The 71,604-nt window shown below is 49.8% G+C and overlaps 2 protein-coding genes and 1 long non-coding RNA gene across 3 annotated transcripts; 2 read left to right on the forward strand and 1 right to left on the reverse strand.

Annotated features, from left to right (window-relative positions):
* Positions 1–7,448: 7,448 nt before the first annotated feature.
* LOC119108960 (putative mediator of RNA polymerase II transcription subunit 26) lies at positions 7,449–22,686 on the forward strand. Its single transcript, XM_037232508.1, has 6 exons — positions 7,449–7,454; positions 8,293–8,724; positions 19,669–20,178; positions 21,615–21,764; positions 22,091–22,267; positions 22,669–22,686. Exons 1-6 carry the CDS (start codon positions 7,449–7,451, stop codon positions 22,684–22,686), a joined length of 1,293 nt encoding a protein of 430 aa, XP_037088403.1.
* Positions 22,687–22,952: 266 nt separating this feature from the next.
* LOC119106141 (uncharacterized) lies at positions 22,953–29,182 on the forward strand. The gene is made up of 6 exons (XM_037229742.1): positions 22,953–23,158; positions 23,615–23,733; positions 24,762–24,884; positions 26,043–26,187; positions 26,935–27,068; positions 27,854–29,182. The coding sequence occupies exons 1-6, from the start codon at positions 23,146–23,148 to the stop codon at positions 28,112–28,114; spliced, it is 795 nt and encodes a 264-aa protein (XP_037085637.1). The 5' UTR covers positions 22,953–23,145; the 3' UTR covers positions 28,115–29,182.
* An 11,863-nt stretch (positions 29,183–41,045) lies between these two features.
* LOC119112918 (uncharacterized) lies at positions 41,046–43,995 on the reverse strand. The gene is made up of 5 exons (XR_005095802.1): positions 43,783–43,995; positions 42,994–43,047; positions 42,603–42,756; positions 42,154–42,268; positions 41,046–41,761 (listed from the first exon to the last, which is right to left on the reverse strand). It is a non-coding gene; the product is annotated as an uncharacterized LOC119112918 (long non-coding RNA).
* Positions 43,996–71,604: the final 27,609 nt, after the last annotated feature.

Genomic DNA, 71,604 nt, shown 5'->3' on the forward strand with positions numbered 1-71,604 from the left:
GTGCATACGTTCTTCTCATCGTTCCTCAGGCACAGAAGTGAGTGCTTCCCTGGTCTCATGTCGTGTCACCCCACGATGTGGTCTCTCGCGGTGCCCGGCGGCCGGGGCTCGCGTCCGGCCGTCGCGTGGGTCCATGGGGGAGGGGGGGGGGGGGCGGTCGTTCAGGCCGCTCCCCTCCTCTCCAGCTCAGCACGTCTGCGGTCGGCTCCGCGCCGCGTGAAAGGCTGCTGGCCGCCCGTCGCCTTGCACAACAGGCCGGCGCAGTCCCGCGGAGCGACAGCGGGGACCGCCCCACCCCTCCTCCTCCCCGGCTGCTCCACGTGGCGCCGGCCGGCCCGCTGTGGCGCGGCACGTTACGCGACTCACGCCCAGCGGCGCCGCCGGCGGCGGACGGGCGATCCGACGGCGCCCGTCCGGCGGCGCCGCGGCGCTGCGGCCGGCGCACTGACCGCACCCAACACCGGCGGGCACCGGCGCCGCCGACCTGCCGCTGATGACACAGCTCGCTGACGCCGCGGTTGGTAAACGCGCCCACTGCCGGCCGCCGCCATGTGGGCTGTTATTAGCTGTTGCAAGCTGGCGTGCTGTAGGACGGTTTTTATGAACATTACCTTCGCGTGGATGGAATATTTGGAACGGATGTTGGCACGTGGGCGTCGCCAGGTGTAGTCTATTAGCATGGTTGGTGATCAGTTTAACGGCACACGTTGATTGCGGCAAAAAATCGCGGTTTTGTTGTCTAGGAGATGTTAAAGAGGCTGCAAGGAGATCATGGAAGTCAAATCAAAGCTGCATGCATTGTTTGGTTACGATTATGAATTCATGCGTGCGGCAAACCTCTCGAACTACGTTACTGGGTGATGCCATTTCTCGGGATTTTGGTCGTGTTTCCATTGCATCTGCTCCTAATTGCATATTGCCGTCCGTAAAGTGCTAAAACGCAGAACCTTATGCATGTATGAGGGAGACTTCGCGGATAAATGAGGATGTTTACTAGGAAAATGTGTTGTGCTTCATGTACCTGTTCCCTGTCAGCTGAACAGGGAAGTCTGTTTTGTAAATGATTGGGGGCGCGGGGGAGGTGATTGGGTCGAATGCGCAATGACCTACCCCCCCCCCCCCCGCATTTTTCTAAAAGGATTTAGCTCACTTTATGTTGACGAGGGGCGATTTATATGTTGCATTCCATATGATTAAACATAGTGCTTAATTCAACACGCGCCCGGGTGACCGGTTTGATATCTTAGGCCTGGGTGGGGCCCAGCTTTACCCCCCTTCCCTAAGATCTCAGAAACAAATTAAGGAAGCCAAAAACACACAATTCACAGGTTCTGTTGGCCTATACGTGAGCTCACTTTGGTCAAAGTTTGAGGTTCCTAGATTATGATCTTTGGGTCAAGTAAAGTCAAACAAAGTCAAAACGCAGGTTTGCGTTCAAAGTGCCCCCGGAACCTGGAAATCTGGTCTAAGCAAAAGGTTGCATGCTCATTCGAGGTCAGTGACCTTTTTTGACCCTTTAGAGGTTGCGGTAACCAAAATCATGCAGGGCCGCTATTGGTTTTGCATTTGAATATGCGACAAAAATGACGCTAGGCAGTAAGTTTCCAAAACAAAATGTTTACCTGGGTAATTTTAGGTCAGTGCACTGTTTTGACCTTTAAGAAGCCCATGGAAGATGTATAATGCGGTTCCTGTTATCACTAAATTCAAAATGAACACCAGAAACTACCTCATACAGCAAGCTCTGAAGTAGTAAAGCAGGTTGGTTTTGACCCTAGTCTGACATTCAAAACTGACCCCAGGTCAATGGAATTTGTCCACTCAATTGTTGTGCTGCCTGAGAAAGTATCCCAGAAATGTATGACTTCGTCTAGCTCTTCTTTGTTGCATCAGACTGAACGATTCCCTAGACAATGATTTCGCCTGAATCCATGGCCTGACTTTGACCTGCCACAGGTAAGCGACCTTGCAAGGCACATCTAAATTGTTGACACCAAACGATTCACCTATTCAACTGTCTACACCTATGCAAAATTTGGCACGGCTACGCCTCGCCGTTTGGAAACCATTCCGGAAAAACTTCGGGGAGGGTTAATCTGAACCCCACCCTAGCGCGTGTTAAGCCGCGTAGTAGTAATGGAGGGGCGAATCCAGAAGAGGGTAGCACTGGCGGTACGTGCCCCTTCTGATCGGAAAGTAAAGGCGCCCTTCTAGAGGCCACTTTAGGACGCCGAAGGCACTCCTCCATGGCGGTCATGGGCGGCGGTATTTATTTTGGGTTGAGGGGACGGGGCTTCGGTTAGTTGTGAATGAATTAGGCCACCCGCACTCTGCGGAACTTTTCAATTGAACCGCTCAGGCTTTTGCGCGGCGTCTTATGGCCTTAGGTTTTAAAGTTTATTGCATCGCTTATCCGCTCATAAGCCACGATTTTATCTGACAGTGAGAGCACACACGACTTTTTATTACCAGGTTAACTGTGTTTTTGTGTGGGTAGATGCACTGATACGACTGATACTGATATAAATATATATATATATATATATATATATATATATATATATATATATATATATATATATATGTATATGTATGATATCAATACATATGGTCGATACGACAAGCACGCATGTTTTCTGTGTATGGGGCGGCAACCATCTGGCTGCATTAACGGATTAGGTTATGGGGTTTGGGGCCCAAGCCACTCGGTCAAATCACATGACCAACCCGTTTGGTTGGGTTTAGGGTCCAAGCCATTCGGTCAAATCACGTGACCAACCCGTTTGGTTCTGTCTCAGGGCGCAGCACTCCATGTAAAACAGCGATGCTTTACTTAAGCTAGGATTTTGGCGTGACCTGCGAGCGGCGCGAAAAAACTTTGATTGGAAGTTGGCGTCATTCCACAATTTGCAATTCAATTATGACATGGTATGAACAGCCGTAATCAGGATAATAATGATCAATAATGCTCAACAATACTCAGTTGTGTTCAATTACTTATAATGAACAAGTCTCATTGACCAATATTTGTGCTGGCTTGAGGCTAAAAGGAAGATGTCTCAATGGGGTGTTTAAAATGCGCAGCACGAATGACTGGTGAGGATGAAGTTTTATGTCACTCGTGTATAAAATGCACGCGCTATTAGCAGGACCGCCAGGCCAGTTTGACTTTATGAGGGCTAGTTCTCCATTAGCATAACTAAGTGCTAAATGACTTTCTTGAAAATAAGTTTTACTGGAATGCTGCACGATTGATACGATTGATCACGATTGATCACTAAATAGCAGCATTCTCTGCCGCACACGGAGGAGTACTTCTCTCTTGCAGTTTGGAAGTCTGATCCAATTCTGAATCGCTGTATCCCCCGGACTTCTAATGCGGCGTCTTGCTCAACAAGCGTCAGATATGGAGCTGAGTAACACCGTCCTTTCTTCCTCATCCTTGCTTCATCTTGTATCCCCGCGGCGCTACATTTATCAGGGGCTACATGTACCAACCATGAGAGGACTTAAGTGGCCACAACGTGGAGCTTCTTCACAAGCGCCGTGTACATGTCCCGTATGGTTGCCGGACAAAAAGTCGACTGCGAATAAACGAACGACACAAAAGTCAACTAGAATAGAAGTTGAATCGTAAAAAATCCGCGGACTACACGTCGGAAGGGATAAGACTTGATTGAAAGAACAAACGAAAAAGCCCCAGCATAAAATGTTGAAAGGGATGCAAATTGACTGTGGAAAAAGTAGAAAACGGAACATTCAAAGGAGAAATTTCGAAGGAAAAGGGATGAAAAGTCAAATTGGGAAACAATTCAAAGGGCAAGAAATCTGCAAGATGGAAAGTGGATTAGGATAAATGTGAACAAGCATATATATATATATATATATATATATATATATATATATATATATATATATATATATATAAGGATTTAAGGTAAAAGAGTTGTCAGCAACTGATGCGTGGCATGGCAGGGGATGGTCCTATTGCTCTCGGGTGCGCCCGTGGATCCAATGGGCTCAGGTAGCTCACGACCTTCGTCCTTTTATCAACAAACATATTTTGTCGTGAACCAAACGTTGATGACTGCATATTTTCCTTCATGACATTCTGCACATTAAATATTTGGTGGAGCTGGGCTGCTTCTAATGTTAAAGTTCAGAATTTCTGGACACTTTGAACGTCAAGCCGTCACATATACAACAGTCCTGCGCGTGCTGAGCCAAAGGTCGTAGCTCTGCAGGGTACCAGGGTGAAGCTCCTAGGTGGGCCCAATAACCCTAAAAGCTTGTATTCTCAATGGAGCGTTACGGCTGTAGAGTTCGTGCAAGCGATGGGCAGTAGCTGCGCCGGCCATCGCCCTTCCTCCATCACTCTAGCTAATTCCCATCACTCAAATCACCTGCCGGTACTGTCACTGCTTTAAGATACCATGCGAAAACATAACGACATATCGTGCAAAGCCACATTTCCGTTTTGGCCACATTTTGATCACACGTTCCATGCACTGGGGTCACAACGAGCATTTACTCACTCGAACCTTGCATTCACTTTCGTCGTTGTGACCACATTGGTTTTAGTAAAAGTGCGGTTTACAACAATGCCTTTCTCCGAACCAATTAGCCGCAATAGTCAAATGCTCGTAAGACACTTTTATGCCGCGTAGACACATCACTCGTCGTGGGCAAAGCCCAACTTCGGTAAAGCGCTGAAGTCATACAGACCACATGCATGATGTGGCGAAAAGCGTGGTGGCTGGTTTCCTTCTAGAATAAGTGTCCGTATAAGCCTCGTCAAAGAGGGTTATTTGGACTTTAGCTTAATAGTGTCGGTCTGGTCACAAGGGCGCTGATGTCGTGTGGCTGCATGACACGGCAAGGGTTCTTTCATGCTGTTTGGACAACGAACTAAGACAAAATTGATCTACTCAACGTGTATTACAATAATGGGATGGGGAGTTCGGAGCGCTGGCAATAAGTTATATTCAGCATGAAATCAGGGTTAAAAATTGTCCCAATTTTTTGTTTTGTTTCTTGTCTTGCTTATCATTTTCTAGCTCAACAATACATTTCATCTGAACTAGCAATGTAACGGCCAAAAAAGATGTTACCCGCCTTTGTTTTATCATGAGGCCTTTCAATAAAGCACTTCGGCTTTCAACCTCAAGTAAAATAATGTTCGGTTCGTAGCCCACAATGGGAAGGGAGCAAAAATCGCTTGGCATAGATACCACAAGACGGGTGAATTAGTGGCGTCAATATCATGCTTAGGTTGAGGGGAGAAAGAGAATCCGGGCTTACGTTTGGCAGGCAAAACACAAAAAATAGAAAATGGTTCACCGTTGATAGCTCAAGTTACCCCAAGTTTGATGAAATGATTTTGGGGCTGGGTGGTCACGTTACCCCGCTGTACCCTCCACAGCGACACCACTACGAGAAAGGATCAAATAGGATGGTATGGTCTTGGGGAGACGGCCAACTTAACCATTCGCCTTTGTTATATGTTAGGCAAAAATATTTGGGGGGGCATGTCAAGAGGAGAGGGGGCAGGAAATGCACAAACAAAAGAAATACCTTACAAAATGACGCAAACTGACACCCACGCTATTATATCTGGCCGTAAACAGCGAACGTATCTCCATGAAAGCCAACGCAGTGAAAACACGGCTCAAACTGTCGAACTAACGGGCAGGGCAGTATCCCCTCCCCCCCCCCCCTTCCGCTAAGACGTTTCCAAGAACGCTGGAGGACAGTTTACGGTGCCTGACTTTTTTCAATCTGCTGCATGTTCGAAAACTTGTGGCCCAGGTCATGATCCCTCTAAAGCCATCTGAGGCCAGTGATCTTGAATGGCTTTAGTTCAAGCATGCCTGGACCAGGATGTGGATGAAATTAGGGCATGTTCGTAATGCGTTGAAATGCGGTGTTCTAACAATTTTCATGTTTTGTTTTCACCCGGAAAGGTCACTTCTTACCGTTCAATGATCTGTTTCGTAACTTTAGGTCACTCACTGAACTTTTTCTTATGCTCTAGACCCTGGTAACATCCTCTTCAGTAGCAAGCCTCGTTGCATTTGTTAACTTCTTGTCCGACAGCATTGCTTCTTCACATACAAATGCAATTTTGGCCTCAGTAATCACGATAGTTCACTAATCAACGCTGATACCGAAGGTCTACACTTCGAAACTTTTGCATCAGTTCCGCTCAATAAAGTCACTTGAACATCTAAATAGTGACAAAAGACCAAAACATGAAATATTCAAGATAGCTACCGCAGTTATATCAGATAATATTGAGACTTGCTTCGGTATTTTTTGTTAACCTTAAGCATAATGCACTCCTGCAATCACTAAAAACACTCCTTCTCATGGGTACATGGTACTGTAATCTTACAAAGTTCAACATAGGTTGGTTCAGATTCGAACTTAAGTTCTGTTGACTTTAGGTCTGACATTGTCCATGGCTGTCGCCTGTTAAAATATGTTCTTAAAATAGTATAACTGATAGGCAAAAACACTATTTATGGAAATGGAACAGCAATGACCTGTATGACCCATGCTGAGCAGGTAAAACAGCCTTGGTTAATGCCAAGCGTACAGGTACAGTCCTTACAACAAATCAGATGGATAGGTTCCCATACAATAATCTCAAAAAGTGATCCATGGCAAAACGATCAAACAGGAAATAAAGTCATTTGACCTGGTATGACCTTGGTCTTGACCCCGAATAACACAACAGTTAAGGCAAATCATGTCAAGCTTTCATCAACTATCGAATGACGTTTCGCTCGTCTTGCTAACCTTTTTCGAACGGGACTGGAGTGAGGGTGGGTATGAAGCCCCGTCAGGGTAACGTTGGTGCTAGCGACCGTGAGTACGAGCCGGAAGATGTCTGGTCAGTGCAAGGCAAACCTGGCGTCGCTTCTCCAGAGCTAATCGTATCAGTCTATTGCAATGTATCGCAGGAATTCACACAGCAAGCATACGCATCACTTTGTCTCAATCCCACGCTTCAAAACCGGTTCCAGCGACCACGCTTCGCAAAGCTGAACTCAGTCGCCTTGTTTGGCAATCGTTGCCGCCTGCGGACCCAACATCTCTCTCCCGGGTGGACAGCGTTCGTCAGCTCCGCCCCTCTGTCCAGGACAGGTCACCCTGGGCCGGTCCGGTCCGGCGGCCAGCGGCTGTCCATTGTGGACGCGATTGTACTGCCGCACCCGCCCGTGGAGCGCGCGCGCCCGCGCGCACCCCAGTTGTGTAAGGGCTGACCCAGAAATTCGATTGCTAATTGTTTCTCGGGCATGAATTGCACGGCAGTCGGCGGCCGCTCCGGCCGGCGCTCGGCCGCGCGCCGACCGCGTATAAATGAGAGCGGTCTGGCCGCTCCAGACATCACTTCATCCCTGGCTGGGCCACTGGCAGCACGCGCCGAAAGCTGCACGCAAACCATGAAGGTGGGCATGACAACGTTCGCAAGAGCTTATTGTTAATAGCTCAGCTCGGACTGAGGGATTGTGGTCACCACATGACTGCTTTGGGCTAGTAACTGGCGAGCATTTTGTGATGACGTTCACTGAGTAGCCAGGCCAGGCATTTAGCCAGCCGACACGCTTCCAATAACGACTTAGAATAAAATCTTGTTTATTCTGATGTTAACTTCTCAGCTAGATTGGTAGGTGCTTTACTTTCCCTCTCTCATTTTTTTTTGTATTTGCTATCGCAGAGCGTAATTCCTTTTAAGCTTAATGACTTCAACAGGCGGACCGGCTATATGCAACATCGTGGCTCAGAAAACAGCTAGCATTGAATGCTACCAATGTTTCGAGCTAAACTTGGCCTTTGCTGCAGGCTGTCATCTTCTTCGCCGTCCTGGCTGTGGCTGCTGCACAGTATCAGGCACCTCAGCCCCAGCAGCAGTACCAGCAGCCCGAGCCCCAGCAGCAGTACCAGCAGCCTGAGCCCCAGCAGCAGTACCAGCAGCCCGAGCCCCAACAGCAGTACCAGCAGCCTGAGCCCCAGCAGCAGTACCAGCAGCCCGAGCCCCAGCAGCAGTACCAGCAGCCTAAGCCCCAGCCACAGTACCAGCAGCCAGAGCCCCAGCAGCAGTACCAGCAGCCTAAGCCCCAGCCACAGTACCAGCAGCCTGAGCCCCAGCAGCAGTACCAGCAGCCTGAGCCCCAGCCGCAGTACCAGCAGTCTCAGCCCCAGCAGCAGTACAAGCAGCCTGAGCCACAGCAGCAGTACAAGCAGCCTCAGCCCCAGCAGCAGTACAAGCAGCCTCAGCCCCAGCAGCAGTACCAGCAGCCTCAGTCCCAGCAGCGGTATAAGCAACCTGAGCCCCAGCAGCAGTACAAGAGGCCTGAGCCCCAGCAGCAGTACAAGCAGCCTGAGCCCCAGCAGCAGTACCAGCGGCCTGCGCCTCAGCAGCAGTATCAGCAGCCCAGGAAGCAGCCCCAGCAGCAGTACCAGCAGTCTCAGCCGGCGCAGTACGCCGAGCCGTCGTACGAGCCCGCGCAATACCAGTACGAGTACGCTGTGCGTGACGAGTACTCGGGCGCCGACTTCAGTGCTCAGGAGAGCCGCGACGGCGACCGGTCCACCGGCGGGTATTCGGTCCTGCTGCCCGATGGGCGCACGCAGAAGGTCACCTTCTACGTCGATGGTTATTCGGGCTTCGTGGCTGACGTGCAGTACGAGGGTGAGGCCCGCCCGTACCAGCCAGAGGTCAGGCCGCAGCAGTACCAGCCTGCCCCGTCCCAGTACCAGCAGCCCCAGGCCCAGCAGGCCCAACCCCAGCAGCGTTACCAGCAGTCGAAGCCGCAGTCCCAGCCCCAGCAGCAGTACCAGGCTGCTCAGCCGCAGCCCCAGCCCCAGCCTCAGTATCGGGCAGCCCAGCCTCAGAAGGCGGCGGAGGAGCAGCAGTATCAGTGAGTGGTCAGTGGCGGCGGCCACGCACCTCAGTTTTGCTCCACCGTCGCTAGGTGGCAAGTGATGTACGTTGTGTCAGTGTTGAGTCACCTTTTACTCATGTCCAGATGCCATAATTTTCCTGCGAAGTCCCAACCTTCTCCAGTCGTGCTGCAGCAGCGCTGACGCTTTCTTTAAGAGGTCTTAATTCAGACGGGCGTGTGTCCAATAGCCGGTTGACCTATGTCAACTAGGCATTTGGTAATCGTAAGCCTCGAAACAACATCAGCTCGATAGTACTTCTGTAACAGACATGCATGGACATTGTACATCCTGACAGGGTATGCGCTTCTTTCTCGAGAAAAAATTTGACGTTTTCAGAAGCTGCGCAGTGTCAACCTGGGAGGAAATCGGTAGCGTGACGGCTGCTTGTCAATGAATGTGCCGCTGTTTGTGACCGGTTTCGTCTGTAAAATGCGCCCATGCATCCGTTTCACTGAACGGGAGTCTATCAGATATCCCAGATGCCGTGCTTGTTATGCATTTTTTGTTTCTCTGTTATGTGTCTGTGTGCTCACACCTACAGAATTCTGTTCCGCATTGTGTAATACAGTATGTGTAAGATTCGTGCGTGTGATCCGTTGTCCGGTGATGAAAAAACAGCTACGTTTGCAAAACATCAAGCCGCGATCTACACAATCCAAAAGGTCTCAAGCCAGACAAAAAGGCCTGAATCATTCAGCTTATCAGATAGTTTATCCGTCTTTGTTATTCCGAAACAGGACGAAAGCTTGCAGCCCCCAGATCAGCTTTTCAACCAGCCTGTTGTTGCCTCGTACGTTTCACCTCATTGTGCCGCGATGTTGTGTTGCCAACACTGCTGTCATGAAGAGTGGCGAGGGTATGGGTTTAAGTGTGATGTAACGCAGCAATGTTTTTGGTTCTGCCGGGCGGGAATTGCAATAGGTGACCCAGGATTATGTTTTTGTCCGGAGCATTACATTGCTCGACGGACCCGCAGCCATCCTGGGCTTCTCCTACAGTGGCCAGTGATGTATGGTTTGATTCTATGAGCAGACAGAATGAAAAACTGTCGCATTAGTTTGTTCAAAGCTTAATCTTGAAGCTCCCGTTTATGCGCTGGCCCTGGTAACTCACTCAACTCAGTTGCATTGGCGAAAGTAAAGGGTTGAAAACACAATGCAAGGTACTAGCAGTACTAAACGATAGTAGCTTATCCTTTTGAACGAACAACTCACATCTGGCAGCTCTAAATGAGGACCACATGGACAAACGCCGCGCGTGAGCCGGTGTTGCCTCCCTCCCCAGTGCCCCCACCCCTTCCCCCGCCGATGGCCATACCTGACACGCGGTGCCAACAGAGGACGACTCCATTCACTCCTTACAGGTGCCAGAATGGCATTGATGCATTACAGGCTTACAAAATGTAGATAAAAAACGGCAGAATTTGTAGGGCATACACGAAAATGACGATTCATAGTTGAATGTCTTGCTGAGTAGAAGCGGACATTGAACTGCTTGCAACGGAACAGCAGAGTTTCGCCGGCTCACAAGTCCCGTGCGTCGGTATGGCGTCGATCAGCCGAGGCTAACGCCGCTCGGAGATAATGTCACCCGTCGGACGCGACGCATGCCTCACGTTTGCGCGGCTTGTGTCACTGGCAGCGCGTGGAGCTTTAACCAAAGCCTTGCAAGCCATACAACGTTACATAAAAGTAACCCGCCTTCCAAAACATTCGACAATGTTTGGAGCGGAGCCGACGGCAGGCTGTTTGATGATCTCATCCGGAAAACATGGTACGCCCATTCTGCTACTTCTGGTGGTTCGACAATCAAAGCGGTTGTTCAGTCCAACTCCTTAGACTAAGTGTCATCGGAAGGCATGATCCGCCCATTCAAACCCGTGCTGAAAATAACGGGCGAAGACACACCTGCGGTACGCCGAGATGTGATTGCTTCCATGTGAGGGAGACGCCTCTTGCGGTGTCGTACGTGCGAGGTAAAAACAAACGCTGCTGTTGGCACCATATAGATATGATGCCTCAGCATGGACGAATGGAGCCGGACGCCTTTGGAAATTCATGTAGAGAGTATTTATTAATGTTTAGGAATATCCATCCTCCGTGAGTTTAGCATGCGGAGGTGTCACGTGTACGCAGGCACATTTACAAATCGCTGCTTTTGTAATATAAATTAATAATATAATATTATTTCTATATCATGTAACTTTGCACGGCTTTCAGCTTGGCATGTAGGCCCGCTTTGGTCGCGCTCAGGGAAGACTGCACACAGACATTGAAAAGGATGACGGGTGCTGCCATGTCAACGTTGAACGCGTTAACTTTGGTCACGCTTATAAGAAGTTAACACGCACAACGCTCTTTTCATTGAAAGTTAACGGAATACTTATCTGCGTTAAACAGAGGACCATTGCGTCCTGCCTTTGTACCTGGAGCTTGGGCGATGTCGACAACTCCAGATCTGCAGCATCACGTCAGCTGATACGGCGCTCGTCTCGCAGCCGGGAGAGCGCGCAGCCCGCGTGTGCATTGCTATGGCAACGCTCTCGGGAGTGGGGAGGGGGAGGCTATCCTCAGCACCGCAGGCCCATCATTGGGCGCCGTGCCAGTGTTGGATTTCCCGGCGGTTCGTGGAACTGCCCTGTGAGTGCTGCACATGTAAACGAGTGGCCCCGGCCAGTGGAGTCGCCTCACAAGGTCAAGAGGTCACAGGCTGCCTAAATTGCGTGATATCTGAGGATTTCACTTTGCCGAGTACCCGTCATAGCTTTGGACTGTTCTGTTCATGGTTCATTCTTTGATGTAACATCGTGGCACACTCACAAATAATTGTGGCTTTTAATACGACATCGTTAAGCACATCAAACACCATAGCCAACATAGTCTTCATGGTCTTAGGTAAACACCTTTGTTTGGCGCCGATTGGTGAAAGGCTTATAAACATAGATTATCGTAATGTTTAGCTGAAGACTATCAAGCATCAACTTTTTATGACACTTGGTCTAGGGCGTTGAACTGAACAACCGCTTTGCCTATCGAACCATCAGAACTACATTTTTTACCATTGCTTTCAACATCGGATATGTTCACAAAGATATCAACGAAGCTTTTATTCGCGAAGAAAGATTGCAATGATGAAAAAGAAAGATTAAAAAGGATAAAAAAACAGAATGTCGACATTCGAAACCGCTAAACGATCCTCACTCGAGAAAGACCGACGAGCAAGCGGGCTCTGCTTCCGCAAGGGGGCAGTGCCGTCGGCGCCGACGGCGCTGATACCGACGACCTAACCTTGGCTCGTGTCTCGACAAAATAAAGTAGATCTTAGTTATGGATTACAAGCTTTGTAACGTTCATGGATCATTCAAACACATTGTTCGTGCTAAGCTACGCCACGCACTCTGAATATTTAAAAGGTATGGTATAGTTGTTGTCCCCGCTTACTTCGCTGCGTAGCGCCCGGCACCGTTGGAGCCGTATGGAGTCGCCTTAGCCCCGTAAACCCGGCTCGCAGCTCACAGTTAATGATGCGCGGCGTGTCTGATAAGTTTCCCTGTGCTTGCATCGGCTGCGTTAATTGGCAATGACCTGTATGTGGGGACGCTAACTGTATTCCTGTTCGAGCTTTGCGATGTGTTTTTGGCGGCTCGGCCCTTGCAAAGCTTGTTTCCCCGACATATACGGCATGCCCCACTGTACCACGCTGTGACCGACACCGCTATCGGACGGACACAAAGTCATGTGAATCGTCATGAGGACTGAGCTCGTAGGTGTAAATTTGACTTCAATCTGTGAAGCTGTCTGTGCCGTGCGTCTAGCTAGAGAATTGTGCACACGCAGACCGACAGGTGAACACTTAATTTAACACATTAGGGATATTGCCAGCACATGAAATCAGACTGTTCGCACGTACGAAGCAATTCGTCAGAAACACGACCACTGCCAACTAACGCCAACACAGAACATAACAAGCCCGCTCCCGAAGCAAAAGCTGGCATGGACTGCGCGGAGGATGGGCGACGGGGCGGCCCCGGCGCGTGCTGATGCGCTCCGTGGGCGGTCGTGCGCGGTGTTGCTCAGCGCGGCGGCTGAGTCACCTCTGACGTATATGGCCCGGGGGCGTGGCACACGGGTCGCTCAGGCGTAACTGGATACTCCTATCCTGCAACATGCATGCATTGTGCAGATCGCATCTCCGAGGCGCTTCCATCGGTGCAGGACGAATGGGAGCCGGCTCTCTTTCCCTCCCTCCCTCGCTCTTGTTTTCTCTTTCATGTATATATATATATATATATATATATATATATATATATATATATATATACATATATATATATATATATATATATATGTGTGTGTGTGTGTGTGTGTGTGTGTGTGTATGTGTGTGTGTGTGTGTGTGTGTGTGTGTGTGTGTGTGTGTGTGTGTTTGTGTGTGTATGTGTGTGTGTGTGTGTGTGTGCTTGTGTGTGTATGTGTGTGTGTGTGTGTGTGTATGTGTTGCACATCCTAAAACGCTCTAAACACACCCATAATGTACCAAGCACGGGCATAATTATACAGGATATCACTGCTTGATTGCGTTACACGGGGTGCGTCCGCCTCCCATGACCCGCAGCAGGGGTCCCGTCTCCTCCTCCCAGCCTGCGCGGACCAGCGCCGCCCACTAGCAGCGACCTTGCTACGGCGTGGAGGGGAGAGTGGGGGGGGGGGGGGGCGGTGGCGAACGCTCCTCGTTTCCGCATCTGCTGACCTCGGCGCCCTCCTACCTCACCCGGCACCGTTGACCGCTCGGCCGGCTGCCCCCGATCGGCCAGCTGGTGCCTCTGTGGGGACCGGTTGGGCCGCTCCGCTGACCGCCAGGTCACGGTTGGCGCGCCGCCGTGGCGGTCCAGGGCGGCGCGGTCCGGTCTGATGCGAACACGGCCAGGTCAGAGCCGCGCGCAGAGATGGTACCCCACGCCGTCGGAGCATCGAGGTCGGGGTCACAGAGGAGGCGGCAAACTGCTGGTTAGTTCAGGCGTGTGGGACGCGAGGCGGTCCTTTTCTGCCTGCGTGTTTTAGAGATGAGGCTTAGCTATCTTTTAAATGGTGAGGATAATGGGGAACGACACCACCTGCACTGTGTACCATATCCCGTCAGAAACAATTGCAAAACGCATTTCCAGATACATTTGCAACTTGTATTGCTAGGTTCATTTGCATTAAGCAGATGTATCTTCGGAGTACGGTATTTGAGCATCTGCATGCCTGTATACAGGCACGCAAATACATCTGGCCAGGTACGATGCAGCGATACAGTTGACAAGTCAGACACGGGTGGCTGCAGCATAACGTTGAGAGATGCAGCGATGACTACAAACAGTTAGAATGTAATACGCTAGGTCACTGACGCCGCCGGTCATTGGCAGGAGGCAGCTGTCTGCCGCGATATCTATCGACTTAATAGTGTTACTCTCGGTATAAATCCCGAGTTTAAAATGCCTTTAAGTAAACGTGTACGTGCATTGCTTTCATTTTATATATTGGACGCTCCGGTTTGTATGTGGCGGTCGGTTGGCTTATCGAAGCTAGCACTAGCGATCCTGTTTGCGTCAGGGCTACCCTGAGGCGTGCTTTGAACTTGTGCGTCAGCCGATCAATGTTTCACGAAGCCCCATGATGCCATCTCACATCAGTGGCGGCGCTGGGCTGGATGGTGAATGGAATCAAACATCAAGCTGCAGTGCCCTCATCAATCCATTCAGTGAACGCAATGTCTTCTCACTCGACTGACGTAGCAGCCCTTCGAGTTGTAATCACTCAGTCACGAACTCGGCGTAACCTGGCGCGATGCTGACGTCCCACCTGAGCCTGTCAAAGGGCGACCTTGGTCAGCGCCTTCTTGTGAGCAGTCTGCGATCTCCAGTGGGCGAGAGGGAGGAGCCACTGGCGGAGATCTGTCCGTCGCGTGTTCCCCGAGCCGGAAGGGGAGGGGAGGGGTGTCCGTCCGGCGGTGCGGCGCCGGCGCCGGCGCGCGTGCCACTGCAGCCGTCGCCTGCGCCTGCGCCTGCGCCTGGACAGTGTCAGGCGGCGCGCGCCTGCCGCCGCGCCGGCTCGCGTTCGGAGATCAGCCGCGGCGGGGAGCGAGCCGCGCGGAGCCGCAGCTGGTACCGGCGCGTGGGCTAGCCGGGTCAGGTGGGAGGCGATGAGGTCACCGTGTCAGCAGGCGGCCGGCCGCCACTAAAGACCGCCAGCCGGCCGACAGTCGGCGTCCGGTTCAGCCAGCAGCAGCAGCGCGCTCGAGGTGAGCGGGCCACGGACCGACATGTCCGCCCCGAACTGCAGCGGATGGGCCGACATGTCCGCCCCAAACTAGCGGATGGGCCGACGTGTCCGCCCCAAACTGCAGCGGATGTGGTGATGGACGCCGCCCGTGCTCGTCATGATATGTGAACCGCGGTCGTGGTTCAGCATTGTTATTGTGTGGTTCAGGCCTGTTATTGTGGCATTGCCCCTGCTGCGCATAATGTGAATGATGCATATGGTAAGATTGCTGAGGGGTCGACAAAAAATTACGCAATGCATCTTGTGTCATTTTCGCTTCCTCTGGTTACGCGCTGATTACAATGGAGGAGACCAACTCGCATTGCCACCCTGATAAAACCTTTAAAGTCTGGGGTGAGTTGCATCTACGCCTGGCGTAACGTTAGGCTGTTCATACCCTTCCATTTATCACGCTTCGATTGCACTCCATAACAAGCCTGCCCATCCATGCGCAACGTAATCTGTGGACGCCTGCTCACTGCAACGAGGCGCGTGATGCTGTTAAATGCTCGTACTAATGACGCCACCAGCCAAACGTACGTGCAAAGCTTCAATTGTCGCAAGACATCATCACTACCCCAGGCAAACGAGGTGTTGGAGCAAAAAGTTGGAGCAAATAGTATAAAGTATATAGAGTAAAGTATAAAGTATAAAGTATATAAGGGCGCATTTACTCACCTCGTTTACACCTCGTTCGTAGGGGCAAGGGTTCCGGTTCCTTGGCTTTCGCGCACAAATTTCCAAAATGCGCGCTGTAAGCCCGTCTGACTGGGCTTGGCAAGGCTCCAAGCCGTGGTGTAAACCATCTCGCGTAAGGCCTGACAGTTTTGATAAACGAATTTAAGAACTTGGCAATGGTTCACGTTGCGTTGCGTGTGCCCCAGGGGTTGCAAAAAGGCAAATATTCTAAGTGACTACTGATTACGATTAGCTGCCTGTCAAGCTTTCCGGCCCGCAGTTACTATCGCATCGTGATGTACTTCGGGCTGGTTTGAGAAAATATGACATCGACCGCCTCCCGGTCTATTCCCGCCTCACTCATGAGTCAAGTAGTGCTGAGATCGGCCGCGGTTTTGTCGACGGCGCAGTTGCTGGCACCAGGCTATTGTTTTCTTTTCATTTTCATCTACTCGGTTTGCCTATCTGTGGCATCAGTTAGAAAAACGACGTAATACTTCAGATCAATGGCTTGCGCTGAAGAGTACGTGACCGGCGGCACGCATCCATTGTCAATTTCGTTGTCAATTTCATTCCGCACGTTGTAGATTTCATTTCTCCTGAGCTAAAATACGCTAGTCTGGAGCCGCGTCAGAGCTGGAGCATCGACATCCCAGCCTGGTTTGCACCAGCATTCTCTAGCGTGTTAGGCAAAGCCTACGTTTCCGATTAATCAAAAAGGAGAGTTGAAGTTGTCTTGAAGCTGCTATACCACGTAATGGGGAAATCGCTCTGGTGAAACATATTACGAGCGAATTCTGTCAAAATATTACGGCTTAACATTCATGGTTCGTTCTGTTTGTTGCTAAAGCTGTGCATGATTCTGAAGTCAGGGGTCGCGGAGATAAAACTCCGTTAAAAGCATGACTGACCGGGGGTCAATTTGACCCCCCCCCCCCTAAGGTCTCAGGAACAAAGAGAGCTGGAGACACCAATTTTACAGGGCGTGTTGGCCTGTACGTGAATTCATTTAGGACGAAGTTTGAGGCTCCTAGGTCATGATCTTCGGGTCAAATAAGGCCTAACAAGGTAAAACTCTAGGTTGCTCTCCAAAATGTCTGCAGAACATAGATACTTATTCTAAGCAAAAGTCTCATGTTCATTTAAGGTTGGTACCTTGTCTTTGACCTTTTGAAGGTCATGGTGACCAAAATCATACAGCACTGCGTTCAGTTTTGCATTTGAATAAACGATAAAGATTATGCTAGGCAGCATGTTCCCAAAAACAAACGTTGATCTGAGCCATTTTAGGTCAGTGACCCATTCTGATCTTTAAGAAATCCATGTAAGAAGTTAAATGTGGCTAATGTTATCAATAAATTTAAAGTGAGCACCAAAACTACTCCATACACGAAGCACTAGAGTGATAAAACAAGTTGGTTTTGATCTTAGTGTTTATACCTGACCCTAGCTTAATGTGCTTTGGTCATTAACTTGTCATTTTGCCTTAGAAAGGATCTCAGGGATGTATGACATCGTTTAACACTTCGCTGTTGGATCAGGTTGAACGATTCCCTAGAAATTGACTTCGCTGAATCGATGGCCTGATTTTGACCTGCCGTAGGTCAGCGACCTTACAAGGTGCATGTAGATTCTGGATATAAAACAATCCGTTATTTATTTGCCCACAGCTGTACAAAATTTGGCGCGGCTACGCCGCGCCGTTCGGAAACCATTCCGGAAAAAATCTTTGGGGGTCAGTTTGATCGCCACCCGAGCGCGTGTTAAAGTGGCTTGGTTTGGGATTACAGTTGGGTGCTCGCTGCATGGAAAATAGAATAAGAAAAAGCTGTTGGTGGGTTCAGGCCCTTGGCTTCAAGTAATGACAGTTTCAATTGAAAACGCGAGATAACTATATTTTAAGCATTAATTAGTGCTTAACACGCGCCCGGTTGGCCGGCTAGATACCCTTTGCTCGGGTGTGGGGGGTCAATTTGGCCCCCTAAGATCTCAGGAACTGAGAAAGCTAGAGACACCAAATTTACAGGATGTGTTGACCTGTAGGTGACCTTACTTAGGTTAAAGTTTGAGCTTCCTAGTTTATGACCTTAAGGTCAAATTAGGTGAAACAAGTCAAATTCCAGGCTGGTTTCCGAAGTGCCCCCATAAGGCAAGTAAGCAAAAGATCACAATCTCATTTAAGGTCGGTGACCTTAGGTACATCTAACTTATTTTGATCAAACGATCCGTTATTCAGTTTTCTACAGCTATGCACAATTTGGCGCGACTGCGCCACGTCGTTCGGAAACCATTCTGGAAAACTTTGGGGAGGTCAATTTGACCCCCGCACGAGCGCGTGTTAAGGGCCCAAGGATGACTTCGTAGAACTATGAGCTTGTGGTGCTCCGAAGGGTAACGACAAACTTGCAAGGCGATTTCTTCCTGGAGCCGGTAAATCAGTTAGCTTCCCGTGACTTCCATGAAACCAGGCATCTGAATTGAAGAGGTTCAGTCGTCCATGCAAATTTGCCGGTTTGTAGGTGTAGCGTCGGCAGCAGCCATAGTCTGGCACATACCGTGGCATGCAGTCGCTTGCAGCCGCATGTGTTGGATTTGCCCGGTATGCGAGTACCGGTCGACACGTTGGTATGCAGAAATTCGTTGACTGGAGACACAGCCACCTCTGATCTTATGGTCGCTTTTAGGCAATGCGATACAGATTGGCTCACCAGAACTAACGCCCTTTATCCCCGCATGGAGAGAGCCATCCTGCTCTGGGGGCCTGGGTGCATCGGGTGCATCATCAGTCTCACTCGTTGAGCAATCACTGTTTTGACTGTCATCATGCCGGGATGCTGGGAGTGCACGGGTCAACGGCGAATGTGATCCATACGGCCACTACGTCTGGAGACGTCGCATCGTTTTTTGATGGACGGAATGTGAAGCGTGCCGACCAAGCGGGGACGAGCGTCGCGACTTTCTGGCGACATTCTGTTGATCAGCCTCACGTCCCCGCCCAAAGCGCGCCGGTGACATTCACGGTATGCCCATCATTAGCGGCCTGTCACGCTGGCTGCGTCTCAAGTCTGCGACCCGCGTCATACAAACTTACAGCGGCCCCCGTGAGGCCCATATCGTTGCACACACCGCTACACGACGCCAATTCAGGCGCGAGCGATTTCCATGACGAGCCCGGCAGCGTTGCATCACAATCGGCACGTGGCCTGCGGAATGTGGTCAGCGCCTGAGTGCGCTTGGAGCCCTTGTGTGAGCCTCGCCCGGGCCGCCAGCGTCGTCCGTCGCTGTGTGTGGCGCGGGCCGCGGAGTGCAGGCCGTCAGCCCGGTTCCGGGGCGGCGGCGGTCACGGCCGCGGCTCAGGTCGTCCGTACGGTGTCGAGCTGACCCTGGCCCCCGGTCTGCGCAGTCGGCGGCGGCGACGGCGGAGGACCGGCCGGCCAGCGCAGACGCTCGGAGGCCCACCTCGGGTCCGCACGTCAACCGACGCCGACAGAGGTCCGCGACAGCCGTCAGGCTCCGGAGCGGGGCGCATCTCAGCCGGCAGCGTAGCTTCAGCTGAGGCACTAGTCTCCCCGCCAGCGGTGTGGCCTCAACTGAGTGCAAGTGGCCCAGCATGTTGTCGCGGCCTGCCGTGCTGCTGCTGCTGCCGCTGCTGGCGGTCGGCACCGTCTTCTGCGTGCCGGCCGAGCTGCCGGAGCCGGAAGGGTCGGGTGAACATGCTCCTCTGACGGTTGCGGAGCCGGAGCCGGAGCCGGGCCTGCAAACGCTGGAAACGGCTGCATCGGACATCGAGCAGACAGAGCGCAAGGACGAACTGTTCAACTCGCTGGCCGACCTGCTGTCCCGGCAGGACCAGGCTCTGCCGGAGCCGGAGCAGTTGCAGGAGGAACCTGCAGTGGAACCATGGAGCACCATGGAGCAGGAGTCCGAGCAGAAGCCGGCGTTGGAGAAGGAACCTAAGCAGGAATCGGAGCAGGATCCGGAGCAGGCAGAGGAGCAGGAGCCTGAGCAGGGGCTGGGCCAAGTGGAGGGGCTGGTGCAGGAGGCGGACACCACTTCCGAGACGGTGGTGGTGCCGGTGCGCCTGACCGGGGTGCCAGTGGTGCCCACCCTGCCTGGGGATGAGGCCCCGGAAGAGGCCGGCCCTGGTGCCGACCAGCCCCCCGCTGATGTTCCGCTGAGTGCAAACGAGGTGCCGCTGCCGGCACCCGGCCGCCAGCCAGTCCAGGAGCCGGTCATCGTGGCTGAGGTCAGTCGCATTACATTTACTGTCCTGGTGTCGCGCATTACATTTACTGTCCTGGTGTTACCCTACAACAAAGCGAGTTTTTTTAAAAACTTATTTGGATTAATTCTTTTTTGCGCAGGACCGTGTTCTTATTGCTAGCGCTTACTCACTTTCTGCAGTATTTGTCCCCCTGGTTGAAGTTTTCTATCTTTTTTCGTAAATTATGTTCCAGGCTGCTGAATGTGGAAAAGTGCATGCACTGTTTTGCTGTTAATTCCTTTCTCAACTGCACAGTGAGGTGACCAGGCAATTCAAAAGCAGTGTTGATTTTTTAATCTTACTCATGCTCTCAAAGGTCAGTCACAAACGCAGACCGGCAATTCCAATGTGCCCGTGGGATTATTGACCACGCTACTACTTCAGTATGCCCATTACGTATGATATTGTTTGTTGACTGAATTTTGGGCCCAAAGCGCTCACCTGCACATCACCGTATAATAAGGCCCACGGGTTTGTGACCGCCTGAGCATGACAGTTCTTAAGCCTTCTGCCGCTCCTGTCTCTTTACCTACTGTTGCAGCTCCTATGTTGGTGCGGTGGACGGTGGCCGTCGCCCAACGTCCATGTAAATTTGAGTCCCGGAAGTTACCCTCATGTGGCTTGTCTTTGAATTCAGTTGGCAATCGGCCAAGAGAGTCAGGCCGGAACAGGGCGACAGTGGCGTGGTTCTGCGTGGCACACTAGAATATGTGAGCAAAATCAGCCCCTGGAAATGAAATCACTTTGATGGTGTGATCGGGCGTCTTCGTGTCTCTCCGTAGATATTATGATCTGAAAACAGGAAGCACAACAAAAAGTCGGCTAGATTGTTTCTAAGGCCTGGAGGGATCTAGGTCTAGAAGTGTTGCAAGTTGTTGAAAGTCTGCATGCCACAGTCGGTATGCGTGTGTGAGTCTAATTTGCTCAGTCCAGTTTGGTCTTTATGGGCACCTGAGAATGCGTGGTCGTCTTTGAACCTGCGCATGTTCTAGCCGTTACAGTTCTTAAGTTCATGGCCCTACGGTTCTGTGTGGATCAGTCTGTTATCTGCAATTTTGTGGGTTCTGTGGATTCTGAGCCGTTCGGCCTGGTGCTGTCTGCGATCAGCCTGGTGCTGTCTGTGATCAGCGTGCTCCTGTCTGCGATCAGCCTGGTGCTGTCTGCGATTCTGTTTAAGTTCGAAAATGATATTCGACACTGGTACATGACTCCGACCGCACCAGTCTGACAGACCGCTACGCCATGTCCGTGCGACCGAAGCAGATCACTTTTCAAACCCGTGGAAGTCTGTCTGCGGCGGTACGGTCACGCGCTGCACGCGTCGACGCGTGACCTCTGCACCCCGTGACGGTTCTTCCGCGCCCCTGCTCCGGTCCGACCCGTGGTGACCCTTCCCCCCCCCCCCTGACGGCCACCAGACGGCGCCCTGCCTCGGCTGCGTGACGCCCATACTGCACGATGGCGCCGACCTGCGCCGCGTCGCCAACATGGCCTCCAAACTGCTGGAGGAGAGGCTCGACGCCCGGTTCTCGTTCCGCGTCACGGAGGTGTACCGCGCCAGCAAGCAGGTGTGGCGCCGCGTCACGCCGCGCGACAGGCGAGGCGACTTGTCCGCGTGGGAGGAGTTGCAAAGTATGAGATGGGGGACGCTTCTTGCACGTTGTTGCAAGGCTTTTAAAATCTTGCAAAAATTCGTCGCTGCAAACAGCAGAGACGGCAGTCACGATCGGTGCTAGCCACATGGTGACAGTCGCCTCTGCCGGATTGCGAAGTAGTTTGACGTGTCTGCGTAAATGCAGCGTCGTCATCTTATTATTGCTGTGCCTTGGAAATTATCTTGTTGTTGAAGAAGCACTAACACGTGATTGACATCAATCGCCATCATATTCCGCAGATTGTGAATGGCATCAAGTACTTCCTGACGCTGGAGCTGGCGTCCACCTCGTGCGAGCGACCCGTGCCGCCGTTCACGCTCTGTTACGTGGGCGAGGACGCGGAGAAGGTGATCTACAGCGTTGAGATGCTGCATCAGCCACACAGGGCCAACACGGAGCTGATCTCGCTCAGGAAGGTGAGAGCACGGGCGGGCGCAACGACGGCACGAGTAGGCAGGTTTGAATAAAGTCTAGACCACATCATTTTTTCTGCATCCTCGAACCCTTGCAATTCATGATCTAAGAAAGATGTATAATATGACCGCGATGCGGGGTTCCTGTAATTGGAAGACGGCGGTAGGGTGATGCTCCGTTTTCCAGTCTTATACATGAGTGGCTCCAATAGTCCTGATCGCATCAAAAGTGGGCTGAACCAACATGGAGAAAAGCCTGAGTGAAAAGTGTCCTTCTTTCGATGATGGGTGCCAGTAAATGTCCCGGTTCTTACCACGCGAATTAGAATATCCCATCAGCGACCTAGACCCGACGACCTCCCACAGCCGCAACTGTGGCACGTGCTCGTGATGCCGGCCACCAGCCAGCGCGACTCCCGTAACGCGCGTGACGCCGCCGCCGCCGCCAGATGGAGCTGTCGGAGCTGGCGGGGCTGCGCGGCCTGTTCGCTGCCGCCACGGCCGAGCCGCCGGCAACGTCCGAGCCGCCGCCGGCCGCCGCCATCGCGCCCGGCGACAGCCTGTTGGACATCCTGATGGGCCTGGACGCCGTCATCACGCACCAGCGGCGCCGGACGCAGCCGGCCGGTCCGGCCGCCGACGGCGTCGAGCCGGCCCCGGGGGCCAAGCCGGCGGCGGGCGCCGACCTGCTGACGGCGCGGGCGGAGGTGCCGCAGCTGGAGCAGCGGGCCGAACAGCGCCACGCCAGCAGCGCCCAATCGCTGCGCGTGCAGGCGCTGTTGCGGGGACAGGGCTGGCAGGGCCCGGGGGAGGAGCCTGGCCTGCTAGAGGACCTACCGTCCGAACCCGTCTCTTCGGGCTGTCGCTCCAGCCGGCAGTACATGTCGCAGGAGGGTACGGACCTCGGCCGCAGGCTCTGCCACACCTGTGTGTGACTGTCTGTGCGTTGGTACATAGTTGCCTACTTGCAGGAACCTGCATCGGTTCCTCCGCCACTCATCATTCACCTATCGTCATATCTGTCGATCTGTTCATATAAAGTCAATGATGGTTGGGCAGCCAGGCTCAGCGTTGCAGCGTGATGCAAACCCACATTCAAGACTGAAAATGAGGACCAGGTTAAGAAGTAGACAGATAATCTGGTTAGTTACGTCAGGTTCTGAGAAGTCTGTTAAGGTTCTGTAGATTTGGATGATGGTGAGGTGCGCGCATTATCCGGCGCCCATAGTTACGTGCAGCGTCGAGGCTGGGGGCTCCTTCGGAATAAGGGGCTGTGGCTGAGGCTGAATCCCAGTGTGTTCGCGTTAGCGCTGCTTTACCATGGTAATCCGACACCGTCGTGTGTTTCAGTGCCGATAAACGTAGCCCACCCGCGTGTGCAGAAGATCTTGCACGGCTTCCTGGAGAGTCAGGAACGGGCAGGTTCGCAGCGGCTGGTCATCACGGACATCCAGTCGGCCACCCGACAGGTGACGTCATTGGGGCGGCGGCCGGACGAACGGCAGCAGGATGCCCTGATTCGGAGGCGTCGAGGACGTTAGTTCGTCGTGGCGTCATTGAGACAGCGGCCGGACGAAAGGCACAAGGACGCTCTGATGTAGAAGCGTCAAGGATGTTAGTTCGCCAGTTTGTTCTGGGCTGGGGTTGTGAAAAAGTTCCATATTGGCCGCTACTTCCGGCTTGGTATCGAGGCAAATATCGATTATGAGTTCAAAACGATACGTTACAGTTCTGCACCAATCGGTCACCGAATCTGGCGTTTTTGAAAACATGCCCTTCATGAAACTTGAGACTACTATCTTGAGCAGATAAATTACATGGAAAGGCTGCCCCAGCTTTTTCTTTGTGGAGATACCTGTCCGGTAAAATGAAGTGATATCCAGGTTATTGTGATGCAGGTCGTTAATACGTCAGAATGAGTTGTACCCTAGTGCCTTAGTTTCAGGTGAACGAACAGGTCTGGCTGACAAAAAATAAGAACGTACAACGTAATGCCAAGAACGCGGTCAACCCTGCAAGCATTGCCGTCCCCATTATGTGATGTCACTTGGAAGAAATGGCATCTAGGAGTCCAGGATAGGGGTGGCGTGTTAAAACCATTTTCAGAGAGAGAGACGCCTCCCTGTAATGGTCAGCTACCCATTAATTGCCTCCGGCGGGTTAGATAACAAAACGTTATTTCTGCGACCGGAACTCTCATAGTGCAGATGTAAAGTACACATTATGCGGCGCTCTAAGTAACTGAGCTACGGGGATGACCTTGCATCAGCCACAAACTTTGGCCGGGAGGATTGTGACGTGGTATTGGAACGGCCCGCATGTCGCGTAAACATCTACGGAGGGAATAGGAAACAGCGTAGGTGATGCAATCGGCTGTAACGTAAGTTGAATTAATCCGACTTCGCCCGTGATCATCGAAATTGATTATGGCAAAACGTCCACGACTTGGACATCTCGCTGTTGCAGGCTATGGTGACGATTTTTCGCTTTCTTGCAGGCGATTACCGAGACGAAGTACCGTTTTGAGTTTGTGCTAGGCGTGTCACAATGCCCGAGGAACAGCACCGCGCACCGGTACTCCTGCGCTGCCACAGGAACCCAGCCGCTCTCCAACTGTCGGGTAATGAAGACCACACCTGCCTCATAACGTGGTGCTGCCATGCGTGACGTTATTGAAATTCCGCCGGCTTCAGCGTTCTCAGCGTCCTCTGCAGCGCAGGGGTTACGACCCCGTCGCAGATTCAACTTTCCGTGGGCTAGCGGAAAATGCAGAGCAGGGCGGTAGCCCAGTACCTGATCCGCCACTTTTGTTTCAGTCATTATCAGCCAGCTCCCTCCGTCGGTCTCCGTCAGCTGGGGTCGAACGATGTCAATCGCGTTTTTGCTCTTTCAGCTGCTTACATGCTTGCGGAACAAGGCTAGTTGTAATCGAAACATGCTACCATTGGCATGCGGGAGCGATAGGCCAGTTTACGACGCTATATGACTTTCTAAGACTTGAACTTTCTATGGCCCTACAGTTTCAATCAGGATGTACGTTGATTACGTCGATGTAATTGCATCGTGGATGTAGAAGTTCCAATGGAAACATTTGAACCTTTCAACGACGATGATTCAGTGCCTCTCTTTGTATCCACTGCAACATTGAGCAGTACATGGCAACGGACATCCACTGAAAAACCGCAACTTGTTTGGACACATGTTGGTATCTGCCGGAACGCTACTCCAGTAGCGACTGGAGTGCATCTCCAGGGGTAGAAAGTCCAGTCGTTAACGTGCAGTCTTAAGAACGAACCTTTATCTTGGTTAGCTGACCTGGTTTGAATGTGGAAAAAATTAAAACCCTGCGATCGCGGGCAAAAGGCAACACAGTTGTAAGATAACACACGGCAGACTTAGTTGCCTCAGCGTTGGTTACCACCTGAAAAATTGTTCGTCAGATATCTCATAGAAAAAAGTCTTGGGGGCCTCCACGAACAGGATAACTATTCTCCTGGCTACTCAGGCGGAGGCCAACTCCATTAAGCCTGAGGTTACCACACGCATCACTCTCTTAACTTTAACTCTTAACTTTTTCAGTGTTATGTTCTGAAACGTGTAACCTAATCCATTCATGCGGGATATCCATACTAATTCAGATACATCGTATTCATGCCACCGTCTACGTTGCGTCGCCTCTACCCCCGCTCTCCTCTTGTGCGCGGATGACGGCGGGGCCTCAGACCTCGCTCGCGCTCCATGCTCGTGCCGGTGACGAGGCCGGTGCGGCGCCCGGCAGGTGATGGCCCGGCACAGAGCCGGCCAGCCGCTACAGTTCAACAGCGTCAGCTGCACCTCCAAACGGCAGCCAGAGTGTGCCAACGGCCGATGCGAGGAGCGCCAGATCCACCCGTACGCGCCCGCCTACCTCCAGTACCCCGACGGTGAGCGGGGGCGGGGGGGGGGAGGGGTGGCGGCGTCGGGCGGACGGTCAGGCGGCGCACCAGTGCGCCACGCTGGGGCTGCGGCAGGACCTCAGCCATGTAGTGTCGTGTGCGTTCCTAGTCCTTAAGCAGGAGGCAGCGACCGCCCGTTCTCCGGCACGCCTGCCCTGCGCCGGTTCAGTCCTCTGTCACTCTCTGTAAGCGTGGTACGTGGTCGCATGTAAATACTACGAGCTCTAGATCTGCCGCGATGTGCGGGGTCACGTGTCTTGAGGTGCAACGTAAACCCAAGCCCGGTCACTCCACGCCTGACGCGTCGAGCGATCAGGCGACCCACGCGGCACCACACACGGCTGAAGCGCGTCCCAGGGAGAGCAGAATGACGGACGATCTCGCGTTGCGCGTGACCACATGCGTCTGTGTTATCTAAATCATGCATTACGTTCTGCTTACTATTTCATTGAGACATATCGGTTGCCTTAGGCGTTAGCTACCCTTAAAAGCTAAAAAGCTATCATTATTGGGTCCAAAATGTCACCAACTAAGTGGTTACAGCTAAATATGTGTTCCACATGACCATGCGTGTTAAGTACTTTCTTGCAGTTAGGGCTGTAAATTAGACACAAGGCTGCATTTCTTCGTATATGGGCAATTCTCTGCGAAAAAAAGAAACACCTGGCGTTTGTACTGTTCAGCGTTGGGCAGTCCATAAATGCCTTGTGTTTAGCATTGATCTCTCTGCATCAGATCCCGTGGAAGTAAACATCCACGACTCCGCTTATCAGCAGCTGGTGCAACACGTGCAGGATGAGGTCAACCGAAGGTCGCGGAGGCCGTACCTCAAGAAGTTTATCAAGACGCTAAACGCCACCAAGGTCACCGTGAGTGTTAAGCCCGGCGCGCGCTGTTCCCGTGCATGCCGCCCCGACCGTCGTCGGCTGGCACCGACCAATCACAGACGGAAGAAATGCCATTCATTAGTCACTAGTCATTTATGCTTGAACGTTACATTAATTTCGACCAAGCTGTGTCGCTGATGTAAGTTTGTGCTCATCGACGTAGGGAGGTAATTGCCAGTGCAGTGGAAGCAGAGCTAGATTTTACAAGGATGCACCAGGACTAAAAACGCCGTGGAGGGTTGTGACGAACGTACTGGATGTGCCTTATCTCGTTCTGAACCTGTGGAGATGTCTCAACTGGATTTATAGGCAGGGAGTAAAATTTACGTAGGTATTTAATCACCTGGATCGTTAAGTTTAGCTTACTCTAGGCTTTAAAAGATACTAGGATGGCGATTCCGTTTGAAATGTGAATTTGCATGCGTTGCAAACTTAATGAGCGGTGCATATTTTGCATTGCATTTAATGTAGATGAAACTCAATAGCTGGATGTCCATCGATGCTTCTAGATTTCGTCGTCACATGCTACCAATGTCGACACAACTTCTCTTGACGTCAAGTGTTGCATGCACGGCCGAAAGCGTTGGTGTTTACCAGTCACCTGCTGTTGGTGTTTGCCAGTCACCCACCGTTGGTGTTTACCATTCACCTGCCGTACTTACTTCGGCTGCCGACCAGCGTCCTAGACCCCGAACACCTGGTCAGCCACCTCGTGCCGTGCCGTGCCGTGCCGTGCCGTGCTGCACCGTGACAAGTGTGGCCGCCAGTACAACCTGCAGGAGACGGCCGAGATCATCGACCAGGAGCTGTACTCGCTGACGCTGCGCTTCTCGGACACGGACTGCGCCCGGGCCGGCAGCGCCGAGTCCGTCGGCTGCCTGCGCGACTTCAGGGTCGACGGCTCGCGGCCGACCTCCGTCTGCGACGTGCGCGTCTCCAGCCTCGGCTGGGCCGACCGCATGCGCGTGCTCGACCTCTTCTGCGAGGGGGAGGAGCCGGCGCCGCAGAGTCAGCAGCTGGGAGCGTGAGCCGGCGCCCTGCGTCGGTCTCTGTCACGTGCCGCGGCCGGACTCCTCGTCGCGGAGCGTCCTGTCCGAGCTCAGGCGGGCTGGACCGGCCGGCCTAGCGGTAAGCCTCAGCGGCGTGCGAGACATCCGTGGCTGAGGTGGCGCAGCGGCGGAGCGCGGGACCGGCCTAGCGGCGAGCCTCAGCGGCGTGCGAGACATCCGCGGCTGAGGTGGCGCAGCGGCGGAGCGCTCCGTCAGGTGAGCGCAGCGGCGCTGGAGGTGGTGGCGTCGCGGCCGGCGGAGCGCGGGACCGGCCGATCTGGGCGGCGCCGGCTGGCAGGTGCGCTCCGCCGAGATGGACTGGGTGGGCGGCAGACCGGCCGCAGCGGCACGTCAGCGCGTGGTGCGTGGACCGCAGCCGAGCAGTGATGCGTGGCCGCCTGCCCGGAGCTGACTGATGAGGCGGGACGGTGGCAGGCCGGAGCGAGCGTCTGGGTCGCGGTGGCCGTTCGGTCGGAGCTGACTGAGGAGGCGGGACGATGGCAGGCCGGAGCGAGCGCCTGGGTCGCGGTGGCCGTTCGGTCGGAGCTTGACTGTGCGACAACACCGGCTGGCTGGACTGGGGAACATAAGCGTCGGACGGATTCTTTTACACGTGTCCGTGACATTGACCCAAGTTCCAACCCGTTATCTGTGACTGATCTGTGAACCTCGAATGCCCGACAGTCTTGCAATTCAGTGCATGTGGCTGTAGTGAATGTGGTTGTGTGCCTTCCCATTCAACGGTACAACACCCGCGCCTGCGTGGATAGGCCGCATGGAGCGCGCACCGCTCGTCGCCCAGGCTGTGGCGCACCGCTCGTCGCCCGCCTCGCCTCGCTCGGGTGTAAACCACGGCTGCACGACTGAGCCAGCCGGCGGAATGTGCTTATCTCGTTGCGCAACATGTACAAACAAGTGTGTACTGTGTTATCGGACAGGCAACCAGGCGGACCGGCCGACGACTGTCTATCCTAGCTTTACATACCGGCACATCAGCTGCAAGTCTTGCGCTTCATGAGATGCGTTAGAAATAAACCTGTTCATAGCCAATGGGGGAAGCATCTTGCTCGGTCTACATGGACACCAGCTGAGACGACAAAGCACGCGGAAGTTCGGTCGCACGCACCACATGCCTACCGCACGGGTGAGGCAAAATCGAGTTCATTTTACGCCCTCCACGTTGATTGCACTCGACATCTGGGCCGGGTCGCACGACACGATATGGCAGCTCACGTGTTTCCTAACGTCGCTGCGTTAGGTGAATGGCTGAATGTTTGGTGAAGTCAAAAATGAAATTATGTCTCGGTACGACGGGAGCGGGAGGAGTATGGGCGGCCACCGGTATCTCTGAACAATAGTATGGATGCTATTGGGTTGCATGAGGGGCATAAATCGTGCCTGTTCTCCCCCTCCCACTCATCATTTTCTGAAGGCATCCTCCAGGGTTGTCAGTTTTCGAATCGTATGCTATTTGACGAAATTGAGTTGCCAACGTAGCGTATCCGTGCACTGAAGGTGGCTGTTGAAATTGCACAGGTTGGTGTTTTTTGGTCGTAACACAAGATCCATGCATGGGGTGGTGGATAGATGGCCGAGTCTCAAAGGTGTAGTACATCTAAATTTCTGGCGTTTTTTTCAGGCGGAAGCCCCACTACCGCATCACGAGCGCTCTCGCGTGCTGGATTGTCAGGCATTAGTTCACAGCCATGGCATAGATGGCGCTGACCAACTTACCTTCGGCTGCGACATCTGACATAGACGCCTGAGAAGATTGCTATGACTGATAGCCAGTGCTTAGTGAGAACTGTGCCATGTGTGATATGTGGTTCCGCTTCTACTTCCCAGGGAACCCAGCCGGCTGGCGTCCCTGACATGCATTATGACGCGTCGTTGCAGTACGAGGAAATGCGTCCAGCGTCCAACCTCGCACCAACGATGCGATAGCAACTTTCTGAAAAGTCGTGATGTTGTTCCTTGTGTTAGCGTTCTGTTTACTTGATTGCAGACTACAAGGTATATGGAAAGCTATCTTGTAGCACCGGGACATCAAGAACTCCCGTGTAGCGGCGTGGCCATATTTAGCCGTATGGTCGTAGAAGAAACTCATTTGATGAGCTCGGAGCATCAGCGAACATGGAGAGCGATATTCAGCAATGTATGATTCGTTCTACCCCTTCCCTCGCTCAGCCACTCCGCCTCCGACACTTCATGATTGCAGCTACCTGAATTATCCGCTTCTCATAGGGCAGGCCAGCACGGCGAAAGTTCTAAAGAAGGATCGGACGGGTTCAGCAGTGGTTTTCAACTTTATGTTACTTATATTCAACGTTTTGAACGAGCAGATTTTGGTTCAGGGCGTTTTCTAAGCAGAGTTTGAAGTTGCAAGGAACTTGACGAGAGACGTTTTGGTTAGGCGCGACGCCATGAACGCAGCCGAAGCTGTGCCAGCCATCCATAACCCATTTTCCTAAACCCTGTCCTACCCCTAAACCTACCCTGGCGTGGTGGGTGCAGGTAGGGGGTACATGGGTAAGCGACCCCTCCCCCTGTGGTTCCGAGGGGCCCCAAGGGGCCCATGGAACCGATGACCAAGGGCCCCATTAGAGGGCCTGAAGGGCTGGCCGGTGGTAGTTTTCAGGAACTCTGGACCGCAGGGCCGAGTCTTCAAATGTCAGTCAGAGGGCTTCTTGCACCGATCGGGGTCGCTTGGGACAGTGCAGGCCTCTGTGTAAGTCAGAGGGCCTCTTGCGCTAATCGAGGGTCACCTGGGACAATGCAGGCCTCTGTGTCAGTCAGAGGGCCCCTTGCGCTAATCGAGGGTCGCCTGGGACAGTGCAGGCCTCTGTGTCAGTCAGAGGGCCTCTTGCGCTAATCGAGGGTCGCTTGGGACAGTGCAGGCCTCTGTGTCAGTCAGAGGGCCTCTTGCGCTAATCGAGGGTCGCCTGGGACAGTGCAGGCCTCTGTGTCAGTCACAAACCACCAACACCGAAAGATCGGCTCGGTGTCAGCTTGGGCCTTGGACGTCCATTTCTTATGAAGGGATAAGGTCGGGACCTCCGATTCACACTGCCCGGAGCCCCTGAGACAATGGGAGCTCCTATGCCGTTCAGAGTCCACAATGCCTTAAAAGGTGTGCTGTGTTGGCAAGAGGACCCAGGTCGGCCAGTGGTACACTTGGTGAACAGGGACAGAGAAGGAAGCCCGGATGTTAGAGCAGCGCTTTCCCTGTACGGGCTCCTCTGGCAGCGAAATGACATGTGAGGACTTCCAATAAAAGAGTTCGCAATCAGACAATGGAATAACTTTGTGCTGGTCAGGGGCCTCAGTGCCTTTCGGCACTGGGGCCCCTGAATGGCACACCCACCATCGCCCCATTTCGGGCAGCAAGTCGATATGCAGAGCTTGAGTCTTTGTGCAATTATTTTACCCCTATGCCAGTAAGGGGTACTTTTGCGCCAGATACGGCCGTCGATGTGTGTCCCACTATCCCGGTCACAGGGCCTTCCGTGTTAGGGAGGGGACCGATGCATCATGTATCCCTGTGAGGGCCTCCGGACTGATTGACCAAGGGGTTCCTAGCGCCGTTTTGCTAAAATGAAACCCAGGAGTTACCCCGGGATGGGACAGAAGAGCCCTTCTTTCGGAAGACCCCTTACCGGGAAAGGTATTGTACCACTCGTGATCTAGCCAAGAAGGCCTTACCCAGAAGAGGCAAGGGAGCTTCTCAGTGTTCAACAGGATGGATCTAAATGAGGTAAAAAATCTGTATTGACATGGCCAGCTAAAGCTTGCCTGAGCGTGCCCACCTTCTTTCTGAATTGACCAGTGAAATAAATTGCATCGAAATATTTTCAGTCTGCACCGCTAACAATGTTTAGGAGCAAGAACACCAATACCCGGCTCCGCAGTTTTCGTCAAACAGAGCGCCCTTGACCGCTGCAGCGTTAAGCTCATCCGTGTTATCATGAGATTGACAGCTTTAGCAACGCAAGAATAACGGCACTTGTACAAAATGTTGTAAGTACAAAAAGTTATAAAACTTCGGACGGGTATCTTTTAAGATTTTTTTAGAGACATTGCCCAAAAATTATCACATCTGCTGGCCATCTCATTAAACTTTGTAACCACATCATTAGATTGACACACAGAGGCAATGCCTGCTGGCTTAGCGCACTTTTGTGCATAGTTCGTGCACCGATGTCTGCACGACTTCTTTGCTTTCATCAGCGTTTTTTTTTTCTTATAGTCCATTTGATCGCGTTTCTTCAGCATTCGCTCCGACTTGGTTTACCAGTTATTGTCATATACATCTCGCTTCAACGCCTCCCGTAGGTCTTTAATGGGTCGTGCCTGAGGTGCGTTCTGGTTGCGCTTTCATCTCATGATATGTACGTATTTGGCAGATCGTGCAGGAATTGCAATTTGTTTTGCCCCTAATGGGCAGATTCCAGATCTACCTTGCATACAAATTGTCATTCTGGTGATTTTTCCACAACAAATGGTGTTACGCCCTGCATTATGCGTTCCTTCTCGTAAGTTTATTGTCCGCTGTTGCCTTGCTGGATATGACACTGGGACTGACCGGCCGTCCTGGTTCACAGTCAGCCACACCATTGTTCTCCGAAAAAAACTAAGGCTCTGATCAAAACTTGACATCCTTTGGTGCATTGACGGTATCTTAAGTGTAGTACCCTACGTTTCCAGACACAAATTAATGGTCTAAGCTAGTGCCAACTTTTTGTTTTGTACTGCCTCAAAACTCCATATCATCCAGTATGCGATGGGCGACGCTTCGGCCCACTCGCATTCTCTAAAAAATGGAGATCATTGCATGCCTTTCTCATATTTTCTTAGTTGATCACATAAGATTCAAGATTTGCATGTCTGCACGTCTGCACCTTTGAGCTCTTCTCTGTTTAACGGATGAAAATAAAACATAGTAAATTTTATTCCGATACAGAGGTTTGCCACTACACTTTCATTAATGTCAAAATGCAAGTGTTATACATTCAGTCGCCTCAGGAATACACAACCAAAGTTTGTCTCACTTTTCAGTACCCACCTGTGAGATTCCATCACCACGTTTAGGGTTTGCAAATCTGCCAATGCCAGTATGTTCCCATTGTGAATCTGAAAATCGCACGGGTGAAATAGATGATGCGAAATGCCTTCTAAACGTACAATGTTGATACTGTGAAACGCTCAAAGGTACCTCTTTCAGAGAGGTAATCTTTTTCGTCCACCTGTTGGCCGTCGCCGAGCGTCAGCCGCGGACCGACGCCGCGCGGTCTATGGAGATAGCAACGCCGGGCAACAAGGTTTTGTTTGAAGACTCGCGAGCTCGTATGTTAAAACCACGTTCGGTGAATCATAACTGGGCGATCCTATGTCCAATTAGGTGGGGTGATTCTATCCTAAAACTGAATTAGGATGGGTGACTCCTTTCTCATTTAAAACGCACCCGGGTGGCCGGTTGAATACCCTTCGTTCGGATTGGGGATCAATTTAACCCCCTGCCGAGATCTCAGAAACTAAGAGAACTAGGGACACAACGTTACAGGGCGTGTTTGCCTGTAATTAAACCCACATCTGCAAAAACTTGGAGTTCTTAGGTCATGACTTTCGGGTCAAATAGGGTTCAACAAGGTCAAGCTCTACATAGGTGTCTTAAGTGCCCCAGAACATGGGTACCAGTTTTAAGGAAAACGTGACTAGTGCTCATTTCAGGTCAATGACTTTTTTACCTTTCGGAAGCCATGGTGACCAAATATAAAGAAATTGCTTTGAGTTTTTCATGCGAATAAGCGTCAAAGTTTACGCTAGGCAATATATTCCTAAAATCAAAATGGTTTCCCGGGTCATTTTAGGTCAGCACCTATCCTGGCCTTAAACAAGTCTATGGAATATGTACAATGCGGTGCCTATTATCAATAAATCCGCAGTGAGTACACGATGTGGAGTAGCTGATGTGGGGTAGTTACCACACGCAGCAAGCTCTAGAGTAATAAAACTGGTTGCTTTTGACTTCAGCCTGATCTTCATACCTGACTGTTGTGTTGCTTGAGAACCTATCTCAAGTATGTAACGCTTCGTCTAACACTCTGTTCTTGCATCGGATATGATTCCCTAGAAATCGTCTTCGCTGAATCCATGGCTTAACTTTGACTTGCCGTAGGTCAGCGACGTTGCAAGATGCATCTGCAATTTTGAAACCAAACGATCCTCTATTCAATTGTTTACAGCTGCACAAAATGTGGCGCAGCTACACCGCATGATTCTGGTCACCATGACATTCGAAAGGTCAAACAAGGTCACTGAACTTAAATGAGCGTGTGATTTTTGTTGCTGAGTACAGCTATCTAGGTTCTGGGTGCACCCTCAAGACCAAATCAAAACTTGACCTTGCTTGAAATTGTTTCACCCGGCGGTCATGATCTAAGAGCATAAAAATTTGATCTACGTGAGTTCACGTACATGTCAATACAACCTGTGAATTTGGTGTCTCTAGCTGTCTTAGTTCCTGGGATCTCATTGGGTCAAATTGAACCCCCCCCCCCCCGCCCCCCCCCCCCCCCGAGTGAAGGGCATCCAACCGACCAACCGGGCGCAGGAGTGTAATGTGTAGTATAATAACTTGTTCCCAACTATTTTTTTTAGTTAGTATCCCATTATATTATTATCCCAACTAGACTATTTCCCACTATTTCATCATTCTGCTTACGTAGTTTCATGCCAAAGGTTGCGCTTCATACTCATCTAAATGATGTTGTTTTTTTGCAGACTGAGATTTTGTTGTGTAATAAAGGAGTTACGCCTGATTGAGTAGAAGTTTTTCTCCAATAGTGTCACGCGTAGCGCTTAAAATATTTTGATGGTCGCTTTGTTGACGTGGTCAATTTTCATGGGCGGTACCTCAGCAATAACACATCATAGAAAGTTGACTTTGAAATGAAATGGTTCACAATGCTTCCTTCTGCTCTTGTGGCGGTCCTAGCATCGCTTTCGAAATTTTTAGTTTAAAGTTACATGTGTTGGTTAACACGAGCACAATGCAAATTTTCAATTTTTTGAACTTTTTTGTAGTGAGTCGAGGTTTACACCTGATATCACAAGATGTGACATGAAGTTTATTTGGTAATAGGAACAAGATTTAAAGTGTCATACGTAGCTCAATATCTCTCGACCAATATTTGACCACTTCAGCACTCTGAATACGCCTTTCATGCTAGGAAACTGATGCACTTGATGGTCATCTGGCACATGTTTTTGGAGATTGAGGTTTTGGTATAATAAAGGGGTTGCACTCGATCGAGTGGAGGTGTTTCTCTCATACCGTTACGTGTGAATTTGTGATCGTCGCATTACTGATGTGGTCAAATTGTCAAGTCAAGTCAAGTTGATACCTCAGCAGCCACACGTAGAAAGCCGACTTCGACATGAAATGCTTCTATCCCTGTGTTGATCCCCAGCTCACACCACGGCAGAAGGCACCAGCCGCGCTAGCTTCCACCTGCATTCTCTTCAAAGACTCGGCTCATACCACGGCTGAACACGGCATTCTTGAGTCTGCCGCGCCGCGAGGTAATGTGCTATCGTGGTTTTTCCGACTTTCATCGTTTGCACTAGGCTGGGGCGTTAGTGGTGGATGATGCAATTCACTTTGTAGAAGCAAGAAAGATTTCATGATGTCGTCTGATGATTCTGAAGAAGACGAGCCGCAGGAGCCGGCACTCCACTCGGCGAGGTGGGGACGGGGGTTCGTCCGGATAGCCGGGGGCCAAGCGCCGAAGGATGATTCCCCACCCCCAGAAGATCGCCTCAAGGCTGGCTTGGTGACTTGATAACAATGAGCTCGAGGGGGGAGTGGCCGTCGTTGGGGCCCCGATGGTATCGAAAGTGGGAGACAAGAGAGGAAGCGAAGACTGGTCCAGGCACGGGACCTGCCACGCCCTCCCGCAGGGAGATAGAGACTGGGAAAGATGCCCATGAAGGATTTAAAGAAGCCCCCACTAGTAACTCAGAAGACATGAACAACATCGTGGTGGCGAGGGGTCCTCAACGCCGGAGTGGCGCGAAGAGACGGATAGCTTCGCCTGCCCGGACGGCAAACTGGTCAAAGCCAGAGAGATCGGACACCACCCTTGCCTTGTAGAGTCATGCCATCTTAACGTGGGGCTAGGCTATAAAAACACGTAGCATATATCAAAGACGATACAAACACGTCTGCGACCTGCCCTGCCGCGCAGCACCAACATATCGGAAGCTGAGGGTTGAGAAGACCGTGGCAAGCGTAACTGCGCACCACCCTGGCCAAAGTAAACGTCACAAGTCCCTGGATGTCAGTGGCGGCCGACGCGCCGTGACGGTGCGTATGTTTCGGGCGACACACTGATCCTCGGGCGAGGCCATGGGCGCGGTGCTGGCCATGTACTGGGGGACGACAAATTTACTGAATTTGAGGAGATTCTGCAGACACGGAGGGTGGCAGGCTGGCGAAACTTGGCATCGAAGTCAACCGAAAGCAGGGATCAGGCGGTACTCAGGTTTTTCAATGGTCAGGTATTGGTCAAACGTTTTTTAAAGCTTTTGACATTAATCGTCAATCTTGGTCAACTGCAAAGAAAGTTCAAAAATTCAACATTTTCGGTGCATGCATGTCGGCCGAAACCTGCATTTTTGATACCAAACTTTTCAACATGGCTCTTGGCAACATGGCAATATGGCAAGACAGATACAGAGCTAAAAAGAAGAAATGTGCATCATTTCATGTAAGTCAGCTTTCCATGATTGTGGCTGATGAGGTATCGCCCTTTAAACTTGAACACATCAACAAGGTGACCATCGAAATATTTCAAGTGCCGCACGTAACGCCTTGGAGAAGCTAACTCACGCCCGGGTGGCCGTTTGGATACCCTTCGCTCAGGTGGAGGTCAATTTGACCCTCCTGAGATCTCAGGAACTAAAAGAGCTAGAAACACAAATTTCACAGGGTGTGCTGGCCTGTGCGTAAAGTAACATAGATCAATTTTTGGTTTTTAGGCTATGACCTTCGGGTCAAACAAGGTCAAACGGGCTGAAACGGGCTGACAGGCCCTCCCGGCGCGGTTCCAGCTCCCAGTGCAGGTGACCACCCGAGGCCAGTGCTCACGACCGCCCGAGGCCAGTGCTGACGATCGCCCGAGGCCAGTGCTGACGATCGCCCGAGGCCAGTGCTGACGATCGCCCGAGGCCAGTGCTGACGATCGTCCGAGGCCAGTGCTGATGACCGCCCGAGGCCAGTGCTGATGATCGCCCGAGGCCAGTGCTGACGATCGCCCGAGGCCAGTGCTGACGATCGTCCGAGGCCAGTGTTGATGACCGCCCGAAGCCAGTGCAGTACGGCACTCGGACATGAGCTGCTTTTCTGCATCGGCGACTGGAGGTGACGATGCATTGCAGACTTGGATTTTGGTAATGTGCAAAAGGGCACGAGCATTCTTCATTTCATTGTGAGGGCATTTAAAACGTGGAACACTCCCTTTAATAACATAACCTCCCTAATGATTTCACCAGCCCGATTCTACGGATTCAGCCAGACGCTAACAGCGTGAGGAAAATAAAGAGTCGTGCCTTTAGCAGCTGATGCAAGGGAAAGACCCAGTTACCACTGTCCTTGCTTGCACGTCAAAATAGGGCAAACTGCCCGCCATTAGCAGCGGCAGCGCGAGCACACAGATTCAAGGCTAACGATCCGCAAACTCAGGTGCGAGCCGGCGAGTAAACGAACGGCGAGTATGCGGGGAAGTAGCATACGAGCGCACCTGGCTGTCGGCGTTCCCACTGAGGTGGAGTTGACCCTAGGATCGATCCTGCGTGTGACTAAGTGCCATATTTTGGGCCACGTTGGTGGTTGTGCAACAACGTTTGTTCTGCTAAAACCGCGTCAAAGTGCCAACGCGGTGAACGAATCCGAACCTTCTCGAAACAAACAGGGAGACGAGACCAGATTTCTGCCATGTGAATGTTTCGCGGGTTTCAACGCCTTAATAGGGTTTTTCGTCACTTAACGCCGCAATTAGGGGGTGCGTGGAGAAAACGTGGGGGTACAAGGAATCCCAAAAGAGACACAAGGCTCCAACTATTGCGGTGAAGTTATGCCTTGTGTCGAAACCACCCGTATGACGATATGAAGCGGTGCACTGTGTGCAGTGCCACACTCATACCTACCTTACTAGACAAAAAACGCAGGGGATCGAACAAAAAAGTATCGGGCACAAATAGCTGACAGCAAAATATCGGCAGCGGTTAAGCTGACCGAGAAATGTGGAAATGAAAAATGATCGAATGGCCAGACACCGACAGCCAAAATATCCCCAGAGACAAACCACGAAATGGAAATGAATCGCTTGGCAGAGTATGGACGAAAAACATATGAACGGTTTTGACATGGAACTGAAAGCCATGGAATAGAAAATATTAAGAACAGCAGGAAATAAAATATCGACACGTATAAATACTGACACAGAAAATAAAAAAACAGCATCAAAATATCCATAGAATAAAGATTGATACCAGCAAATACGAAAAGGCAAAGGATCGCACGGTAGCATTGTGGCCCGGTATTGACCGAGGGTCAGATCTACCATCTTGCTCAATATTCCCAGTGATTCAAAAATGTCCTGAGATATCGCTGCGAAATTTTTAAAGGCTGTCAATCGATAAGTTGTACGCCTTGTGCCAAAACAACAACTATGAGACAATAAAAGATCAAGTGTCAGAGCGACATCATATCTCCCCTTTCTTGCAAAAGTGCATAGCCGTAGAAAAATTAACACAAAACCGAACGAAAGATCATATTTGATGCCTGTGCATGAGAGATGTTAGTCAATTGATCCCGTCATTCATATGCCTTGTTGCGTCTTTTCAATATTGCACATTGAAATACTCGCACGCCAAATACCAAAAATATTGATGAAAAGTATTCAACATTTTTGGTTTGAAGCTCAAAACTATGAGAACATGAGAGATAGATGTCATAAACGTGACTATGCCGGATGCCTGTACCAAGTTTAAAGCAATTATCTGTAACGATGACCGAGTTCTAGCTTGGAATGCATCCCAGCACATGTTGCCCCGTGCCCAGGTGGGTCCGGGCCCGCAGCGGCGGCGGCGGGGCTCAGGCCTGCTGCAGTGCCGCGGTGACCGGGCGGCGGGGGCCGTCTGTTAGCTTCGCAACCGAGCCGACGGCTACGTGACTGGCAGGATGGCAGGCTGCGCTCTTGGCAGTACTGGTCCATCGCAAACAATGAGAAAATCGATCCAACCACTTATTCACCACCAAGGTAATGCATTTGAACTCTGAGACTGCTTATGACGAAGTAGGAGCTTTTGCGCATGTCTCATGCCCATAGCTGCGGCTAAACCCTTCCACTTTGCGTTTAGATGATTGTAATATGATGGAAATAAATAGACTGAAGTAGACGTACAGCCCAATGCTTCAGCTTATATTTGCACGGCAAATGACCTTGGTCCTCGGCCCGCTGCGGCGCACGTAGCATTAGATACCTTCCTACGCAGCATGTGTGATCAGGGCGTGATGATTCCACATCATGCGATACGCCTCGGGTGAAATGCGTTGTGAGAGCGGTCAGATACTCTTAAGTATATTTTTATATTATGCCCTTCACCTCTGACCTGATAAAGACTTAAACTTAAGATTGTTGTGTGGCCTGAACCTGTACACCACGGCGTTATCGATTGTGCTGTGAATTTCTTAATTCGGCCCGGCCGTTCTTGAAATAATCAGGGAGCCCAAATTTGCTGCTTTCCGGTTAATGGTGTGCCGCTAAGGAGCCCGGTCAGTGCCAGGTTAATGATGTGCCGCTGAGGAGCCCGGTCAATGCCAGGTTACTGGTGTGCCGCTGAGGAGCCCGGTCAATGCCAGGTTAATGGTGTGCCGCTGAGGAGCCCGGGCAATGCCAGCTTAAATACTCCAGGCTAAATGACTGCATGATCATACGGGACTGACCGATTTCATGCGGTAAATGGTCAAAATCAGCGGGCATGCGGTGCGTCTTGCGAGCCAACAACAAGCGCATAACTACGTCAAATGTTTCTATTCGTACACTGAATTGTTGTGCTACGTCAGACAAGGGTAAGGCAGTCAGGTTCGGTTGGAGTGGGTGGTCTTACTGGCGGAATTATAGAAGTCATGTCATGGATGTTTGGGTCATGCACAAATGCCTAGTCAGCCCCGACGTCTTTTAGCGTTAGCGTCAAAATTGGGTTTTCCATTTCACTGGAGCATGTATTTCGATATCTGTCCTGTTGATATTTCATCATTCGCTCGCGACCATTTTCCATTGCGTTGCATAGCGCTGCCGCTAATCCTCCGCTGGCATTTTTGCCGGCGATTAGCGTTAGGCTTTTGTTCATCTATTTATGAATCATTCGACATGATGAGAGGCATAATTCATTGTCCGGATGAGCAGTGGTAAACACGAGTGTGCCCAGCAGATCACGTGTTACCATTCTCTAACAACAAATCATACGGTCCTGTTCTCCAGTCAGCATCACAGCGCACCGTCCGCCGGAGGGCGACGGCCTAAGGCTTTTCCACCCAACGTCGGCAGACCTTCCATCCGCGCGGGCAGACCCTGCTGATGCGTTATACAGCACGATGTTCGTTAGGACTAACAACGGATTGGGTGACTGCGATCTTGTCTTTACCCCGGAAACTGCAATTTCAAAACACATTTACAGGCATTTATACCAATTTGAATACATCTATTTGTTTTTGGGCTGGAAGTATGTGTTGTACGTAGGTACACTTGCAACTGCTACATGAGGAACCAACGAGACAGATTAGACCAACCGTTGTAAATTAGACCTACCCCTATCCCTACGAATTCTGCCTGTCAGAAAGAACAGCTCATCAAAAATACTGTATTTTGTGTTAAGCATATCTGCCGGGCTGAAAGACGTCAATGCGCACGGTAGAACATGTAGGAATCGTAAAAGCTGCACTTTACTTAAGTCATCAACCGGTATCATAACTAAAACCAGTGGCACAAGCGTAGTAACTGAGAAATCAGCACCACTTCTTCACAGGATCATTGGAAACCCATGACATGATTGAAAAACTTACAATAATATCCACGACAAAGATGCCAAGGAATGCAAAATCATCGACGGTCGGTTATAAAGATATGAATCAAAGGAATCGCTCCTGGCCGCAGCGAGGTCACAGGAGCGCCGCGCCGCTCCCACCGTCAGATGTACCACGTCCACCCGACACGGCGGACAACGCGCTCGGCGGTCAGGCCAAGTCAGCGGAGGCGCCTCAGGCGGGCTGGCCAGGTCAGCGGAGGCGCCTCAGGCGGGCTGGCCAGGCCAGCGGAGGCGCCTCACGCGGGCTGGCCAGGTCAGCGGCGGCGGCTCAGGCGGGCTGGCCAGGTCAGCGGAGGCGCCTCACGCGGGCTGGCCAGGTCAGCGGAGGCGCCTCACGCGGGCTGGCCAGGTCAGCGGAGGCGCCTCACGCGGGCTGGCCAGGTCAGCGGAGGCGGCTCAGGCGGGCTGGCCGCACTCCTTCTTAGAAACCTCGCGATGGCTGCGGTACGGCACGTCGTACACCACCACCTTGCAGTGCTGTCGGACGAGAGCGGTATGAGTGACTGTGACAGGCCCGTCACCGAATCCTGTCCGAATCACACCGCCGCTGGAAGCGCTGTGCCCGGCTATGCCGGACCGATGCGAGCCGGTCCACCCAGCCGGCACACGGACCATCAGCCGCCCAAACAAGCTACGCACACGATAATCTGCTTTACGCTGGCCCGTCACGCGGGCCGTGCAGGGACCGTGCAGTCCGTGACTGACGGCATTTCGCAGGGCCTTTAATTGTTTATTCGAACAGTGTGTAAAATATGGAATATTTCTGTCATTTTTCTGTCTGTCACCCTGACAATGCGCAGCATGTGTTAGAGTACAGGCGTCATCTGATCCAACAGTCTGGAGAGCGGGGGAGGGCCTGCAGCACTGACCACGGTGCGCGGCTGGTCGAGGGGTGGGCATGCCAGCCCCTGCTGGCCAGCACTTCTCATCACAGCCTGTCTCCACCAGTGTCAGCTCCATCTTGTAGTTCTTGCCAGCCACAATCTGCAGACAGACATGCCCACCCACCATGCCACTCAGGCTTACCAACACACAGCACTCCCACATGACCTGCTGCAGGCATGACTGGTCATCAAGGTGCTTACAAGCATGGGTTCAGTGTCTGCCAGGCATTCTGGTTAAAACAAAGTTACTGATGACACCACATGGGATGGTTGCCACACTGACAAGGTGCACAACATCACACACTAGGCACCACTTTCATTGCAGTTTTATGATCTGTCCTGACCAACCATTGTTTGGACTTGAGTTCAAACTAAATGCTGGCAAAATGCAGATAAAATACTGTTGAAACTATGGTAGTGTCAGGAAGACTTACCTGATGATGTACTTTGTCCACAGATTTCAGGGATGAAAAATTTGTTGCTGTCTATTTCTGACTGGATGAGGGGCACAGCATAGTTGGCCATGGTCATGGTGGCTTCATCAACCTTTTTCTCTTGAAAAGACCCCAGTCCAGAGCACCTGCACACCTGTCAGGCAGCTGTGTTATGATAACCAAAACATGCTGAATGAAATATCATACACTGAAAAATTTAATGCTAACACCAGCAGCCTAAAATATTCATTATCCTTACCATGCACTCCAGCATTGTATTTGGTGACTTTGGCAACAAGACCACAGAAACTTCATTTTGAATGGCCATTATACACTGCATTTTTAATATAAAACAGTCCCAGTTGGTCATAATATAATCTAGAAACCTTACCTGAACAATCAGTGCAAGAATAATGATCTTCATGCTGCTGATAATCTTGAAGTTCTGAAATGCAGCACTTGATACATTAGTTGTGTTATTAAAAAACTTTCTTCAAAAAGGAATAATTAAGCTAGCTGACAACTTAAGTGTAGAGCTTCAAGAAATATGTTTGTGTCCAGGGAGAAAACATAATCTGGGAAAAGCCCCAATTAACAAGGGTTAGTGGTTGGTCCAACAACCCAGCACACCTTTGATAATGCCTTCCAGATTGCCAACACTACAAATGATGTCCAACATGTCTGGCATAGCAGCAACCTTGCTGCAAAAATTCAACACAAGTACTATGTAAACCTGAGAACTCAGAGTGTGGTGCAGAGTTGCCACCAGCTTCAACACATAGAGAGCCAATGCTCCAGGCAGTTATGATGTTGCCAATCTAATGTCAGGTTAGAGACTTCTCCATAAAACTTTCTCACCAAAAAATAAAATGTTGTGCAATCTGGACCGTCCTTATTTAAGTCCCATTGAGTGTCTGGCACAGCAGATGGAAGACATTGCAGACTGGGTACTCTTCTTTCTGGCCCAGATTGAGAAACACACATCTGGCTCTACAGCTAAGCACCTGAAGATAATACAAAATAACAATACACGACATGCAGCAAAGTGTCACCACCTAGATGAAAATTGGCAATCGACACAGCTGACGAACGACCATGGCCACACAAAGTCTGGGCAAACAGGTACCCATTCAAATTGAGAGTACATGCAACTTGCCACCTAGCTCACACAATCACTCACCTTGGCTTCAAAACCGGCCTTAAACGCACTGACACGTTGCGAAATCCTCGGATCTCCAACTCCCAGCACCCCACACACTGGCGAACCTGCCAGTCTCTGAAATCAACACACCGAGTGCTGGAAATAAATACGGGCTATGGCAGGTGCTCGAAGCCTGCCCGCGGCAAGCACGAACGCAGGGCCGTGTACATAAATAGCGCTATTCTCGCGCTGTCATTGGTCCACACAGACCTACGCGTTTGGATTGGTTTAAAAAATGGCATGCTAGCCTCGGATACTTGGGCATGCAGCAGCGTCACCTAGTGAGCATTTTCTAATCCTATGGCAAAAATATGTTTGTCTGTTATTTCAAAATGATCCCATTTTAGTCCAACATCTCATTTCAAACATCAAGCTTCAATATTTTTTAAAATGTTTTCTATTCCCATATATGGTCCTCATGTTTATCATGACAAAAGGACCTCGTCATGACGGCATATCCCACGATCTAGAGACGTTTCAGTCGTTGCTGTGGTTTTTGGCAAGAGCTTTGGGTATGTTTTCGTTTCCAGTGCAATTTATTTGATGTGTTTCCGTTGGTATCGGTTGTACTTCATTTAATCATTTCGAACGCGTCATTGAATCCCTCCCTTTATAGCGTGGACACTCCCATACAGCCTTGGGATCAGTCTCCAAAATCCCCTTGAAAGCATAATGTTCACTTTTCGGAGTGTTTGAGATGCTGAGGTGCAAAATCAGTGTACATCTGGCATTGGCACGAGTTTTCTGTTGTCTCCTCAGTTTCTGGGATATTAATTTCCTCAGGTTACCACGAAAGCTATGTAATGATGAGCCCAAAAACTCACTGTGGTTTAGGCACAAACCAACATGGAGTGGGGTTAAGGCAAACAGAAATGTTCAGTGGGCTTTTATTTGTTTTGGGGTGTGAGCTGAACTAAGCATTTTCATGATCAAAGACTTGAAATTATTGTGCTTCTCATCTTGATGCACATGAACTTGTGTGGTCTATATGCACTACCTGCAGGAATGTGACCTAGACATGTTGGGCATCAAAGATATGACAGGTGAACACCCCACAACATTGACTGTTTTGTGCTCATGGTCAAGAAAAACACTGGCAACATAGACATTTGTATACAAGGTGATGCAGCTTCAGCTTTAGAAAGCAATTGGTTAACAGCGGGCATGTACCCCGGGCCTTGACAAGGGAAGGTTGCAGAGTTGACAAAGGGCTCCGTAATTGTAAAAGGGCCCCCAAAAATTGTTGGTTATTCCTATTTATGAATGAGGGCATTTTTTCTTTGATTTTTTCACTTTTATCCTCTTTTACCATATTCTCTGTTACTGGAATAGGGTCAGAAGCTACTGTAAGCTTGATTCTCTCTAAACTTTACAGTCAATCAACTGAAGAAACCACACATCAAATGACTGCATGCAATATATCAGTGGTGCTTTTCTTTCCACAATGGTCCAGTGGACTCTTTGTAAACCCGTAGAACTCAAAAACTTGGTCAGAATTCTTACCTGGACCACACAGAGTTATTTAGGACCCTGCAGATGTAGATCAAAGTGGGTCAACAGCTGTGTCAATGTGACCAAATCATGTTTGTCTGGAAATGCTTGACACTCAGTCAGAGCTGATAAATTATGTGAATTCTACAATGTAGCTTTGGGCACGCACGTTCACAGATATTCGAAACAAAACCTCGATGCCGGGCGTTGCAGTCTCCTAAGGCCGTGCAGTGTCACCCCTGTGATTAACACTAAACTGTGACCAACGGGTGGGTGATAATGATGACGCACTTGAAAGAAGTAACTTTGAATGTCTCAATACATCGAACTGAACATTTTGAAGGCAGCCAGCATATATTTGCCTCCTGCGATCTTAAGGTTGTGAATTGAAGCGGATTGGCCTTTACAGCACGGCAAAGTGGTGCTGGAATCGGTTGATGTAACTGGAAGACTATAGGTAGAACCTCTATTTTTCGTGTTGCTGTGACTTTTAGTTTCCCCAGAGGACAGCCTCAAAGTTGTAAATACAAGGTACGCCGAGTGTAGTTTTTGAATGGTGTGAATTAATTTTGGAACACATTCAGAAGCATTATTCGACGACGGTCGCTTTCGCGAGCACGGCACCTGCCGCATGGTGCTACTTGCAGTGGCCAACGCGGTTCGGTTTTACGAAATCTGCAACCTGGGCCATCGCTGTTCTTGCCTCCTACATTGCGGGCGTGCAGGCTTAAACCTGTTTCACTAGTCCATTCTGCAAAAGAATAAATGTTCTCAGGCAAACATGAGGTGGTCTCATTCGTTTTATACCTCATTGAGATACACTGTATTGAAATTAAGGAGACCCCTTCCTTCTTTCAGTAAAAGCAGACCCCTTTGGTAGAACAAAATGGTCACATTGTTACCAGTCAAGGGCTGAAGGGCCATTCCGTCCCACCGTGGTGTGTCTTTCGTGCTGCCATTCTGACGACACGGAGCCTGGCTGATCCGGGGACCCTTAGAGGGATACATCATGTCACATTGGTTCCTTTACTGACGCGGGAGGCCTTCTGAACCCCGCAGTTGAACCCGGATGGATGCAGAAATCCTCATTAATGCAATAGCACTCCTGATCGCCGTAGGTGGTCCAATTATTGACGCATAGACTCCATTTCGGCTTAACAGGTCCATGCTGGCATTTGATTGGATGGCCCATCGCTTGGTACGGGGTGCCCTGACTGGCACGGGGCCCTTCTATTGCCTCAGTGTGAACAATCATCATGAGTCCTCATGTTCCTTCTTCAGTGTCAGAAGGCCCCGACGACCGCAAGATGCCCTCCGTCATTTGGGGTCCAGTTCCCTTTCCTGTCGAGAAAATCTCCCCCTGACCGATTCGAGGCACGTTGTTGACGCAGAATACTCCGTTAGGTACCGTGGGCTTCTGTACGATACAGAAGCCCCGCATTGTTGCAGAGCACCTGACCAATGTAAATCACGTGCCCGGCCGTGTTCCTCGGGAAATGGGCCTCTATAGCCCGGACCGACATGGAGCCGGGTTTTCGGTGTTGGTGATCTCTGGCCGAAATAGAGGGAGGCTCTGTTTCAGGGGTCCCAAATAATGCAAGAGGCTCTCTCATGGGCATCTGAGGTCACGGCTGTATGGGTGGGGGATCCTTAATGTAACCTACAGTCAGCCTTTTGGGCCGTTCAGCGTTCCAATCGGGCCCTTGATCTTTGGTTTCAAGAAACCCTTCGGGCTCCAAACACGGCTCCTGACCGACTCGGCTACTTGCCGCCATGGGACCCCTGTTAGGCACTGTGCTCGCTGACTGACACAGGAGCCCCTCTGTGTCAGGGACCTCGAACATTACAAACTGCGGGCCCCGGCCTCATTCCTGCTGGAGAAATGGGTCTCAAGGGCTCAGACGGACGTGGAGCCCACTGTTTGGCTCCCTATCGAGACCCCATCTAATAGGGATAGAGGACCCTAATAAGCAGGTCCTAATATAAGCCCTCTGACTGACATGTCAGGTCACGACACCACGGATGGGGACCAGACACAAGTCCAATGGGCCCTTGATCTTTGGTCCCGGGGCCCTCTGGCACCTCTTCGGCGGACCTCCTCAAAAAGAGCCTGTGACCGACTAAGGGGGGGGGGGGGGCACTAGCCGAGACATGACCCCCCTGTTCTGCACTGTGGGCCCCTGACCGATACATGTGCTCAACCACTTCCAGGGACCCAGATCAATGCAAATCGTGGTCCCTGGTGCTGCTCCTGCTCGAGAAATGGGGCCCATCAGATCGGGGCCCGGGACCGGGACTAACAGGAAGCCAACCGTTTGGTGTTCGTCGTCTCTGGCCGACTTAGACACCTGCATCGTCTCAGGGGGTCCTGAAATGGTTTAACAGGACCTCTGACTGATATCTCAGGTCGTGACTCTACGCGCCGCGATTCTTCGTGTGACCTTCAGTCAGTCCTTCGGGCCCTGATGCCCTCCAACCGGGCGTTTGGTAGTCGATTCCGTTGGGCCGCCCGGGCCCCTCTGTGGGCTTCATCAAACACTGCTCTTGGTCGGCTCGGGGTCCCTTGTGAGCGCTCTTGGTCGGCTTGGGGTCCCTTGTGAGCGCAGGACCCTCTGCTAGGCGCTATGGACCTCCGACAGATACAGGGCTCCCGACCAGTGTAAATCACTGGCCTCGGCTTTGTAGCTGATTGGAAAGTGGACCCATGCCTGACCAACATGACCTTATTATCATTTGAGGGTTCGTCCCCGCAGACTGGGGACGGACCCGGAATAAAACCCCGACCAATTCTTCGTGCCCTTAGACCTTATAATGGAGTCCTTGATCGTCGGACCCAATGCGGCCTCCAGGCTCTTCGGACCTCCTCGAACGCTTCTAGTGGCCGGCTTGGCGGCCCCTTGCCTGTTAGGCGTTGTGGGGCCCCGAACAATATAAACCGCTGACTTTGGCTCTGTCCGTGCTTTGGAAATGGGCCCTTAGGCCTCTGTCGCCACGGGGCCGACTGTGCCTTATTGGTGGTGCCTGACTGACGTATAGGTCCCTATGGACTCGGGGCCCTGATCAGCGCGCGGGCCCTCTGTTTGACATTGGAGTTTCCGGCTCTGCGGGCCGAGACCTCCGAATAGGACCCCTAACTGGCCTTTTGGACCTTTCGGGCTTTCAAATCGGGCCCCCTATTGTAGGCGCTGAGTGGCCCCTCGGCCCTCTTGGAACGGGGGGGGAGGGGAAGTACGTGCCCCCTTTGCCTCCCTCCCCTTGGCCTGCGTTACTGATTGACCGTCAGATTTTACTGGTGATGGTATGTCATGTCAATGATACGTGGTTTCCTTCTTTTTCTACGTTTATGTGAAAATGTAACACATTCCTGATGTTATGCGTACTTTCATGAACAGGTACTTCCTAAGTAATACCATGGTGTAAAGTGACTGGAATTCATTTGTTGTTGTTTCTTGCTTTAGGCTTATAATTCAAAGGAGCATGGCATACCAACAAACGCCGTCAATAGCCTGAAACCAGTTCTGTTTGGTGAAGGATTTAATGCAGCATCTCTAGAAGGAAAGTCAGCCAAGAATGTTAAGGATGGCCTTCCTGATAAGGAGAAAGCTGGGGCTTCCACCAAAGCCATTATCCTCGGAGATTCTCACCGCGCATCTTCTTCAGAGAGACAAGCCGGAGTGGACATCGTTCTTTGTTAGGTACAGTGATGTCTCGAACGACCAGCGGGGACTATCTCACTTCAACTGGGGTGTCGCTGGCACAAACTACCACGTCCTGAGGACTGGATGTTTTCCGTATATGAAGTATCACTGCTCCAAAAGGCCGTACCAAGATCTTCAGCTGGAAGACTATTTGTTTCGTACATTGAAAATAATTAACTTGGGTTTGCCTTGCCTGGCCTATGGCATAGCAGCATGTTTTCTTATCACCCACAGTGAGACAGTGTATACCCCAAAAGGTTCTGTGCCTGTCTTCTTCTTGTATGAAGAAGACAAGGGGGCAATGTATTGATTGACACAGTGAATTTCAGTTTTGGAATGTTCGCGCTATTGTATGGCAAGGTTGTTTTGAAGGCTGTGTATCTGACAAGTTGTTGAAAGTCTTGCATGTAGTTTTGAACGCAATGAAACAAAATGACGGGTCGGTGGTTATGCATTGGTGAATCCACCGCGAGCTGTTGTGATCGTCAATCACCAATGGAAGTATGTTTGAAATAAATTGTTGCCGTTGTGAATATTTTGAACAATATGTATGTGTGTTGAATACAAAGTCATTAGATCCCTGGCCTCAAATGAAGTGTTTTGTGCGCGGAAGGCAGCCAACCAGAGCGGACAGCCCGTGGCAAGTGCTGTTCCGTCAGTGGGCGGTACGGGCGGCGGCTGGAGCAGACCACCCGGCAATCCTGTTCGGCTGCCGGTGGCGGCTCCTCAGCGCTCGGCCTGTGTCGGCCCCGTCCCCCGCCCCAGACCGAGGCGCTGCCACAGGTTACAGCAACCGAACTCGAGGAGGGAGACCTCCTGGCACCGGACTGGCCCCTTAGCGTCCGCCTATTGGCACTGTGCTGCAGCCGGATGTCGTGACGAACGTCGACGTGTTTATGTTGTCCCACCATCTCCCCTGCACTGGGTGCTGCCGCTTGTGCCTAAGCCATTCAGGCGCACTAGAGCCGACTCACAGAGGAAGACCAAACCGCCTCTTGAACCAAGGTCCTTGGTCTACGTAAGATATGGTGCTAATGCTAGGTTTCTCCGAAAGCAAGGGAGCCCTAGTCTTAACCCTAGCCCTAGAACACCAAGCCCTAGGCCTAGGAGGCCCCAACACTAGGTTTTGCCATGGCATGGTGTGGCTGCTCCCTGCCTTACCATTCCCGCGTTTTCGGGATCCCCGTGATAGTTGATATATTGGTACCTGTTAACGTGCCGCTGCTCCCTCATTAGTTTGCTATTGTACCGCAGACAAAGGCGAAGCATGAATGGCTGTCAAAAGAAGCCCAGATTTAGCGTCCAGTTTCGTGTCCGATTTTCTCTTCCCGTTTAGTTTCAGCTCCATTTGCGGTAGTATGGTACTTGTACTAGGGCAGGAGAATCTCTTGGCGAGTGGCGGCGGAAAATTGGAGTGGGAACGGCGTTTACGGCCGGGGGTTAAGTGGTCAACCGGCCTACTTTGGAGAGGCAGTGGCAATGTTGAGGTCGCCCATTCGTATCCTCGCGTGATGCCTACTGTGTCTTGGAGAGTAACGGCCAGGAAGACTTCAGCAACATTGTTTTGGTGGAGGCATTATGAGTAAATCAGCCTATCGGGTATCACGTTTTGTAAGGTTTGAATACTGGTAGAAAGAATTGAGATTGTAAACATCAAGTTTGCCTGTAAGATTATTTACTCTGGGGCCAATGAGCTAACAACTCCATTGAATGCTGAGCGGCCTAACAGAATCGTCAGCATGACGGAACAGAAAAGAAGCATTTATGGCACATTCAGATAGTACAACTTAACCAAGGAATCAGTTAAAAAACAGACATAACGACGCACTAGCTAATGAAAGGAAAATAGTGATGAATTATTAGGCACCAAAATTACAACCGCCAGAACAAGAAATGCAGCAGCCAAAACAGGAAATCTACTGACCGCGTGCTGTCACGTGACGACCACGCCCTGCTTTGCCAATGCAAGAGCTGCCCAGCATGGCAGCGCAGCAGTGCCGCACAAGAGCTCACACTTCGTCACGATCGATGGTGCCGAGAGGAAAATGTATGCCTTACACTAGCGCCCGCGGTGTTTACGGTCAGGCGCGGCTCGTCGGAGCGCCAAATGTTGCCATGGGCGAACTAACGGTTATATTTCACGTAATAGTCGCACTATGGATGGAACAGCTTATATGAAGTAACGAGTTTCTACAAATACATGCATGGAACTAAGATACTGGACCGGTCTTGTTATTGAAGTCATCACAGCACACGCCTCGGGCACTCGACTCGGACGACCCATCAAACCTATGTTTCGACCGGACCGTCACGCAGACTGCGTCGACTGTCGTTCAGTTCCGCTGGTGCCTCGACCCGCTGACCTGGTCGCCGTCCTGGTCGTCCAGGCCTGCGTTACTGCAGGCGACAATGCCCGTCACATTACCGGCTCGACAAGGATGGGTCGCGGGCGAAGGTCGATCCAGCTGACGGTCGCGTGGACCACAGCCCCCTGGTCCAGCCGGGCGCCGCTCCAGGGCAATATGATGGCAGCAGCAGGTGCACAAGCGAGCAGGCTCGCGCCGGCAAAACCCGTTTCTGATCAGGACAGATCCATCGCAACTCAGGAGGGGTCCATCTCAGGTCTGGGTGGTCGTGCCCACAGGAAGGGCCCTCTCAGGTCTGGAAAAGGTCCATTGTGGACCCAAGCAGGGCTCTTCTTGAATCATGTAATGACACGTTTTAGACTGAAAAAGTGGGGATCTCAGCTCGTTGTTAATTTCATACAGTTGCTTAACACGCACTCGGGTGGGGGGTCAAATTGACTCCCCCCCGAAGGTTTTTCCAGAATGGTTCCGAACGGTGCGGCGTAGCCGCGCCAAATTTTGCATAGCTGTAGGCAACTAAATAGCATATCGTTTGGTATCAAAAAGTTAGATAGATATACCTTGTAAGGTCGCTGACCTGTGTCAGGTCAAAGTTAGGTCATGCTTTCAGCGAAGGCAATTTCTATGGAATCCTTCAATTTGATCCAACAACGGTGTGTTAGACGAAGCCATAAATCTCTGAGATGCTTTTAGGCAGCACAACAGTTGAATGAGCATATTACATTGACCTAAGGTCAGGTATAAAGGTCACACCAAGGTCAAAACCAACCTATTTTGTTACTCTAGAGGTGGATGCATGGGATAGTTTCTGGTGCCCATTTCGAATTTATTGATAGTAGGATCCCCATTATACATCTTCCATGGATTTCTTAGAGGTCCGAATAGGTCATTAACCTAAAATGACCCAGGTCAGCATCTTGTTTAAGGAACATGCTGCCTGGCGTAATCTTTGTCGCCTAGTCAAATGCAAAACCCCCAAAAATCTTGCATGATTTTGGTCACATTGACCTTCAAAAGGTCAAACAAGGTCACTAACCTTGAATGAGCATGTAAACTTTTGCTAAGCAACGGTTGTCTAGTTTCTGGGGGCACTCTGGAGACCAGCCTGGAACTTGACCTTGTTTGATCTTTTTTGAACCGAAGATCATGACCTAGGAACTTGAAACTCTGACCTAAGTGAGTTCACATACGGGTCAAGGTACCCTGTAAATTTAGTGTTTCTAGTTTTCTTAGCTTCCGCGATCTCGGCCGGGTCAAACTGACCCCCTCCCGAGCGAAGGGTAGCTAGACGGCCACCCGGGCGCGTTTTAACACATGATTTCTTCAGGTGACTGACTTAAGAATATGCACAGAATTGATCTAGCTGTAGCTTATGGTTTCCTTTTATGTTCTGATTAGGAGGCGGAAACAACACTAAAACGAAGAACAGCGCTCGTCGTTCACAAGTGAGCTTTATCTGGCGATTTTAGCGCTGGGGGGGGGGAGGCTTTCACGTTCACGTTTCACGTTTCACGCCGACGTGTTTTTTGGAGGGGACACATTATCAGGGAGTCTTCTTTCAGCCATGTGCCCTCCTTTGGCGAAGCTCTACCTACGTCCCCGCCCGCATACAATAGCAGATCAAGTCGGCTGCGTTGAACGATGGTAAATGAGTGCCTGCTAGAACAAATCATGCCTGGGGCAGATAGCTTCCGCATGCTTCATTTCTGCTGTGGTGTGGTGTCAGGGAGGACAACTTGGAAATAGATGCTGTGCCAGGTGTCCAATCTATGCTTTACCGTGTGACACTAATAAGTAGTGATGTTCTTCCATAAACATGAAGTAAAGCAGTCATACGATCAGTTCGAAGTCAGTCAGGTGTGATTTGGTTTTTACGGAAAAGAACTTTGGTTTGACGCTTTTGGTTACTTTGTTTTTGGCGGGCGGAATTTGAACTTTCACATTTGTTTCCGCCTAAAACGTTGCGGCCAATCTTATCTCTTGAAAAGCCGCCTGCGAAATCTAAGCCCAAGAAAACTCTGGCGCACAATGGGCCATTGGTTTGTATTCCAAATTCTGACCAGCCTGTGCCCAGATCGTATTTCGGTATTTACCCTAAGGTTTTATAAGGAGGCAGATGCCTCCACAATACTCCGAAATACCTATCCCCTCGTACAATTCGCATCACCAAGGAAAACAATGTTGAATTGAATGAATAACCATAGGAAGCAGGAAACGTATTTGCCGAATGGCATGGATATTCGAATGGATAAGATTGTACAGCAGTGGGAAAGAGCTAGGGATGTATACCTGTCATGGCAGCCATGACATTTAGTCATTGCCCGAAGATGCTACGTGAATTTAGAGCGGAAATTGTCCTTTATCTCTATCCCCTCCCCCAGGTCACTGGGCCCAGTACAAGTATGCTGTAAATATGCCGCCCCGCACTTTTTGAAGCGTTCCTATGCCTATGAGCAAACACTAAAATGACGGTGCGTGGTATTATATGACTACACGGAACAAACTGCCACCGCTTTCATTTTGCAGTCGCTCACATTGGTGGCGTCAATTTCTGTGCGTGATTATGGCAGAGAGAGGGCAGCTGGATGCGGAGCGTCCCAACCTCTCCCTTTTTTGGCAACAGATTTAACAAACTTCTTGGCAAAAGGCAGCCTACCTTTGTAGTGTATGCCATTTATAAAGTAGTACTAAGATCCAGCGTCATCTGAGGAGGTCATAGATGCCTGGGCGACCTTGAAATGATCGCTCCGAACTAGTTTGCACATCGTCGCGGACGTGTAGCTCAGCAACTAGCCGTGTTTAAGACTTAAGAATGGCAGGGCTGTGAACTGCACGAAATGATTTCAAATTGGCAATTACAGTTGAAAATACCATACAAATATGGAACGCTACCTTTAAGACTACGGCATGGCATGCCCAATTGCGACCGTTCGGCCATTCCCATGCTCCCCTTCCCCGGTTGAGCACTGGTTACGCCGGGCGAAACCGCCTCTGGTTGCCCCACGTTAAGCGTAGGGTCAAAAATGGTGAGGTCCGTTTGGCCCATGGTTCGACTACAGTTGCAAAACAAGCGGACGCGCTCCTTGTCGCAGGGCAACTTCACATAATTCTACGGGAATCGTAAGGCTTTGAATAATTCAAAAACATAAGATGGTGATGGGCCACACATGGACGTGACGTGCTGCCAAAACTCCCCTCCATCACTGATGCGGTTTGGCAGGCGTTATTTTGGGTGATTACCACCATAATCACAATATTTACGCTAGGCGTAACATGATTTATGGGCGCCCCTAACGGCCAGGTCCAGCGGCTGGCTGCGACCAACCTTTCCACAATGCATAAATTTTGGCACTTCACTGCCCCGTATTTTCCTTTTTACAACATTGCATGTGACTAGTGGGTAAAACGGTAGCCAATCACATTGAGTGCGTAACACAAACGAGTGTATTCTTCGTAACGTAGGTCATTTTTAAGAGCTACCCGGTAACATTCAGCCCGGTTCCTGGTTCCCGCGGTTTTTTAGGAAGAACAGTTACGACTCCTTTGTTTGCCAAATCTCCACACTATTAGTGCCGTAAGCTCATTTGCTAGAAACGCTCCTGCAGAATATGGTGGAAACTGGTAGATGGACAGAGGGAACATTCTAAGCTATAAACACAATGCATATGTTCCGTTAAAATCGGACACAAGTTCTTCTCACCTCCCCATTCCGCAGATTTCACACCTCACACCGACCGCACACTGGAAGTGCGTCGCCGTCCTACAATGCCAGGAAAACCACGCCAGCTGAGGTTTATCTTCGGAAAAACGCATTCTTATCAGCTGATACATATTTGTTCCATGCCACTACTAGATGCATATATATATATATATATATATATATATATATATATATATATATGCCTATGTATTTATGGTTGCATAATTTGTCTACCTCCTAGCCACCTTCGAAACGCCTACAAGGATAAACAGAATGAAATGGAATATTCTAGAATGTCTGGAATATAATATCCAGAATAACCATGCAAAATGCTACAATATTCTTGGAAAAAACCATCTGAAATTCCATTCCCCTCTTTTGAGCTGCGTATCAAGCTTTGCGGGATATCATGTGCTCAAAGTGCATTTGTTATCATCAGAAGCTGCATTTCAACACATACAAACCTTGCTTGTGTCCGATATTGTTGTGGATGAGTTAAATTGATTATTGCACGCTGGATGGTGTGTTTTTTTTAGTAATAAGAAGTCAATAAAATAGAACCATTGTCCCGCATTCTCACACGGAGTAACCTCACCACCAGCAGCCTTAGTTCCTTGACGTCATATTCTCTTTGGGTTTTAGATAAACGAAACATGGGATACTAGCTTCCCTGTCTGCGGCCTTGACGAGTGACGCGCGGTGGCGCCACTCTAGTGTGCGAGGTGTTGTAGATGGTTGTTGCGTGATTTGATTGCTAATCATTTTGTGTTATTCTTATGTAAATTGATATATGTACATATATATATATATATATATATATATATATATATATATATATATATATGTATATATACACTATTCATTATTTCTGTGATATACGCACAGAAGACCGGGCCTTTTTTTCAGGATAACATTCGACAGCTAACAGCCCAGTTGCACACCTAGCAGGCTTGCATCATGCCTGTACGATCACAAGTTATTGATTTTGTTCTTCTGAATTTGTGGTGTTATTAACATTGAAAAACAGCACGGTTGTTTTATGGTATATGAGGAACAGCCAGAGCAGATAACCAGCAATGTTCTTGACTTAATCTTATTAATTTACATTAAGAACAGCACACCTTGCTGGACCCGAAAAGGTGGGGAGTGTGAGCAGCAACTGCTATGAAGAACTCCGGGTGAGATTCTGGTTCTTGCTGGTTCCTGAACATAATTTTAGAATGAATTTTGGTTACTGCTTAAGTTGAGTCCCCATCTTAACCTTGAGCTGGATCTTGGTTCTCGCTGGATCACTACGCATATTCCAGGCTGGGTCTTTGGTTCTTGCTGGATCCCTCAACATAATACCAGGCTGGATCTTGGTTCTTTCTGGGTCCCTATGTCCAATGCAAGGTGGGTCTTGGCTCTTGCTGGTTCTTTCAGTCTGGTATCAGGTTGGATCCTGGTTCTCGCTGCATCCTTCGTCTTCATGTCAAGCTGGATCTTGGTTCTCGTTGGATCTTTTGGCTTATTATCAAGATGGATCCTGGTTCTTGTTGGATCTTTCGACTTGTTGTCAGGCTGGATCCTGGTTCTTGCTGGATCTTTCGACTTATTGTGAAGTTGGATCCTGGTTCTTGCTGGATGCTTCGACTTATTGCCAGACTGGTTTCTGGGTTCTTCCTGGTTCCAGAACCAGGAACGGTTCCCGGGAAGAAATCCTGGGAACAAGGCACAAGTCTAGATTAAACGTGGTAGCGAAATGTTTCCAGCTTTCCTTTTTTGCTTGTGTTATTATAACGTTAGCTTGGTGTCGAGCGCTGTGAACTTCCTCCCCGTGGGCTGTGCAAATACAGTTGCGAAAAGCAAGCATGGCCCGGCGTCGCAGGGCCACTGCGCGCTGGCACTCATCGCCCCACCAGGGCGCGTGTTTCGAAAGCCCCCACAGAGAACCTAACGCGCATGCGCGTGTTAAAGCTCGGCGGTTGGCCCCGCAGTCGCATGCGAGTCCGCATCGCCGTTAACCATTTTTCCTCATTCCTTAGCCCTGAAATGATCATTTCTGGTCGAAATGGTTCTAATAAGAAACATTCAACTATGAACGTAACACATTCCACTTACCTTGCTTTTCCCAACGTGTGTGTTCTGTACTGTGCAACACACTAATTTTCAAACCATTTGGGTATTAAATGTTATTACAGTTATGAAAAAACAGTGCCTGGACAAAAAGATGTGTGAACATGAAACTATTATCCCCCGAATTAAACGAAACGTTATGCAAAGACTTTGGTTTCTCCTGTACGGCGTCTGCCGCACCAGACCTTTCCGGGACGCCCGTGAGCTTTGGGAATGGGATTATTGCGTGGTTTAAAGTGACGCACTGGTTGAAACTTAACCAATGCGCTTCTCGCTAACAGGTCGTTGTCGCCGGCTGGACCAATCACAACGGTTCTCTTATCCTCACCAGGAGAGGTTCCATGATGGCTGTCATGTCGACGGCGGTTGCGACCGCAGGTAGGAACCGTAGTGCTGCCGCAAAATGCGTAACTTATAATTTGGGGTAATTTGGACATCCATCTGACGAGGATCTTATGTGGAGCTTCCTCATTTTCATTATCAATGTCTTGTGGTGCATGCATGCCCCACAAGTATAGTGATCAAGCGATAGCATGAGATCATAACACAACACAGAGTGCGTAGCACGAACTTCACGAACAATCTAGTTTCGAGTCGCAAGCTGGCCTTTAGAGGCCACCATGCAGTCACAGTTTACCTCGATTCACCATGGAGACAGCGTCATCGCAACCATTCCGACCGAGTGAGGTATAAAGTTCCTCGCTCGATAACAGGCTGGTCACAAGCGGTGTCGCAGCCCTAACGGACACCGGTTCCAACACACATCAAGCCAAAGAAGCCATGAAGTTCGTGCTTATTGTGGGAGCGTTTTTGCTGACGTCTGGAATGATGGGTGTGTCGGGAGCGGAAGAAGCCCTGTTCCGCGCGGTGAGCGGCTCGCTTCGGAATGTTTCCACTGTAGCGAGTCAGCTCACCTCTAAGATCATTTGCGCGATCAAGTGCGCGAAGATGGGGCCGGGGGTTTGTGGAGGTTTCATGTACCATACCAACGGCACCTGTGACCTGCTCAGTCGCCAAGCAGGCTGCCGGGGGTCAGTGACGCCACAGAGTAGCGCCGATGAACAACTCGCAACCAGCTGGATTATGTCAACATGCCCTGGTGAGGCTGCACCGAACTGATTTTGCATCTTGTTTTCTTTGGCTTGCAGTGGATTCGTCGAATCAGATACACAACAAATGACAGATGTGGCCGTCCTCAGAAAAGATTGAATCCCCATCCCGTAGCATCCATTCTTCTAGCGACGTTAACCCGCACCTAGACATCTAAAGCTGTCTGAGTTGAAAGGCCCTTTCTGGGCACACACCCACTGACATGATCTAAGCTTTCTGGTAGAACGGTCTGAATGCGATTTTCTTCCAGCATCTTTTTTCTTTTTTTGTTGTTGTTTATTGTTTTTTTGTTTTGTTTTTTGTTTTTGGAGATTTTCATTGTTAGAGCATTTTTGTTCCCGCCTGGCAACCACATATTGGCTTATGACAGTCAGTGACAGTATTGTCACTGAACTTCTGTTCTTATCAGTCCCATAACGGGATCAAATATTGTATGACGTGTAAGCCAATCTGTCTTTGCTGGTAAGTCAAACTTGATTTGATAAAAGTCAGGAATAAGTCGGTTGGTGAGTCCGTATTGACATATATTATCAAATGTTTGAAGATTGCGACGTTAAGTGAATAGTATAACTTCACATCTTAATCGGCATCAGGTAGAATAGATCACGCACTATTTTTGTAACCGTGGGTCAAGAATAAGCCACCCGGTAAAACATGTGCCAGACTACCCGCCTCATTTTTTGCCCAGCTAAGGCTAATGACACTTCAGTCTCCTTTATGTTGTCATGCAGCACTCCGCCGGTCCGTTCATACACCAGCGAAACATTGTTTTGTATCCATCACAAAACGCAAATGACATCTGTCCATCCCTAGACTTTAACTTCGCTTGCGCGATGTTTGCTTCCAGAACGAAATAATGGACCGCGCTGTGCTATGCACTCTCCTTCAGGGAGTTGACGATATATAAGATGCCAATTCCGTCGTTCACCGGTGAGTATAGCATCAACTAGTTTTACCTTGGTCTGCTTAAATTTCGCTAAAATTTGGTATCATCGAACAAAAATGTTAGGGGATCATTAAGCAATTTTTGGGTGATGACGTTTTTTCTTAAGTGGAACAGGCAGGAGACATCTCTGGTGTATTTGTTTCAACTAATTTGTGTGTAATAAGAGCGTGCAATATTGCTTCGTTCCTTGCGGTTTGCATAGATCACGTAATGGATCTGTGCATGCGATTTTCCAACGATTGTTTTCTAGAAATAATGAATAATTCCCTCATCAGCCTGGCAGGGCCGACTGGCTTTCTGTTTTGCCTAGTATCCGACAGTGTCTTTGCACGGTCGCATTACGTGTCTGCGACGCGCCAAACCCAACCAGACTTAACGTTGAATTAACTATATCATCACCCACACCGAATTGCTGCACGTTTAGGCACAGAGTCAGTGTGGTATGCAGTTCATGGCACAAGTGGCGTGAAGTCAGCGAGGTCAGTGACCCCGCTTCGGCCGAAGCTCTATCAACCGGGTGCCATTACGCAAGTTTTCAACGATCTCTCAGAGAAGCTCAAGCCAGCATATCGTGTTGTCCACAATGACTCAATGCCTTGCATGATGTCATTGAGAACGAAACGTAGTGGCACACGTAAAGGACTTAATTCTGCTGTCAAAAACTACCGAGTTAAGGTCATTTGCATGTCACGTTCTGATTGGGATTTAGCTTCGCCGAAGACGGTGCCATGCAATCGTGGCTCCTTGACCTGTCTGTATGTAACTGGTCAAGTCTTAGTGTTTGGTTGCATTAAATCCGTCATGCTTACTGTCAACCATGCAAACCATGCTGATGGCGCAATACAGGCGAGTCGTGACGGAACAGCTATCATACCAAACCGGTCTCAGTGTATTTCCAAAAAGAAGAAACAGGGATGTACTTCTGGAACTCGACGGCTCCTTTGTGTCGGCTTTCTTGAAAACTGGTGTGATGTTTGCCCGCTTTCACTTCCCCGGGAAGACACCAAAACTCCCCGATAGGTTAGAAATCGGGGTAAGCGAAGTGACTAGCTCGTCCGCGCACTCGGTGATTATGCATAAATGATATTATCAGTCCCACAAGCCTTGCACGGACCGGACACACTCACATACGCCACATATATATATATATATATATATATATATATATATATATATATATATATATATATATATATGCGTGCGTGCGTGCGTGTGTGTGTGTGTGTGTGTGTGTGTGTGTGTGTGTGTGTGTGTGTGTGTGTGTGTGTGTGTGTGTGTGTGTGTGTGTGTGTGTGTGTGCGCGTGCGTATGTGTGTGTGTGTGTGTGTGTGTGTGCGCGTGCGTATGTGTGTGCGCGTGCGCGTGCGCGTGTGCGTGTGCGTGTGCGTGTGCGCGTGCGCGTTTGCGTGTGCGTGTGCGTGTGCGTGTGTGTTTGTGTGTGTGTGTGTGTGTGTGTGTGTGTGTGTGTGTGTGTGTGTGTGTATGTGTCGGAGACTGATCCACTGGTGCTCCTGAACCAAGTGCTGGGAATAAAAAAACATTCACCAAACCTACATTTTTCACCGCTTTGTCATCAACAGCCAATAACAATAACACACCGGGGCTGCTTCCTAACGTGACAATTTCATGGTTTCAGGCACCAGCTCCACGCCGTGCAGCTGTCCGGCGGGTTTCACGCGGTGCGCTGGCCGCTGTCTGACCCGGCTGCACGAGGCCGTCAATCAAGCGGAGGCAGAAGCCGGCTGTCGACAGCTTGGGCCTCACCTGGCCTTACCCCGCTCTGAGGCCGAAAGCAGTGTGCTAACGACCTGGCCGATGGGGGTTTTGTGTGGCTCGGGGTGACTGACAGGGACTGGGTGTATGAGGCAGCTGACGGCTGCGGTGATGTTACGATTCCCTCCTCCTGGTGGGGTCCATATGAATCTAATGGCCGTGGGATGGCGCGAGAAGAATGTGCGCGATTTCCTTATTATGCTGGCTGGGCCGATACTAACTGCTTTAATCTGGCCAGGCCTCTGTGCCAGATGGACATATGTCATCGGCCTGAATGTCAGTAACAAGGTGCGCCAGCATTTTGTCATTCGCAGTATCTAAGGACAAAGGGTTGGAGATATGTCGTAAAGCGAATGACCCGGGTTTGGGTAGGAATTTGTCTGTTAAACTTTTTGTGCCTCCAGCCTGTTACGACAGGTCTAGTGGTTGTCGCAGCACTAGTGTAACTAATAATTTGTATTTGCTCAGAGCCAACTGAAGACTTGTTCGTGATTGGCGAAATGCAGCGATCCATTATTAGCCTGCGTGTCCTTTGCGCTAACCAGCAATGATAAAGAACATCTAAACACTGGGTAATTAGGCCAGTGCAAGCCGGGTGCGCTGCAGTCTGCTCGTGGTGCAATGCAGCTGGCAATTGCTTGGGGCCTTACCAATTTCGAACCTCCAAGTCACGTTTTGTAAGCGCAGGAACGAATCTGTCCCCAATTTCCCACGGTGTAGACCAAAGGCTCTTTGAAAGCATGAGCCAAGTCTTCTGTTTCTGTCCCCCACATCCAGGCTAAACATATGGAAAAACGGATCAGGGTGGAAAAGTGCCTTTTCCGTCACCGACAAAGTTGCAACCGTCTGATATGTCACCTAGGGTCAAATATTTCCGAAACCGTTGCAATACAACTCTAAATGCAATATGTCTCTTAATGCAATAAACCACAAAAAGCAATGAGAAATTAAACGCAGCGCGGCATAACCATCGAACATTTTTTCTTCGGGAGTTCATTTGCACTAAAGTTTCATTTACTGGCTATGACACACTGGATGAAGGCTGGAAGGATATAATGAAGGATACATTAAATGGAGGAACACTGACCTGACCTGACAGAATTATCAGATGAAGGCACACTTAACATAACAGCCTAAAGGCGTGTAGTTTCCTGTCCAGTTAGGGTGAAGGGATCGTGCCCCGTCACAATTGATGTATCTTCTATTTTTGTTTATGATTTTCTGAACATTAGTTTTTATGAATGAATATTACTCAAAATTGCTCAGCCTGGGCTCCCACTGATTTTGAGAAACGACATCTCTGCTCTAAACTAGGAAAAGAAAGTGCGTCAGATCTGTTAAGAGAACTGTTTTAAGTGCATTTCGCAGGCAGGCTCAGCAATTTTTTTTACTGCCTTCCCCCTTCCCAATCCCTCAACCCTATGCATTTTGCAAAACAAACCCTCTGGCCCTACCTTTACCGATAGCATAATTCTACAAGTACCTGAAGTAATATCATTTTTGTTTTCGGGACGTCATTATACAATCAGCTGAAAACGTTGGCGACCTACATTACCTTGGCAGAATTGTTGCCGGTGCAGAACTCGTACTTCCTAACATGATCCCATTTATTTAGAGCAAAACCCATACAATCTTGGCATCAGCGGATCCAAACGACATTTTTGAACACCTCTAGTGCATTCATTTAGCTTTATATGCAATATGACGACAACGAAAAGCGTTTTACTTCATGCCTGTCCACCGATCAGTACGCTAAGTTTGGGGTGCATCGGGCAATCTCAGAGGCCGATACCAGCGATGCTCGACCTCTTACCTCCAAGCCACTATTCTTCTCAGTAGCAGGAAGCCCCGATGAATCCTTGACATGTCTCGCTCCACCGACATTTGTTTACCTTTGAAGCTAAGGATCAGGTATCCACAAACAATAATCCTAAACGATAGGGCGTTTTAACAGTATTACCTTAAATGGAGTGTTCCAGCTTTACATGGGGTTTTGAACTGAAATAGCCATCTTGAGGATCTTTTAATGCAGTTTGCGGCCATGCTCTTTTTAATCCCCAAAACCCTCCGGTTCCTGAGTTACACGCCCGCTAAAGTGGGAAAAGGTTTATGGGGAGACTACTTCAGTCACCTTGGCATTGATGTCGCTATAGAAACGGCATACGATCACCGCTATATTACAGGCTGTTTTCCGCTTGTGGTCAGAACAGCATAGTCGTTGATACATTCGCAAAAGCGATGATACAGCACGTATAAAACAATCCGCCGAAGGTGATTGGCTGTTAGTTATATATCGCTGATGTATGCCTGTCGCAAACGTGAGCGTGAGCACTTTCGGGTTGTGCGGCACTCGCGTCAATGGGGCATTCTTTTCATTTTTTGGCCATAGATCAATGATATAAAAAAAACACCACTGTCTGCAAAAAGTACGGCACCGAAAACAGACCGGCACTGTTCCGAATTTTATTTTTTTTAAAGACGCGACAGTAAATCTATCTCTTTTCTCCTCCTGACATTGTTTCTTCTTCTGACGTATTTCTTACGGTTTTCTTACGGTCTTACGGCAGCTCGGTTGGCGCCTTGTGCACCGAGGCAAGGAACCTCTTATGGGTTTATGGGTTGGCAAGACATGATAAAATTAGGGAAATAGTACAGCAATTTTATAGATATTTTTCACGAAATATTTCACACATCCTGTACAACAAATTTAAGTTCTGAACAAAAGAGATGTGCCTTACACGTACAACCTCTTGAGTTGCATTACCTTTAACCCCCGTTTTACCTAACTTTAACTTTGTTTTCAAGGCAGCTCACGGTGCAGTACGATGTTATAACCGAAAACCTGTGCGGATACTGTGAGAAAGCCTTCAGTGTGATAGTCCCGTGGGCTGTCCGTGGGATCACACTTATTTCACATGAGGGTGTGAACCAGACGTTTGAAATGTGTGTGATCACTGGTGGTGCGTGCAGCGGTTTGTATTGATCTTGATGTGATGGGGAATGCGCGGGCGAGGTTTGTACTTCTGAGAGAGAACACTGTCTTGGTATTCTTTAAGTCTGATGACTCCCAATTAAATGTGATATACCGATGCCTGTCTCTATCGTTATGTTTGCGTTTAAACACGACAGGGTAGTGATGTCAGCAAACTGAAAGAAATACTATCACTTATACTGGAGGGGTACACAAAGGCAATTTACTACTTCAATGTGATCTTGTCAACATTTTGAACCTATTGAGGCATTACGGCATCTAATAAATCCATTGCATGTTATTTTTTTAGCAATTAACTCTGGCAGTGGGGGCAGGTCTGGGCGGCTGATTTATGCACATGCTTGGTATAACCTCGCAGGATACGGCTTTGCAAAATTGTCTCGTCTTTGAGAATACTGAAAATACACTGCCGAATTATTATGGATGCACATAGTACCGCCTCAACAAATTTTTTATGCAGGCAAGCATTGCTTGTGAGTCATCAATGTCATAGTCACTGCAACTTGTGTGAGATGCTGGGTGCTGAGAAAGTTGGAAAAGTGTTGCTGTTGGTTTCTTTGATAAAACTTAATAATAAATTATCATGAGCCTTGTGTGCCCTGGCAGCTTCCCACTTCCTTGCATTTCGCCTGTATAAATATAACTACGTGCACTTGTCACGTCTCCAACCTTGTGCAAGGTCAGCAGGTTTACAGTGTCATTTCACTACATGTAATATTTTCTTGTTATACGTGTGCTATTACTTGTGTAAACAATATTTTTGAGTAAAGCAGCCTGATGGCTGCAACATGTTGCATGGGCGTGGAAGCAGAAAACGCGTTTGCAGCTTTGTGGCCTACATTTTGAGAATTTCTGAGACACTGTGAGCAAGTGATGTCACTTATTGGTTGTGTGCTTGCTGGAAGTGAATTGTGTATTGTATCATGTGTTTTTTGTCAGTCATATGTCAGATGCAAAGTTAATACAAGAATGCTGCTTTGCCGACTCTTTCATGATGAACTTCATTATAACAGCAGCGGGGATCGCAGCATAAAAACCATATCATTGTTCATTATGCCATGCTACGGTGCAGTGCTAAGGTAGTGCCACAACGACACTTTTGATGAGTGCTATAGCACAATGTACCACATTGGTTGACTACTCTATGTCAAGGCTATGAGATAACAGGTCATAAATTATAAATGGCTGGTGACAACTGACTTGCCAACGCCATAGGACTACCACCAGCGAGAATGCCGTTGCACCACAATGGCTATATCAAGGTTAACTAGAAATTGCATAAATAATACTAAGCAAGAAAAACATTCTTGAAAGCTCAACCTTACCGTATTCATCGTAGCAATAACAATGCTTTGGGAACTAGTTCATAGCAATGCTGCATATTTATCCATATTTGCATGCAACTGTAATTGCGGTTATGAATAATAAAGAGTAGCCACTGTACACATCACATTATGTCAATGCCACGTTTATAGCAGCGCAGGCAAGGATAGGTCGGCAATAAAGTATTGACATCCTCAACAGTCCCTGACAGTTTTCGGTAAAAGATCCATGATACCATATGACAGGTTTCGCGGATATGCTGCTTTGGTGATAATTATCTGCCATAAAAGCTGGCGATCGCTACATTCCGTATGTCAAACAGCGCACCAGAGCTTTTCTTTAAAGCGATACCAAGACGAAAAATCCACAAAAAGCCATTCACTAACAAGCCACCCGACACACCACTCGCGACGAGAATGGGAAGCTGCCGTCAGCTTTCATGCGTTTTGAGGTATTCTTTACGTGTGGCTGCCAGATGCTGCCAGGTATTGCTATTGTCACAAAACGATTCCATGACGCCATCGAAAGATGACGTAATGGGGCGCATTTTTACAAACTTTGAAATTTTGCTAGTTTGGGTGGTTTTTAAACCTTGAAAGTTTACCAATAGTTTGAAGTAAGCTGTTTCCATCATATTGCGTACTTATCTTAATATCTTCAAATGTGCAACATTCCGTTTGAAAAACTGACGATTAGCTACGTCCTTATAGCCAGTCAGCTTCTCAAGACATGAACACAACCGACAACAGCCCATAGCCTTGCACGGAACCCAACGCATTTATGCGTGGCGAGCAATCAAGCCCATCTGTCTCAAATGGCACAGCGCTTTAAAACGCTGCAGAGCACATGATCGCGTTCGTCGCAAGATTCGGTGGCAAGCTACGATTCTTACGACTAGTAATAAGCCTAATTATTTGGTATGTTATACTGTTAAGCATGTGAAGTGAATCTTGGCCGAAAAATCCTTGAAAAGCACTGGTTTGAACAGTCTGGGATAACACGGTAACCAAGCACATCGATCTGTGACGTCAGCACTGATTTAGTGCAGTTTGTAGTATGTGTCTGTCCCTTGCTAAGAAATATCCCGATTAAAGCTACTATGCTTGGCAGCGTGTTAGGTATTTTTGTCTGGTGCAAATACAGCTGGTCGGGTTGTTTCCAGAAAGGTAGGGGCACTGCATGACCACGAACAAATTTGAGAAAATTATGAGACGTTTAACGTGACTTGTGACGGCATCTGTCATGTCAACGTATTCTTGCTGAATGTTTGCTGGGAGAAAGGAACCAGCGCCAGCGATTGCCATGTAAATTAACCGGGATTCAAAAAATTAATTTAAAAAACAGACTTTTGGGATCACATATTTCTCTCTCTCTCTCTCTCTCTCTCTCTCTCTCTCTCTCTCTCTCTCTCTCTCTCTCTCTCTCCTCTCTCTCTCTCTCTCTCTCTCCTCTCTCTCTCTCTCTCTCTCTCTCTCTCTCTCTCTCTCTCTCTCTCTCTCTCTCTCTCTCTCTCTCTCTCTCTCTCTCTCTCTCTCTCTCTCTCTCTCTCTCTCTCTCTCTCTCTCTCTCTCTCTCTCTCTCTCTCTCTCTCTCTCTCTCTCTCTCTCTCTCTCTCTCTCTCTCTCTCTCTCTCTCTCTCTCTCTCTCTCTCTCTCTCTCTCTCTCTCTCTCTCTCTCTCTCTCTCTCTCTCTCTCTCTCTCTCTCTCTCTCTCTCTCTCTCTCTCTCTCTCTCTCTCTCTCTCTCTCTCTCTCTCTCTCTCTCTCTCTCTCTCTCTCTCTCTCTCTCTCTCTCTCTCTCTCTCTCTCTCTCTCTCTCTCTCTCTCTCTCTCTCTCTCTCTCTCCTCTCTCTCTCTCTCTCTCTCTCTCTCTCTCTCTCTCTCTCTCTCTCTCTCTCTCTCTCTCTCTCTCTCTCTCTCTCTCTCTCTCTCTCTCTCTCTCTCTCTCTCTCTCTCTCTCTCTCTCTCTCTCTCTCTCTCTCCTCTCTCTCTTCTCTCTCTTCTCTCTCTCTCTCTCTCCTCTCTCTCTCTCTCTCTACTCTCCTCCTCTCTCTCTCTCTATCTCTCTCTCTCTCTCTCTCTCTCTCTCTCTCTCTCTCCTCTCTCTCTCTCTCTCTCTCTCTCTCTCTCTCTCTCTCTCTCTCTTCTCTCTCTCTCTCTCTCTCTCTCTCCTCTCTCTCTCCTCTCTCTCTCTCTCTCTCTCTCTCTCTCTCTCTCTCTCTCTCTCTCTCTTCTCTCTCTTCCTCTTCTCTCTCTCTCTCTCTTCTCTCTCTCTCTCTCTCTCTCTCTCTCTCTCTCTTCTCTCTCTCTCTCTCTCTCTCTCTCTCTCTCTCTCTCTCTCTCTCTATATATATATATACATGTATACATAAATATCGTTGTCATTTGTGCATTCTTTCAACATTTCGATACAAATAGGTATCATTATCGATTTATGAGTTGAGGAAGGTCCTTAGGTGCTGAAAAATCGATAAAAGGTGAATAAAAGTCATTGCGCTGGACTTAAATGGCAATCAGTGGCACTGGTCAATACCTCCCAGAAAACAGTACACAGGAGTGCGTTGAAATAGCAGGTTGCACGACATACAGAGGCACCGCGGGTCACGTAAAGCGTCTCCGATTTTTCCCAAAATTGTTTCAACAGATTCTTCACGAACCCATAGTACAATGAGAAGAATCGATGGTTTTAAAATCTGCCCCAAGCGATATATTGTCCTCATGCTATATTCTTTTCATCACCAACGTGAGTACCAAGTTACCCAGTTGTACTGAAATGTTGACCGATTAAGGAAAGTCTCTTCGCTTTTCATAAATGTCAATACTTCTTGCTTCGACGCGTTTGCTTCTCGTGTGTATGTTATTTTGTAAAGAAGTCCATAGTATTTTGCGTCTTCTGGCACAAGTAGTGTCTTCTTGTGTAAGTGTCATGACCTGTACTTAGCACGAGGTCACCGAGTTATGTATTGTTGATAACAACTTGAGTTATTGTGTTGGAAAACTTGGCACTGCCAAGTTCATGTAACAAAGTATGATCAGCCGGTGATTTTTCCGGCATTTTTCATTCGCCATTACATTGACGTCACAAGATCACAGCCTGGCATTACCGCACCACCTGTGTTACCTTCGCGTCTGCTACACCGGTGCTCCTACTAACAAATGCATCTGGTGATCGCCACAAGGAACTTTAAGAAGTACTATGAGGAAAGTACTATGAGGAAATATGAAAGGGGATTTTTGTCATGCTGGTTGTAAAACAGCGAACATAGGCATGGGAGCCAGGAGCCCATGTGCTATGGCACTCCCATTAGCTGAGAATGCCAAACATTGAATCTATGGCGATGCATTGAAATTAGCCAGCCTTTAGCTGCTTAAATGCAGGTCAGCAAACTTGCCCAAGGTCCAGCCACAGCCAAAGGAAGAACTGAACAGCACCAGGATCATCATCCGACATGCCGCGTTGAACCTCAGCACCATACATAATAACGTGCCGGGTTGCACTGATGGGCGATTGAGGCAGTTTGAGACGACGGAAGTGGTATGCTGCCTGGTGAAACATAGGACATGTGAACATTGCACATTTCGTCAACTGTGCCACGAAGTCTCCAAAGGTCGTGGCGCGTGGCGTTTATAAAGATCATGTCCGTCACGCCATGCAGCCGATTTATCGCATACACGTATGACTCATAATTCGCCGTGTGTTACTAAAATGATTCTTGCGCCCAGCATACACTTCATTATGCACACTTGGCGAAGGCACAAAATAAACGGGGGAGGGGCAGACAACACAGCTATAGATTTTTCAGCTAAATCTAGAGTTATGCGATATGATGACCAGTCTGAAACAACCCAAACGTTTAGTTCCGAAAGAACCATCTGTGCCTCAGACAGACACACAAGCAGGCGAGACAAAAAAGAAGGCATAACGATGCTCATTTAAGCTCACTTTCGTATGCTCACATAAGCACAACGATGTTCACTTCGCGCTGTCCACCTGATGTCGCAGCTGTTTAGCTGCGTACCTGGCAGCAGCTCGCTCTGCCCCAGCCTGATTAAGCTATCTGAGGTGCAGATAGATGCGCGTCTTCACCAGCTTCCGAGCAATCCGCTTGTCTAGCGCGAAATATTCCCAGCAGAACCTTTGTGAGGCGGTCCACGATACCAATGCCTCGGTCCATGCCTCGGTCCATCACTAGTTGGATCACGATCTCGAAAGCCTCGACAACGCTCGTCCAGGCCGGCAACGGCACCATCAGACCACCCTGTCTAATCGTGTGTATCCAGCTGTCTGGCACATAGTTGGATGGTGCCTCTCGGGTCGACAGTCCCATACTTGGATCGAGGTCGCCTTGTGCTCGATGTTGGCCTCGTCCATCTCGCCGCCGTGGCAGGGGTTATTTTCGGTCCTCTCGCCGTCACCGCCATGGAGCTTGCCTTTGCTCGACGCGTTGAGCCCACCGTCCCCGTCCACTTCGTTCAGGACGGGCGTTGGAGGCATTGGGGCTGCTTGCTGGTAGGTGGCCTCCACGTCGTCCGTATGCGCTGCCGCTTCCATCACAACCTGATCTTGGTTCTGTGACACAACGAAACAGTCATTTCCGCGTTCCTAACAGGCGCATTAATCAAACCCTTTTACAGGTCACCAGCTTTGTTTTTCATTACGACAGAAAATCGTCTTGAACCAGGACATGACCATTCTTTCGTAATCGCATGCTTGTTTTTATACACAGCCACCTTTTTTGTGGTCCAGCGTGACAATCCGAGCGGGTAAGAGGTACTGTCAATAGCTGACGAGTACTCACCGCGTGCACCACTCTGATATCTGCCGCTCCTCGCCATAACCACAGATCTGTCTGGATGAATCCGTTTCTTGGTCCCATTTCATTGCACTGTCTATTCGCCATGCTGTTTCCGGGGTCCTATATGCCCACTTGCAGGATCATTCCGACCGTTAAGGAGCATTCCACGTTGCCCTTCCACTGATTCTCTCCATTCGACAAAAAGGCTCTCCGAGCTACAACCGGGATCACATATCTTAAACTGGCGGGGTATTTTCGGTTGTTCAGAGGCCCTTTACGTGGGTATAGGTTAACCCACCGACACACGCGATATGCTCATGGGCCTCTACATTGGTTTAGGGCGTTTCCAGTTCTCTTTCACTCGCTTAGTGCCCTACACTCTTGTTGGGGGCCTACCTGATGGCCTGCTTGGGCACACTCAGTCGTTCGAGGACACTCCAACCTGGATCCTGGGTTTTTTCTGAATGTGGGGCCCTACACTGCTGTGGGGAGGTCTATCTGATAACCTACTCGGGCACATTGGATCGTTCGGGGGCCCTCTACATTCGGCATTGGGCAGGTGCTATTTCAATGGGGCCCTACGCACTTGTCGGGGGTCCCCTCTGTTCGCCTCCTCGGCCACACTGGATTGCTCGGGAGGCCCCGTACATTGGTTTTTGATGCTTAAATTTAGGGCCCTCTGCTCCCGTTTAGGCCGTCTGATAACCTGCTGGGATTAACTCCGTCGTTTGCGGGCCCTCTGCACAGGGGTTTGGATACTCCGTATTTGAATGGAGGCCCTTAGGCTCCAGTCGGGGCCCCTTCTTATCAGGTGCTCGGTCCCATTCGATCGGAAGGACATCTACGTCTGGTTTTGGGTACTTCCTTTTCTAATGGAGTACCCTCCGCTCTTTTCGGAGGCTCTATCTGCTAACCTGCTCTTGCGCACTCAGTTATTCGGAGCCTTCTACATCGTGCTGTGGGTAATTCACATTTGAACGGAAGACCCTATGCTCTTGCCGGGCCCCATCTTTTAGCCTGCTCTGGCACACTCGAATATCCGGGGGCCTTCCACGTTGTGTCTTGGGTACTTCCTATCTGAATGGAAGGCAGTACGCACTTGTCGGGGACCCCATCTGTTCGCTGCTTCGGATTTTTTGGATGATTCACTGGATTGGTCGGGTGCCCTACATACTGGTTCTTGGTGCTTGAATTTAGAGCCCGACACTCCCACTCTTGGATGAAGGGAGCGTATCTGTATCTCTATCTGAATGGAGGGCCCTTCGTGCTTGTCGGGAATCCCATCTGTTCGCTGCTTCGGATTGTTTGGATGATTCACTGGATTGTTCGGGGGCCGTATATATTGGGCTTTGTTTTTGAATTTAGAGCCCTACACTGCCATTCCTGTCTGGAGCACCTCATAACCTACTCGGGTATGTTCCGTCTTTCCCTGTCCCTCTGTCCCTATGTCCCTCCGCACCGGGTTTTGGGTACTTTTTATTTGAATGGAGCTC

This window comes from Pollicipes pollicipes, unplaced genomic scaffold (assembly GCF_011947565.3).
Source record: "Pollicipes pollicipes isolate AB1234 unplaced genomic scaffold, Ppol_2.1 Scaffold_2555;HRSCAF=2994_pilon_pilon_pilon, whole genome shotgun sequence".
Taxonomy (NCBI): domain Eukaryota; kingdom Metazoa; phylum Arthropoda; class Thecostraca; order Pollicipedomorpha; family Pollicipedidae; genus Pollicipes; species Pollicipes pollicipes.

Coding starts and splice junctions, on each gene's coding strand:
- LOC119108960 (XM_037232508.1), top strand. Junction 8,725..19,668: donor CCCGCCCGTACCAGCCAGAG/GTCAGGCCGCAG, acceptor ACGGTTGCGGAG/CCGGAGCCGGAGCCGGGCCT. Junction 20,179..21,614: donor AGCCGGTCATCGTGGCTGAG/GTCAGTCGCATT, acceptor GACGGCCACCAG/ACGGCGCCCTGCCTCGGCTG.
- LOC119106141 (XM_037229742.1), top strand. Junction 23,734..24,761: donor TCCAGTCGGCCACCCGACAG/GTGACGTCATTG, acceptor GCTTTCTTGCAG/GCGATTACCGAGACGAAGTA. Junction 27,069..27,853: donor TAAACGCCACCAAGGTCACC/GTGAGTGTTAAG, acceptor TGTGGCCGCCAG/TACAACCTGCAGGAGACGGC.